At 39.3% G+C, this 72,089-nt stretch overlaps 1 protein-coding gene across 4 annotated transcripts; it reads right to left on the minus strand.

The window, feature by feature from the left end:
* Positions 1-12,427: 12,427 nt before the first annotated feature.
* pax2b (paired box 2b) lies at positions 12,428-50,218 on the minus strand. 4 transcript variants are annotated; one of them, XM_074663876.1, is made up of 10 exons: positions 49,664-50,218; positions 48,074-48,239; positions 47,340-47,537; positions 43,323-43,402; positions 41,052-41,171; positions 30,775-30,950; positions 27,163-27,277; positions 17,670-17,771; positions 15,403-15,489; positions 12,428-14,146 (listed from the first exon to the last, which is right to left on the minus strand). In XM_074663876.1, the coding sequence occupies exons 1-10, from the start codon at positions 49,704-49,706 to the stop codon at positions 14,025-14,027; spliced, it is 1,209 nt and encodes a 402-aa protein (XP_074519977.1). In that variant the 5' UTR covers positions 49,707-50,218; the 3' UTR covers positions 12,428-14,024. The 4 variants fall into 4 exon arrangements, with proteins under 4 accessions (XP_074519977.1, XP_074519979.1, XP_074519976.1 ...); XM_074663878.1 differs by having other exon boundaries at positions 12,428-14,165; XM_074663875.1 differs by having other exon boundaries at positions 48,074-48,251.
* Positions 50,219-72,089: the final 21,871 nt, after the last annotated feature.

Genomic DNA, 72,089 nt, shown 5'->3' on the forward strand with positions numbered 1-72,089 from the left:
ATTATTATTATTATTATTATTATCATTATTATTGATAATAATAATAATAATAATAATAATAATAATAATAATAATAATAATAATAATAATAATAATAATTTATATATTTTACAGGAAAGCTTTTATTTTGTGGTTTTATCTCGTTTTAACTTTGTTTTTATATAAAGTTATGGACACTTTTTTTTTTCAGGATGCTTCTTTTTATTGGTTTTATGACTGATTGCTGTTCATTTCAATTCTACCTGTTTTTACTACTTTACTACTACTTTTTTCAATACTTCTTACTTTTTAAAAAATCTACTTTATAAATAAAGTTTTATTTTGATGAATAAAGTATTAATTAATAAATGAAGTATTATTTTGATAAATAAATAATTAACAATTTTTTTAAGTAATCTCCAAGAGGGTCTGCTTTATTGGAACAGCCCATTTAATGAGGGGGAACACGGTCATGCCCTTGTACAGCATGCTGTCTGATGTAGGGCAGGTGTGGTTGGACCTCCCTCCTCACCTTTCAGTTGGACTGGTCCATTTAACGTCAGAGTTCGAGCGGGAAGTAAACAAATCAAATCAAATCCAGACGGACACGTGAAAATGATTGACAATATAGATTTAGAACAGAAGTAATTGGTGAAAGGTGAAAAGAGTCGGACTCAGAAACAGGTGAGTTTAATTCTTCCTGTGTTGTTGCTTAGTAAACCTGCTGATATGAATGAGACAGCTCGACTTGGGCTGCACTTACTGAAAGTCCCCACATGTTGACAGCTTTTCTGTGATAATGAGTCATTTCTGTTTCATCCAGAACTCCACTTAACGTCAAAATGATCATAACTCGTTTCCAAAACTTTGCAAAAGCACAGGACAAACGCACAATAGGCTTAATTTCCCCCGTTAATGAGGGCAGTGGCAGCATGGCATGTCCTGGTCCGGCCTGTCAGAGTGACCAGCCTATTGTTTTGTTTTCTAGATTGCCAGAAAATTATCCCGTTAAGAAAACAAGCTTTGTTATCTCGAGATAATGAGATGAATTAATCGGTTATAATGAGAGAAAACACTTTTGTTATCCTCAAATAATAGGAAAAAATAAGTAACAGCAGGAATTAAATTGTTTTCACAACAAAACTTGTGCTGTTATCTTAAACTAATGACATAATTAATCCTCAGATGATCCTCATCTTCCTCTCTGAGATTATAATGTATGGATTTATGCTTATTTGGCTTCCAAAGGTAAAATATATTTCTGCAAAGCATTTTGCCACAGATACTGAGGTCTCCAGTTTTCTTATTTAAGATGACATGTTTTTTTTTTTTTTTTTTTTTTTTTTTTTTTTAAATTCAAATCAAAGAAGTTTCCCTTATATCAGTGGTTCTCAAACAGGGATGTGCAAGATTCCAAATTGTATATTAAAAAATAGCAACCAAGCCAAATTCCTTAACATTATTTATTCAGTCAATGTTTGATTCAAATATAAATTTAAGTTTCCAAACTGAATATTATATCTAGCAGGTAATTCAATTCTGTTATACCCTAAAAATAAGCGTGTCCCTTAAATATAGCACAATACAACACAAATAACATCATGGTGGTTGAAGTGTAGCAGTAATGCTACTGAAAACAGAGGGACACAGGCTAAAGAAGGAAAAAACAGCAAAACTCTGGAGGCATTGGGATTGTTCTGCAGGGAGATATCAGCTAACAATAGCATGAAGCTAGCACATCTTCAGCTGCATTTTTATTTTTTCAAGCAAATTTTTTGTTTGAAATTTAGTTTGTCTTTTTTGTTAACAGTGTTTATCTATTGCTCAGTTTATAATTTTGGTTTGAGAACAGCTCTTTATTTTGATAATGAAAGAGGGCACTTTAAGTTGACAATTATTTCTATACGGACAAATCTTTCCTTTTTAACACATCTTTAGTAATTATTATTTTATAGTTAATTCTGGTATAATTTTTGTGCCCATCTGGTCACAATTTTTTAGGGTTTACCACAATGTTATGATTCATGAAGAACATTTCATAAATCAGACACTAGAGGCCCATTTATGTACAATGTTACATACGGATCGGATAAGAACAAAGCCTTTTGTCCGTGCTACCTGTTCATTTCGTCCGTATTTCCACATGTTTCCTCAAAGACCAAACAGAGCAGTATCACCAGAATCCATAGGGGCAGTGTTGCTGTAACTCCCCCATATGTCGCTTAAGTGAAACACAAAGAAGAAATAAGAACGGCGGAGCTTTCATGATGTATTTAACAGCCTCACTGACCACTGCCTCTGACAATTACCTGACAAACACCACCTCCACAGTCGCCATGTTTGTTTTTGAGTTTGTTGTTGTTGTTGTAAACTTTTGACTCTGGGCTGTCCCCCCTGGTGGATGTATTGGTGAACAGCAATACCAACGTAAAGTACGCCCAGAAATGTGTGAGCAGTGACATTAACTAGAGGTGTCCCAGTCCGATATTGATACTGGATATCGGTCGGATATCAGCGAAAAAACAAATATCGGTTTCGTATCGGAACGCATCTAAAATCTCCGATATAAGCAGTCCATTCCAGACTCCGCTCCTGCTATTTTTATTTGATTTCTTTAGGTAATTTTCTGGGTCTTCTAATTTATTCTTTATTTTATTCAATTACTAGTTTATTCTTATGTTTAATGTTAAAATTTCTGTTACCTATTGGTTAATGATAAATGGGTCAGTTTTTCCTCATACCTACTGTTGCTGATTACTGTTCTTTGTTTGAATAATATCACTTAATCAAGCCTTTTCTAACATGACAGACATACTACAGAATAAGTAATAAAAGTATGCATGTTTAATGCTGATATCGTATCGGATTAATATCGGTATCGGCCAATACTCAGTGCTGCAGTATCGGTATCGTATCGGAAGTGAAAATGTGATATCGGGACATCCCTAACATTAACATCGTCTGAAAAGGACGTAGACGTTTTTGTACGTAAAGGGAGGAGAAATTGGCCTTAATACTAAAGCGCTGTTTTATGTCTTTTTTCTAACCAACACTGCTTTGCAGTTGTTAAGGGGCATTTGGGTGAAAACACATTACAGGGGGGAACATCACTAAAAAAAAGCGTGAGAATCTTTATTATGCAGTATTAATAGCGTGACTTGGGCTGGAATTTATTCAAAGCCAGACTCTGAGCAGGACTTCAGGAGATGATTCCAGTGTTGTGAGCCGATAACCCAGGTGGAAAATAAGTTAGTGACTAAATCTAGTGACATTATTTCTTACACATGCTGTGTAGTTTTGCCTTTTTAAGCCTCTAAAAATAAATCCTTCTACTGATTTCCTTACCCCTGACGCACCAGCAGGTACTGAGTGAGCGCTGAAATCGTGTTTACTTCAAGCGGTTGATGTTTGTGTTGTTTTTGAGGTCGTGAGAGTGACCTGACTCTCCAGAGCCCCTTTTCACTGCTCTCAGCTGATCAGCTGACGTAACACAAAGCCAGATATTGTCTCTGTAAATAACTAACATTTCTAAAGCAGAATCCTGATCAACTCTGAGCATGACAACTGATTAATTTTTTCTTCTGTCTCCTAAATGCAACAGCTGTCGCAGCAAAAATATTTTGTGAATAATTACATTTCCTGACGCTCTGATTCGTTTTGTTTCTAAAGGACCTGTTTATGAGGAGGAAAGTGACAAGAAGTGGAGTTGACAGGCCTGGAGTGAGACAGTTAAATGCCCCTTGCTGCTCTGGATAATTAATAAATAAAGTACCAGGGGAGTCCTGTCATGGCTTCCTCTATGACAGGGGCTGTCTCCAGTGCGCTAAAGCATTAAATGACCAATTCCTGTCAGGCTAACTTCCACTGCACTCCCCTGGCACCCTCTCCCTCATTCTCCCTCTCTGTCTCTGTCTCACACACACACTGTCTGTCTTCCTTCCAAAGAGAGCTACTTTGCTCCTTTTGCTCGGAGTTTTTCAGCGACTGATGGCTCTAGTTCATTTCTGCTGAATTAATTGGTCCCTGAATGAATTCTGTTGACAGGGCAATTCATCATGTGTTTGGCCTGACAGTGACTGGGGTGTTGGGAGTGTGGTGGTGGTGGTGGGGGAGGCGAGGGTGAGGGGAGGCGCAGTAGAAGCTGGGGTTATGGGGTGGAGGGGGGGAAAGGATGGGGGTTGATGATTCTGCCCTCTCTTTTACCCGCTTCTATTATTCCCTCTCCTGCTAACAGGAATAGCCTGCATCAAATTCAGCTTCACTTCTCGCTGAATATTTCCCAGCTCCCCCCACCACCACCAGCACCACCAGCACCACTCCCGGTTGCAAACAAACACGCCTGGGCTGACAGATCCAGCTGATTAGGGAGCTCCTCTGTCTGCTTTGGAGGATATCCTCATTACCGGCCAGTCAGGTAGCAAGCCCGGTTAGCCCGGGACCACCGGCGCCTGTTATTTGGGACCTGACACGTCCACTAAGAGGGGTGCATTGGCTTTAATTGCATCATGTATCACACAATAGCCATTAGGGTAATTATTTACTGGTGAAGGGTAAATGAGGTTTGGCGCTGGGCTGAGCCAGCCAGCCATGCCGCTAGCTTCATGCTGGCAGAGGTGTGGCGCTCACCTATGCGCTAACAGAGCTAATAGCTGGTCACTTGCTTCATTTGGAAAATATCCTGTCATCCAAACCCCGCTGTCCCCCCCTCCCGTCCCTTCCCCTGCTTCTCTTTTTCCCCCTTTTTTCTCACACTCACTTTCAGTCATGCAGGGCACTTATTATGTCCAATCAATCAATGCTCACTCATTAGGAACCTCCCCTCAAGTATCCTCTGGATGGCCTCACACAGCAAGAGTCAAAAATTACCTCATAATTGCTGCTCAGGCATCATAACAAGCTAGGCTGCCCCGGTGACACGGCCATACAAACAGGTCTAACACAGGAATTGATGGATACTGGAGAATCGTATTATATATTGCCATATCCAATTAGATACAGCACATAAAGCAGGAGATCCATTCCCCTCTTTTCGCCACGTCCAAACCAGCGCTCGGGTATAAAGACGTGAAATGCATTTTCATATCTCCCCCCTCCTCCTCTTCTTCGTCGTAGTCGTCGTCGTCGTCTTTGGTGTGTCAGAGCAAATGATAACATCCTGAGGATTTATTGTACATTTGACACACCAGTAACCAAATTATAATTCAGCCGCTGCAGCATATTCATAGAGGGGCTGAACAGATCGCACAGAGAGAGTGTTCAGTCAGCACGTGTTAGCGCAGAGCGCTCGGAAAGGTCAACAGTTAGATCTGACATCATGGTTTGAAGTTCTGCATGACGGGGTCCACTGTAGGTAGGCACAGAAACGGGCTCTTAAAGCTGTAAAAGCTGCGTTTTGATTCACACCCCACCACACGTAGAGCTCCAACCTGTTTCCTTCTCCACAAATAATGAGCAACGGGTCGAGTATTTTCAAGATCAGCTGCTCCATATGCACGTTTTTGCCTTGTGCTACTTTAAAAGCACATTAGTCAACTTCTGTGGGAGCAGAATACACATTAAGATGATTACAATATCCAATAAGGAGTAATAATATTAATGTCACAGTTAGGTATAAAACAAGAGTTAAGATGAATAGCTGTAAAAATCCTGTTTTATATAAAAATAAAGGGCATTTCATCAAAACATCAGCACTTTGAGTTAATGTGATTACTGGATTACAGTTTCTAATCCATCATCTGCTGAGTTTAACTTTTATTTTACTATTGTTTTTAAAGAATGATGGAGGATTAGAGCCATTTTTTAAATGAAACAAACAAAAACACATGTAACTTGTGAGAATAAAGTTGAGAATAAACTCGTGTTTTCATTCTATTGCTAGACTATCAGGAGAGCAGCCGCTGCCTGTACAAAAATGAGAAACAAATAAGAATATACAGAGTTGGCTTTTATAGTGGAAAAATTACAGTTTCTTCTATTTTTCATTATGTGTGCAAAAGAATACATCATTTCAATAACTTTGAAGAGAAGAGTCCTGATAAATCCTTTAAAAAAGGAGCGTCATGACTTTTATTGCCTGAAATTGAGCAATAACATTGATTTTTATAGTTTTATGCTTGAATCCTGCTCCAACAGGTGCAAACAAGCTGCTTTATGATTGAAGATTTACATGAGAGAAAACAAAAACAGTCTGCAAATTCAAAATTTAGTAGATTAACCTCATGAAAGTATGAGAAAAAAAAGTTGAAAATTTACAAGAATTAACCTTGTTGTATTACTCTAGTAATTTCAGTATAGTCATTTTATAAATAAGGAATCATGTCATCTTTTGGCACATCAGCATAACATTGTCATAAGTATGAGGACCCTAAAGAGATAGCTGAGAAACTGGGGCTGTGTTAAGAACTTCGGTAAATTTAGAAAGATTTTCATAGGTTCGGCTTTCCCTGATCAATAACTGATCAGTGAAACTTTGCTTTTACAAAACCCACAGTGGGTAGTCAGCGAGCTACAAACGTATTTTCCTCAAAAACGAGCCGTCCTTGTTGCTGGGAACTTGCGTCAGTGTCTTTGCAGAGCTGGATCAGTTGTTTAAATGGGACATCTGTAAACTGTGACACCGAAAAAAATATGATACAGAAATATCAAATAACTTCTCTTCAGAGCTGTAGCAACATCAGGATCATTTTACACTTATGTGAGCTCATGTTTTTATTTAGCGGCGTCAAAAAAAACTGATACAGCAATATATCGTGATACTTTGATCACCAATACAATAAAGATATTTCAACACTTAATATCGATATTTTTGAAAAAATAAAAGTAAACATTTTAGCCAAGTTGGAAAGTAAATCACGACTTCCACACTTCCACTGGAGTAGATGGCACTGAAAAGCTACTGCCCAGTATGTTGTCAATAGATTGTGTAATAAATATCATCTCAAAGTATATTTAAAATTTTTGATTTCTAAACTTGATAAAGTGTGTTTTTTCTCAGCATGCCATAGACATCAATGTTTTCCTTGGTACTTTTAATTTTGAGTAATTATTTGATTTACTTATACATCATCTCTTTTTTTTTCTTTAACTGTGCAAAATATCACTGATATATTGTGACGTGTATCATAGGAATGGGTATCTTTCACATTTGAAATGATACGGTACTGATTCCTGGTACCGGGCAACCGGTATCGATACTCAATGGCACCAATTTTCGGTACTTTTTGTGTTTATGTGGTAAAAAATATCAGTTTGTTTAACAATGTAATGTAAATTATTTTTTAATTTAACATATTTATTCTTCAACATATAACCCCGTAATGCTGTGTTGATGTCAAGCATGGAAAATCACCTACTCTTCCACTTCATCACAGTCACGAGGATGTATTTAGGTACCTAAACATAGTGCCTTTTGATTTTACGTGAATTGGTACCAGGTACTTTCGACAGAATTCAATTGGTGCCTATAAAAGTACCTAATTCAGTACCCATCCATAGTGTAACGTATCAAGAGGTTCCTGCCGATACTCACTTTTAGTTTTTATACATTTCTTAGATGTTCTGATAGACTATTAGCTATGGACTAAGATAATGAGTTTATTATCATGAGTTTATGACATTAATTTTCGTAAATTTAAGAAGTCAAGGACTCAACGTTTTTTATTCGCCATTTGTAGATGGACTGACAGTCCAGACACATTAGAAATGTTGTGTGGGGCTCTCTCAGAGTCAAAGACAAAATATATAGAGGATATAAAGATACGTATAAAAGATTTAAATAGGAAATACAAAATGTTTAAAAAAGAGAATATAAAAACTTTAAATAAAGAATATAAAACGGTTTAAATAAAGAATATACAAAAAAAAAAACAATAGAGTACCACAAAACAAAAAAAACTAAACAAAAAAACCAATAGAGTACCAAAAAACAACAAAAAACAAACAAACAAAAAAACCACTGTTAGAGTAGAAAGAGGATATAGAGAGTATTGCACTTACTGGAGGGATAATGTACTTCACAGTCAGATTATAGCAGACAGAAACAAGTTTTCACCAACAGGGTGTTGAATATTTTTTGCAAATTTATGATATTAATCTTGTAAATTTGCCTTTTTTTTCTTACACATGACCCTGATTCTTCGTCGTATCAAAAATAAAGTCTAAAAGATGCTTATGTTTTGTCAGTCTGGGTTGTTTTCTTTAATTAAATGAATGTTTCATTAGCACAGACAATGACAGGTGCTGATTAGAGCCAATCACATGATCCCACTCCTCTTATTTATACACTGTATACACATTAAATGATATATATATTTATATTCCAGAGGATGCTGGTTGTCATCTGGCGTGCTGCCGTCAGTCTGAGCGTGATTGACAGAAACATCCAGGTTCACAGTTTATTGCTTCCTGAGGAGAGAGCCAGATATGCCAATTTAGACAGGGAAGTGACAAAAAGTTTCCATCTAAATAGAATAATTCTGCTTCTGGGAATTCTCAGCCGGGGGAGAGGGTCGAGTCCAGCCCCCCCTCCCAGCCTTCCTTTAACAAGGGCTGTGAATGACAAACATATACGGCGGTTAGAGGCTGACAGAACATCAGCTTTTGATGCTTCACAGGGGAGCTATGAAATAAACAACAGACAGAGAAATTGAATTACAAAGCAAAAAGGGGGTCTCTCCTCATGGGAGCAGCAGAAAACTACCCTGCTAGGTTTTAGTGGAGCTCATTTTCTTCTGAATTTGAAGAGAAGTGTGTTATGAAGGATAAAAAAGGAGCATCATACCCTCTAAATCTCACATTTTGATTTCATATCATATCACTGCTTGCATCAGCCCATAAAGAGCACTTTTTACTATTAAAATTATTTTAAAAATCACCTTTTCAGTAAGATATGAACGTCTGAGCTGACACCCAAAAGCGCAACAACTTTATTGTCCAGTCCTTTTCCTGTCTGACATCATTTCAAATGTACACACCGCTTTATCAGCCGCCACCACAGCCCCAAATCCTCCACAAATCGCGCGGCACAGCTAATCAGAACAGTGTCCACTTGTTGTAAATCAATAATGATATAACTAAGTCACACGAGGCGGCGGTGGCGGAGGGATTACGCAGCCAAGAAAAGAGTGAAAATAAGCTCTGAGAGGGATTTCATGCATAAATCTCTCCCTGCAACTTAGCACAAATTGAATTCAGGCACAGTGGTAGAAAAATTAATTCAGCTTTACAAAGCGGGGAGAGGTTAAACACTTTATGTGCTGCTCAGTGATCCAAATCATGGAGAAAACATTTAGAGGCATTCTCAGTGTAGCAGCTGCGCAGGAAGTGATCTTTATACCTGGAAATACGTTTGACTCCAGAGGAGTCTCATTACAGACACCTGAACTGATGTGTGCCAATAATTTAACATCAATAACCACAAATAAGTTTCTTCTCTGGTTAAATCTGTTTTCTTTATTATATTCTCTACAAAGTGTTGCAGTAGTTTTTCCACTAATATTTATACATTTATGCCTTATTTAAAGCTCCAATGTGTGTGTTTATGGTGGTATTTTTATCGTATGTGTCAAAAACAATGCTTTCTGCATTTCTGTGTCAGATGTTTGGTTTTTCCTTTAAAGGTTCATATAAATTTAGCAAAAGATGATGATTTAGAATATTAGCATTGGATTTATCCACTGATGTTGATTAATTTTGCATCATTAATGTTAGCTGCGCTGTAATTGTGTGCTACTTGATGTGGTGTTTCCTAAAGTCTTGCTTAATTTCAGCTGTTTGGATTTCACTAAATCAAACTCACTTCTGAAGTTAAAAAACTAGTTAAGTAATCATTGAATAAACAGTATTTCTTTTTATCTACAACAACTTTTGAGAGTGTTTACATGTTGAAGAATTCTTTTGAGTCTCTGACTTTAAGTTAAGTAGCAAAACGGGCCAGTTCATGTATTCCAATAATAAAGTTAGCTTTAAATTTTTCTTATAAAATGTCCTTTCGGAACAACTAAATTATGTTCTTTCTAAACTTTATTTCATTTTTTTCTGAAGGTGGACTCTTAAGTTTCTAAGTTAGTGAGTAACTAAGTAAGTCTTTAATTATATAGCTCTACTGCTCACCACAGTTACAAAGTGCTTCACAAGAGAAAAAAAAAATACCATCAAGAAATACAGTGGCCAGTAGGTGTCAGACAATTTGCAAAAGCAAAGACACAAATGCAAACCCCACAACCCCACAAGGTAAGTTAATGATTGTTTTCTTTTTTAACTTTACCTAAGATAAATATAACTTTGTAGAGGTGTCACCTTGTGATATTGTTCATAATAGCTCTTTATTTACTGAAATTGTGTCATCTTATAATTGGTTTTATGAATCAGTCATGTCTTAATGTTAGCCTCATAGCGATATTCATCATAGCTGAAGTTATAAAAGAAAACTGTTTTCTTACTTTCACAACTTTTCTGTGTCCGTTAGGATAACTGACCTCTTCTAACTTCCATTGTGTCCGTACTTCCATTGTTTTGTGGCTTTTGCGTATTGTCTGACACCTACGGGCCACCGTACATTAGAGGTGTGACAGACAACAGTCAGTTTACATCAGTCCAAACTATAGACTGTAAAAAAAAAATAGACGTCATCTTTCTCGGCTCGAAGTGAGGTCGCCACAAAAACTGCTCCCCCTGGTGGTTGGCTGCAGTATAGGTAAAAAAAAATCTGTCTCTCCAGTCATTCCAGATGAGCTGTGGTCAAACTTTAAAAAATTAATACTCCTCGTAGAAATGTTTCTCACGTCCGATGGTTGTGGTGATTTGAAGATATCATTTGGCTGCCTCGTATCCAAGTCCTCTTTTTTTTCTGAAAAGTTTCGTTTTCATTAGTTATATTAGGTTGAAAATGAGGTTTTACGTCATGTTTAGCGAGTTGACGACCTTGGTGACCGGCTGGAGGCATAGGGGGTGAGAAGCTCACGGACATACACAGTTGCCTCACCATGGAGGGCTTTGTCCAGATTATGTTATGGAATTAAAATTAGATTTTTTTTTCAATCCTAATCAAATTTAAGATGCCTTTTCTACTCTGGATGCAGAATTGATGTATCTCATTTGATTAGCTGAACATAGTTATCGAAGTAAAATGTTGTCCTACTAAGCTGCGTGAAGAAAGTTGCTCACAACCCAAGTGAAAGGTTAAACTTAAGTGATTACATTTAGTATCTCAACTTGTAACTGTTGCTATTTGCCTCCCTTGATGAAACCGTGACTGAACTTTGATTTGATGAAAAGTTTAGAAAATCATCTTCTTAAGTCTATTTGATACAAAGTTTTTGAGTAATGGTGGCTCAGCAGGCAAAAAAGGTAATTTTGACTGTTTTTGGACTGTACAACATTCAGTAAGTTCTTTGCTGAACAAAATGTATGTTGTATATTCTTTGAAGTGTTTAAGTTTAGAATTATAGTGCAATACCTTAAATTCCTAAGGAACCACACCTAAAATACTGACCACACCCAAATAAGTGATTCAAAACTAGTGTGTGTCCTTAAATCATGTACCATAAGTACACTTGCATGAAATGTAGGGTGTGCACTTACTGGAACAGTGCACAAAATCTTACAGGGTCATGTCGTCCAAAATCAAACACTGAAGCTTTGCACTTACCTGAAACTATGATCATATTTCACAACCGATCATAACTGTTCTTCTGTGTTTTCATTGATTACGTCCATTAACTATTGTTTGATCTGTTTATCTGTTTGATCTGCTGCCCCTTCCTCTCCGTAGCCAATATGGCGACCATTGAGTGTGACATGAAGTGTCCACCGTTCCACACTTAACTTTGTGACTGTTCTGAGTTCGCAAGCTGAGAAATCAAAGTGCACTGTGTTTTTCCACACTGTCAGTGTGAACACACTCAAAATAGTGTCATAGTGTGGTTTGGGACACAGCATTGGTCTATGCTGAAGAAGGAATCTCAAGATAGAAAAATGCTTCATCCTTCAATTTTTGTGAAATACCCAGAGCTGTGCAACCTGCCACTTTGAGCTTATTACCGCAGATTTTTATTTTTTTAATTTTATTTATTTATTTTTTAATAAAATGAATTTAAATAGCTTCAAAACTCCCTTGTAACTCTTCAGTACTTAAACTAAATCTCACCAAAGTGGCAGGTTGCACAGCTCTGCTAATGTCTAAAACAACCTTAAAGTTTCATCCTGTTCACATTTATTGTTTCAAAGGAAATAAAAGCGTTAGCATATCAAACTGTCAAATGCAGAATTTGAGAGAAAATGAAAAAAAGTTCAGTCCCAGATTCTCAGAAACATCCTCCAGCCTCTTTCTGCGTAAAAGATTTCAGACACTTTTATTATTGTACAAGTGAGACCAGCATAATGAAAGTGATAATACCCATGAACATGAAAGACATTTTTTCTTACTGTATTTACAGAGAAGTGTCTTCACATCACACACAAAAAATCCTTCTACAAAATGAACCATTTGTAAATAACATAACAATTAAATAAACTCCACCTACCTTTAGGTTTACAGCTGAATATGCATATGATGACCATCTCTGCACTGCATAGAATTTATACATATACTTTTCCTCATGAACAACGTGGGTTTGTCCTAATAATAACAACAATAATAATAATAATACTGCTCTCATGATGCATAAAGGCGGCCTGTAAATTAACAATAACAAGAACTAAGTCTTTGGCAAATGCGAATACATTCACTTGACAGATGGAGAAAGAATAATTCCAGCTGGAGTCAAAGAAACACCTTGGCGTGGAAAGTGTGGGAGGAAACATGTTTAAGGCATTTAGCTGAAATCGTCGCCCTGCTTTTTTTTTTTTTTTTTTTTTGTTTTTGACTTTGCATCAGAATCATCCAATCAGAGTGATCCTGGACGCTTCTGGCTTTGAACAGACAAATGTTGTACAGGTTTGAATTAAAATGGCTTTAATTTCTTTTTTTTTTTCTCTGCTGAGTTGAATGCCAAAGACTTAATCGACTTAAATAAAAACCTAAGCTGTGAGGACATGGTAGTGCACGTCAAGGCGGTGACATGATGGGCCTTGGTTTTACAGGGAAAACTGTGGAGCTGTAAGTGCCTTTTCAGACGCAGACTACAGTCAGGTTGGTGAAATAAAGCAAGATATGCATCATCGTTTTCCTGCATAATAACGCTCCAGTGTTGCAAACCTCCAAAATAGTGCAAAAATAACAAAAATACAAACACAGCCTGATGACTTTCTTGAATCCTGACAAATAAGAAAGAGTGGAACACTAGCCAAGCAGTCTGCAGGTTAGGAATTATAAAAATGAAATAAAAAATTACTTTAAGAATATATTTACTAGTTCTTGAAATCTTGCAAACAGAGAGCCGTGGTGATATATTTGCATGGCTCTGTCGATGTTTCTTTATTCATTTCATTTTCATTTTTACATCTTGATTGTGTATCACAGAGAACATGTCCTAATCTTCTCATGGCATCAAAAGCGATCGATTGAGAGTCATGCTGGATGTTTGGTCGGTGACTGTTTCAGATGGATCAAAAAAACTGTGTTTGCCTGCCACAGCCCTGCGTGTGCCGCCGCTAATCTCCTCAGATCTCGCTGCGCTGCCGTCTGAACTGAGAAGGAGATGAATGGTGAAAGGAAAAACAAAAGGCTGCTGCTACATTTGAAAGTTCTGGACAGCGTCCCTGCTGAGAGTCGTCAGGAAAAGGAATGTACAGTATTGATCCATGAGGGTGGAACTGTGACTCTGCTACAGGGGGGAAAAATCTCTGATACTGTTTTCAGTCTTTTTTTTTTTCTGTTGTTGTTTAACCAGCTGCGTGTTGCCACGGTTGATATCATCATGTGTGCAGCGACTTTCTGTGTCTCTGGTGCCGTCTTGTGGATTTTTTTTGGCTTTAAATGTCCAAAAAAGCTTCGTGAAGAAGGAGAGGAGAGGAGAGAAGTCGTCTGGAGTCCCAAAAATCTGTCTCACTGTGTGAGTCAGGAACATGTTACGCGCAGTTTCTCAGTGTCCAGTGGACCATGCCGCTCACACCGGGGCAATATGGAGGCTAAGGCCATGGTCCTGCAGGTTGATTTGGTTTCCATGGTAACTAGTGACGGTCATAGGCAGTGGCAGCAGTGGGAGGGGCGGAGCCTCTCGATGCGGCACTATAATAATAAGGGGAACCTGAAAGTTAACAGAAGAACGAACCATTTGAAACAACAACAAATACAGTTTTTACTACCATTTACCCAATTCACTAAACACTCTATACGTTTATAAAAGACAAAAATGGTGTTTAAGATGGCTTAACGTATATGCTGATGATTCCAACAATTGATAAACTGTTTTTGATCTAACTCTGTGTTCCTGTTGAGATGTTAATGGACCAAAGTGTGTTTTTTTTTTTTGGCTCAAAAAGAGCGGAACAGGGCCAAACAGGGTTGTGTTTCCGATCCACAAAGACTGCAGTCATGAAAATTAATTGTTTTCAGTACTTGTGTATTAATTTAATTCTATTTAACAGTAATTTACTGGTCCTATTTATGTTTTTCTAATATGTAAAAAAAGTTTCCTCATTTTTTCCCCCTGCAATGATTTTCTTTTTTTACAAAAAAAAAAAGCCCCAAAACTGTTGACAATTTTAAGCTAAAATCTCTTGAGCGCTAATCACATACACATAAATTAGAGCTTTTAACAGAATTTCTTACACTACATTTCAATTTTTTCCTCTCAAAAATAAATCAAAGCAGGTCTCTCACTTATCTAACCAGCCTTGCTGCATTTCAGAGTCTGAAATTGCCGTTTTTCCACACATTTTGCTATAAATGACTTGCTAGCTTGCCAAGAATGTTATGCTAGCTCATGACTCAGAAGAAAATGGATTTTCTGGCTGACTTCTTCTGAGACAAATACTTTGAAAAAGACCTCAAATGTGTGCTTATACACTTCATAGATGATAATGGGGTATTTCAAAGCTAAAAATAGCTGTCAAACAGACAAATAGTTAGCATCCTCAGCTAATCTAACACTTGGATCAACATAGCTCTTGTTTACAGAATGGAAATGGAGCTGTAATAGTGTGTCAGGGCAGTTTTCAAAAAGTGGTGAGGTTATCATATCTTTTATTTCTCTGACCTGTGTACTTCATATGCTACAGCTAAGCACAGTCATTACTAGTTTGAGCAGTTAGCTGGCTAACTCCAGCAGCTAATGCCATGTTTGTGTTTTCAGTTTTGAGATTCAGATAAAAAGCATCCCAAACTTTTGAACAAGCAGATTATCATTCTTGTATCAGCCTCAGATCTAAAGCATCCAGTGCTAACCATACTTAGCATAGCTAAAGCAGCTAAAGCTACAGTGTTAATGTTAATGACAAACAGTCAACTGATCGCTTTACTCCAGTTTCGTCTCATCTACTCACTTAGTAATGCTGGGTTGCTGAATCGCCAGGCTTCGTTGTAGGTCGTGTACTGTGGATGACTGTAGGGGTTCCCCGAAAACTCACTCCCTGCAAAACAAAACAACCAATCAATTAGCATTTCAATGCGTCAAACCATTACCCTTTCACATGCAGTCATTTCTCGTCATTCAAAACAGGATGCAATTTGAGGGGGAAAATGATAGTCATCGTCGTGCGCCCAGTCAAGCAAGTAATTTATTTCTTTTTCATTTCACTTAAGTTATGCAACACTGAACAATACAGGATGTGACACTGAAGGCGGCTTTCCTGTCCCATTTATGGATATCTACCCATTCTTCTTCCGCCAGTATATTCCAAAGCGCTCTAATAAATACAGAGAAGTAATAAACAGCTTCATGCATACGTTTTTGATACGCTGCAATAAATCCTGCATCCCTTCTTAAAGGAATTTTTTAACATCCCCGATCTGAAGCCCCTCCGGTGTGAGCTTTGGTGTTTGCTACAAACAGGCTTTCATTGCTGGGGAAGTAACTTGGAGCATGTCAGTGAGCACTGCTGTTGGTTTCTGTCCTTTATGAGACAATAAAGGCGAGATTTTATATGAAGCTGCTGAGAAATGGCTTTGCTTTAACAGTGTTTGGTGCCTGTCACTAAATCTCAGCGGTTCTGTTGGCTGTAGGATGAATGGGGTGTAACACAAAACCACAAGCCATGGGATTAAGGCTCATCTTTGGTGTGTGCTACGTAAGAACAAACGGCAAGTGACAGCGTGTTTGACTTGATGCTTTTCCACCAAAAGGATTTAACATTTTTATGAGCCAAAATCCCAAACTGTGAAGGTGGAATGCTCTGCTACTGGGTGCTAGCTTTGTTTTTAGCATTAGCAGTATGCTAAGAGATGTCAAACATGCTTTTATTTTGAAGTTTCTCATTGCAGTAGAAGGGAAAAAGCAATAACAATGCTTAGAATAACCAAAACTAATGTAAACAAAATATTCAAATATATTTAGAATTTAATGTGCTGCAAAATGAATTTAAAAAATATGATTATTGAGAATACAGAGTTATTTATTACATTATGGGTCAGCTTATTGTGCAAAAACATATTGAATTTAATGAAAAAACAGATGCATGCTTTTTGTTTGTGGAATTTCTCAATTTTTTATTCACTGAAATAGGGATGGGTATTAGAATTAGGTACTTTTATAGGTACTGACCGAACTCTGTCAAAAGTACCGGGTACTGATTCATGTAAAATCAAACTGTACTATGTTTAGGTACCTAAATGCATCCTTTTGACTGTGAGGGAGAGGAAGAGTAGGCAATTTTCCATGCTGGACATGAACACAGCATTGCAAGTTTACATATTGAAGAAAAAATATGTTAAAGTGAAAGAAAAAAATATTTTAAACAAATTAATATTTTTTACCACATAAACCCAACTATTTTTGTCATCCTACTTGTGCAGTTGGATTTTTTCTTCAGCTTTACTCTTATCAAAAGCTTAATTTCAACTTTCAGTGACGAGGTCTGAAGTTTTTTGTCAAAATCGACGAACAAAAACAAACAACTCAGTTATACAACGCTTTTGGCTGAAGTGTTTATGAACCATGTCATGGTGGTCCTTCATAAAGGAGGGAGGAAAGAGGAACAGCCGGAGCCTGTGATGGCTTGTGTGATTGGTAAACGATATGCTAACACAGGACACACTCCACTGGTTTCCCCGAGCTATGCTGTTTAATCACATTCAAGCAAAACGCCGCCTGTGTTTAGGTGAAAATGTGCCTGCCTGTGTGTTAGGAGCAGCATCAAACACTGCATCCCCTCTCTGACCTCTCCAGAAAGACGCTCATTTGAATATTTGCGGGGCTCCCATGCCGCTGCCTTTTGACCCTTGACTGTTTGCTGTTAACCTGAGCTGCAGGTTAAACAGAGGAGGGGAAATGCTCTGCAGCTCAGCGCCAAGAGGAGGCTGCTGCTGTTTATCCACCCCCGGTATGAACGGCCACGCAGAGCGATAATGAGTCAATAAGGCAGAGAGGGAGGGAAGCTGTGCCACTGTCTGATCACTTATTCAGCCTGTCTTATCCACTCATACACTCTGAGCTAATATAAGAGTGTGTGACTCTGCAGGTCAATGTTTACAGTCTCTGTGTAATTTGGTGTCTTCCCTCTGCTCCCACAGCTTCCACATCTGTTTGGATTGAGGACGATGACGCCTGCTTGACTCACTTAAACAAGAAGCACTGACGTCATCTCAAACTTACCAGGAACCATTCCAGCGAGCGTGGAGGTCGGGTAGCTGCCCTGGCCTGTAGGAGGGACGTGTGGGGGATACCCAGGTAGGGTGGTGTTTGCCATATCTCGACCTGGAGAGACAGAGGTAGAGGAAAATACACATCATGGATACTGTGAGGTTGTTAAACTGAGTACAAAATAAGTGTTAAGTATTCAGATCCATCAGTAACATTTGCATTACCGCAATGCAAAACTAAACTTTTTTAAACTTCCCCTTAAAAACTAATTTTTCAGCAAAGTCCCCTGAACAACTGAACAGTATTAAAAAAAAGACTCTAAACTGAGAGATAACGGTTAAAATGAGCAATAGTATGTGATTATATAAGCTTTGATTTTCATTTCTTACTCAAGTTTATTCTACAATTTCATAAATACTTAAGTTGTTTCAAAATTTCTAAACATTAAAGTTCCAGCTTTACTTGAATGTGGATATTTTTGTTTCAAATGTTGCTTTTTTGGTTATTTATGACTGCATTGAAAAAAGAAAATTCAAATTAAATGTTTTCTTTTAAAACTTAAAAAATATATATTTCTATCAAACAGTGTAAAAAAAAGTTAGTGATAATTTTTGAACACGTTACACCTGGTCCAACATAAATCTTAGATTTTACAGATTTGGTTCTGTGGGAAATTCCCTTGCGCCTAAGTTTTAAATTATACCAATTTGTAGAAAGGGTGAATAATGGGCTTGAAATGTCAGTTTGAGAGCCTCGCGCATTTTACAATCTCACAGTGGGACAGACCTAAGACCCCACAGACTTGATGTGGACTTGGGTGGGGACATTGAGATTGGGTCAGTGTCTCTCTGATGTCACCCATTGGTTTTTGAAGCAGAGTTTCGAAGCCCAGAATTTTTTTTTTTATAGAACTTCAGTCAATCTAGTATAAGGCACAGAGAAAGTCTCCTTGTGTCTTGTCTTTTTTTTTTTTTGTTTTTTTTTTGTTTGTTTGTTTTTTGCTTTAAAGATCACATTTTTTAGAATGGTTGCGTATGTGGCTCCTGGGGCTTTTGGTGCCAGCCTCAAGTGGACAATCAAGGAACTGCAGTTTTCAGCACTTTGGCATTGGCTTTATTTCCCATTATTTCCCATCATGCATACAAATAATAACTCTATTTTTGGAAATGTGTCAGTGTTTTATTTTTGTTTTTAAACTTATTTTTTCTTTTCCTTTAATCCTAATTGTAAAGCAAATAAACCTCTTTTTATTCTTTTTCATATTTGAACTTTAGAAGTTGCCTCGTGGTCTTAAAGAAAAATAATCATCCACAATGTTCACTTTTTAACGTTTAGGTTACTACAACATTTTAATTTGTATTTTTTATTGTTTAATTTAAATGAAAATTAATTTTTAATTAAAAAAATGTTTTGTTCTTTTAAAAATATATAAATATGGATCCAAAGTAAAGCTACTGGTCTTAAAAGTTTCTCTTTAGGTGTTTGATAACAAGTAGTCTGAGGTCATTTTATTATCAAACCTGTGTCACACTAACTGTCTCCTAACAGTGTTAAGATTAATAGTTTGATCAGATATAGAAGCACACCAGCCTCAGCAGGACTACACTGACCGTTTAGGTTGGTCAAACAAAACAAAAAGTTAGTTGTGACTGGTCGACAGCTCAGTTTACACGCTGACCGTTGGGTTTTAGAGGATCCTTTAAGTGAACACTGAAGCCTCAGTTCACCTCTCCAACAAGAGAAAAAAACAAGACAACAGATGAATGTGAACTCTGAACCCATGAACACCCGTCCTCATTACGCGGCTCAGACCTGCCTAAATATGGCAGCCTCTGCTGACTCCCACAAAGCACCTCTCGCTCCCTTTTTCCACTGTGGCTGTAAAGTCGGAGCACACAGGCCCCTCTGCACGGCGTCACTCTGCAGATATTCAGCCCTGTAATTAAGAGTGACGGCCGGGCTGTCCTCGCTGACCACAGGGACGTTTGGACAACGGCACGTAACCCCAATCTGCACAGGGGCCGGGGTAAGAGAGGCCCCTGTTATATTGTCAGCTGTGAGGGCCACTTGGACTCGGAGAGGGGAAATCCTCGCCGAATGGAGGTTTAATGAGGAATGAGGAGATGAAACGCGCTGTAACGCCACAGTTGTCCATGTTTTCGGCTTTACAAATGAAACGAGGAAACCGAAACTCTGTGAAGGTAGTTAGGATCAAGAAGATGATTCAACACGGCCTGGTGGACACACTTTGTAAAATCGGAGCTACTTTCTGCATCCTGTAACAGTAAACCTGGAAAATCTCAGATTTTACTCTAAATGTGCTCTATCATAAGCAGCTTATTAGTCTAAGTGAGGGTGAGCCAGGAGGCCTTATGGGTATTTCACACACATATACCGTCTTCTACAGGCTGGCAGGTATACAGGCTGCTGTGGAGGCCATGGGGGAGCAGGGAGTGAAAGTGGTGGAAATGAAGGGAGGAGGGCCTGGGGGTCCACAGGACTCAAGCCTGCCAGGGAGGAAGAAGAGGAAGCAGGGGTGAAGAAGCTCATTTTCGTACCTCAGTGTCTCAGTGTAGTATTAAAAACTGGAGGTAAAACCAGAGGTAAAACATACTACAAGAATAGTCCAGTGATACTCAGAGCAGTCTAAGATGTCACCGAAGACAGTTTAATCAAAATATTTCATTTCATTCCGGTAGATTTCTATAATGTCATACTTGATATAGGAGATTTAACAGTTCTGGGATGTAACAATGGAAAATGATGCATTGCATTGACATAGAAAGTCATGACAAATTGGTATCATTAAAAATGTGTCTGGAAAATTTCACCACCCTGACCTCTTACTGTGTTTTAACAGTGCTTTAAAACTCAAACATGAGGTTAGCTTCCTAGCGGTGCGACCTCTATCCCACTTCCTCCTGTTTCCTGCTCTATCTGCTGTCCTGTCCCCTCTGAATTAAAGCATAAAATAAGAAAATTATAATTTAAAAAACAAACAAAGAAAGGTTAAATGATGAACAATAAATAGTGTTTTTTATTTGATAACAACGTCCTCCAAAAAGCAACTCTAAAGTAAGAAAAGAAGAATTTGTGAACCAAGCAGTCAGAGTGAAATGTTGTACACAGGGATCTTCTTAAAATCAAGCATCAAATATGATGAGAATATATTAAGATTGAAAGAAGTGGGTGTAAACCTGAACATTTGTACTGGACCTGGTGAAATGTGTCTTTCTGTTTAATCTGTGAGCGCTGCAGCCGCAGAGTTAAAGAGCTTTACACAGAAGAGTGAGGTCATGCCGGACCTTTCATTTATAATAAGAATTAGTTAGCCACAAGCCAGTGCACATAAGTCAAAGGGAGCCGGGGGAGTGCTGCAGGTGGGGGGTCCAGCAGGGGTGAGGCCATTGTGTTAGTGAGTGTGCGTGTGTGTGTGCACATGTATGTGTGTGTGTGGGCATGGCTAACTATTGTCTAACTGTCTCAGCGAGCACTGAACCAGGCTTGTTTTTTATTTTTCTTACATGTTTCAAACACACTTTGTAAAAGTGAATCTATTTAAAGAGATTTAAATTCATAAAAAGAACAGGTTAGCAGATTTACAGTGTGCATGCCTAAAGGAAACATCTAATTTCCCTAAATTCATTTGAAAGAGATAAAAAAAAAGAAGTGCTGTGATCATTTTCATCCTGTCAACCCATCATGGTTATTTGATTTCTTTTTCTTCTTGAACTCTAAAACTAAACGTTTCAACACTTCAGCTGACAGCTTTGAGTTTGTGTTGAAGTTGAAAGTTTTTGTTTCTTTGTGTTGAGTTGATACTCTCAAGTCCATTAGCATTTGATTAAATTCTTAGTATTTTCTTTTTAAGTGTTGATAATAGAGCAGAAACGATTCCTCGAATGATTTGAGGTACTCGATTACAAAAAAATACTCGAGTAATTTTCTCCGCCTCGAGGAATCGTTTAATTTTAAAAAAGATCAAAGAGTGGTATTTCAAATAGAGCTGAGGCCATATTAAGAGAGTTTTCAGACCCCTCAAGCTACCTCTTATACAAAATAGCAACTAGCAACAAATCTAGCTTCTTTTCTGGAGTTTGGAGACTAATGGGTCATTCTACGAAACGGGTGCCATTTGGGTCCGCAGCATTTGATGAGATGTACAAGGCACAAAAAATGTGTCAAAGTGTGTTTACAAATGTTGGAGCTACCAAAGCAAGTGCTCTTATTGACATGCTGTATCAGAAAATTCTATTTCTTAAAGAGGAAAATTATCATTTGAAAAATAACTGCTCTTTAACTAAACAAAAATGTATTTTATCCGATTACTCGATTAATCCATGGGATTTTCAGTAGAATACTAGAATTCTAAAATATTCTATAGTTGCAGCCCTAGTTAATGACACAATATTTTGTATTATTTTTAAAGTCAGTTCCAGATTTTGGAGGAGTTAACCTTGTGTTGGTTCGATAAATCTACAGATACCTGATCAATAACAGGCCTGATACTGATCCAGTGCACTGAAGCACAACATCGATACTCAGCTCCAACTGTAACAACATAAACTGAACTCACTTTTTGGTTTTGAAGTTAATAAGTGAAAATTGTTATGTTATTCTGTAAAATCCCAAGTTTACATTTTATCCTCTGTACAAAAGAAAAAAACAAAAAACGAAACCCAACAAGTGAAAGACTAAAAATGTGAAAAACCTGTTTTGTTCGTTTGTTTAACATTTGTGCTCTGAGTGTTTGCCATCACATTCAGTCTGATCCACTGACCGTCAGTAATAACTGCAGCCTGTGTCTCAACCTGTTTTTGTATAATCCAGGATACAGTTGGCAGGCGCTGCCAGAAGCTCTGTGACTGTTGCTTTATGTCCACTTTAAAGCGCCTCTTTCAGAGAGGCGCCGGTTTGGAGAACTCTCTGTACAGCAATGATAGCCTCATTAGCTGCTTGCTAGCCTTTGTTGTGTTTTCAACAGAGATGTGTGTCCAGATTCTCATTAAAAGATGACCTTCTTTAGATTGTCTCTTCTCTTCTGACAGTCCCCTTAGATTCAACGCCAGCAAATCAAGTGGTTTATTTTCCCCTGTCCTCTTTCTTTTTTTTTCCTCTCCTGTGAAAAAATTAAATTAAATACTTTTGGTCACAAAGGCCTGTTGATTTCTGTCTTCAGTCGAGAAGTGGTTTGTAACAGTCACTGATGAGCCTGGGATTCAGTCTTTGACAATCGAGTGTGACGTGAGTGCTGTGACATCATTTAGACTGCTGGAGTCGCTTTTCAAACCTTTTTACTGCATTTTTCCCCAAAACTGAGAAGATTCATGAGTTTATCTCAACAACGAAACAACATTTTCACCCAAACGTCGTCTGATTCTTCTTAACAGAAACACAGGGTGACCTTCTCTTCTCTTGGCACGGATACAAAGTCATTTGTGAACGACTCTTTTGCTCGCAAGAGTATTAAATTTAGCATGACAGGGACACCTTCATGTTTGCTACAACAACAACCACAAAATCTTTGACCTCCATTTTCTAGGCTATATGCAGAATGGGGCAATTTATCACCAGCCAAAAAATCTCAGCACCTAATTAATTACAACTAAGTAAAGAATGTTTGGAGAGCCAAATTGCTTTAATTCCCCAAACGCAGCTGAAAGTCATTCATTATCAAATGTGTGCTCAAAGGTTAGTTTGCTTTTGTGAAGAAGGAATAAGCATTAATTTCAGAGCGTGGGCGTGCGTGTCCCCCTGTGGGGAGACGGGCGAGCCGTTTGTCACCGGGCCACACGTCACTGACGGCAGGTTCGCCCGTCTGAGCTGTGCTCGCTGCTCACTGGACAACGGCGGGTCTGGGTACCCTCCGTGTAGAGCACTCACTCACTTTGCCTAATTGAAGGGAGATAGTTTGTGTTTGCTGAGTGAGGTTTTGTTCATAGAGGGTTCACAGGAAAGGGATAAAAGGCACGCACAGGAGCACGCACAGGAGCAGCTGCTGGAGGAGGAGAAGTGTCATTGACACTCTGGCTTTGAGCCTTTGGAGGCCTCCATTAACAGGCCCAGCAGGGAATATGTTTAAAGAGTCTTGAGTATGCAGTCACCGAGTGGAGATATGTAAAACTCCCACTGAGTGCTCGAGGGGATCCACTCAGCGCTCAGAGATGCCTCTTAAGTCTGAAGCAGCTCTGAGAAAACAGGTGGGCTCTGACTAATTTCAGGAAATACAGACTCTCTATAGAAATAGTGGACAATCGGCCGTATCAAGGCCATCTCTCCATTTATTTCTCAAAAATACACAAAAAAAAGTTCAGGGCTCCACCCTCTGCTATTCATAAATTCAGCCTGCGCTCACACTCTTTGAATCTCAAGCAGTTTGAATGAACAAGAATAAGAAGCAGTCGAGATGAAATCCATCTCTCGAAGGGAATTCATCAAAGAAATTACTTCCCATATCAACAATAGACATTAGCTCACAATATGCAATTGTCCTTTCCACATATTCATGGAACCCTTTGGTGTTTTTATGGGGTAAGAGGGACTATTTAGCAGGTAATACAGCGTTAATGTGGAGGAGAGGGGGAGAGAAAAGGAGCGGCTTTTAATGGAAGTGACTTCTTGCCTCTGAATTTCGATGATGTGCACAATGGCCTTAAATCCCTTTCTTATTTGAGCCTGCTTTGCAGGTACTTTTCAGCCCTAATAGGATAAGCAGAGGACACAAAAGATTTCTATCTCTCAAGTCTTTCACTTCGCCCAGAATCCCGATCTCCAGCAACGAGCGCCTCATGAATCATTCATTTTTAATAGATTATGCAAATTCCAGCAATAAAATCAACAAGATCAATAACTGCAGGCGTTTTAATTGGTGCTGGAAAACATTTTAAGGATGAACATAATCTCCAGTTCTTTACTCCGTAAAGACACAATTAATTTGAAATTGGATCTCAGCCTAAACACTGCAGATAATTTACTACTTTTTGCGAGGCTTAAAATTCCTCTGGTCGGCTTATCGCTGCAAGTAAACTGTAACACTCAGCCATTAGAGACCACACACCTGAGTATCAGCCAATCCAGGGAGGAAGAGCGGAGGAAAGACAGAGCTGAGGAAGCGCTAACTAAATACTAATTAGAGGAAGTCAGAGACGTGTTTGTCCCGTTAGTTTGACCTCTGTGGGATTTGCTTCCTGAGATTTATCTCCAGAAAAGAGATTAAACAAACTTTTTACAGGTAACAAAGTGTTTCACTCGCTAAAATTTGGATTAAAATGATGAATCAGCAAAGAGGATATCGAAATCAACAGATCAACCATGATAAGAGCATCAATGCTTTATTTTTTTCCCATGTAAGGGATGGACTCTGATTTATTCAACATTTCATCAACAAAAGTTTCAAGAACTGTTTTTGTTGTTCTTTTTTCGTCCAGTGAAAATATCGCTGGAGAGAAAATATCGTTCCAGATCTTCTCGCTCTAGAAGAGAAACAAAGTTAAAGATTTTCTCTTAATCCTAAAGTCAATATTTTTACTTTTTAAATATTCTTACTCAAATTCCAATCCGTAAAAGTTTTACTTAAATTTTTTTTCGTTTTTTTTTTTTATCATTCCATATCATTCCAAGTCTTAATCTGTAGAAAAACCTCAACCCAATGAAAAATTTTCTCTTTAATTTCAAAGTAAATATTGACGCTTATTTAAAGGATCTCACGCACAAAGTTTTGCATAATATTTTTGTTGCTTTTCGTCACATAATCCAAACGGATCGTTAAAAAATGGGGCTAATAAAAATATCCACTTTGGCAGAATAAAATTCCAAATTTTTGTTGTATATTTTTCTGAAAGAGGTTGAGATTTCCATCATAATTTAGATAAAATAAATGCTTTCCATTTGATTGTGGCAGCAGTGAAAGGAAAACATCAAAACTTTGTTGCTGTTTTGTGAGTTTATACAAATGTAAAATTGAAAATTTAAATATCGGTCTCATGGAAATATCGCTCTGAATTTGTATCTTTAAACTCAAAGAAATGAAATGAGTATGTTTTTCTTTTACTTCATGTGTTTTATTGTTGTTTTTATGCAAGTTGATATAACTTGAAATTTAAAAGTGAAAATATCAGCCTTTTAGAAATATCGTTCCAAATTTGTCTTAATTTTTTTCTTTGTGCTGAAAAAAAAAAAGTTATACTTCATTTTTGCAAGGGATGTAAAGGATTAAATATTTGTTTTTTCTCGAGTTGATGCCAACAAAGTGAGTCATGTTGTTGATGTTGACTTGTATGATTAACGGGCTTCAGAACTGAACTTACAGAAACTCATACACAGCAAAAATGATCCAGAATGATACCAAAGAATCCTAAAATCTCATGTTTAAACTTTTGAAACACTAAAGTTAAAAACATCAACATGCTCACAATCCCATCTCCTCCGTACTTCTCTGCACCTGTGAGCTCAGTAAGGTTAGACCCTCTGCAGAAAAATATCCCAGGTGCAAACAAAGCAACCTGCAGAGCCAGCCCTGCTTCCTGCAGAGTCCATCAGTGCACAAAGGACAAACACACACCTTTCTTCTCAGGAGGCCTGCCTTACAGGGGAAATCTACCTCCCACATATTAATGAGAAAAGGGCCCTTTCTTTTCTCATAACACTGCTTGGCTATCATCTGAGAGGGGGGGCTGCTGCTGCTGCTGCTGCTGCTGCAATTTTCAATCACCCTGTCCTCCCCCACGCAGAACTCGTTGCCTTTGATGGCTGCTGCATAATTATATGAATTTTAATAAAAGCTCCGTATATTAATCTCCAGGCCCCTCCGACAGTCATCGTAAACTTTCAGTAAACTTAACCTTCTTCTCGGTAATAACACGGCAACAACGAAACAATATTTCAATTAACCAGGCAGTCATTAACTGTGACAGGGAGAGGAGAGGAGAGAGATAGGAGGGTGAAATAAATGATCACGGTGTTAGAGTCAGGCGGCAGAAATGCCAGAGCGTATTTACCGAGGCACATTACTCGTGCTTTGAGACACACAAACTGTCTGCCTGCGAACAAATCACAGGGGCAACACAGCAGCCGACAAGCAGTCCGTCCTGCATGGTGGCCCTTTTTTTTTTTTCCACTGAGACCTTGCTCTGATACACAGTCATAGTTCTGATGTGCTGACACCCAAAGGTCCTTGTCCAGCGGTGACTGAACAGCCCCTCCGCCCCCATCACACCCCACAATCTCTCTTACCGGCCTGCTGGCTCAGCAAAACGCAGACTGAGGACAGCTGCTCAGCTCTCATCGCATCATCCTACCACCTTTTCAGCTCAGAGTGAAATGGTATTAAAAAAGTCTGCACACTTAACTTTTTGCTTTTGCTTTTTATTTTCACACAGTTCATATTTTGCTTTCTTGGTCAATTGCACAATGGTTGTTTCTCTTTTACAGTGATAGGAATCAAACCCCCTCAGCTGAAGCTGTGGCTCGGCAGCATAAAGGCGGACTGAGCAGCACTTGATCTTACCTACAGGGTAGCTTTGCGACACGCTGGGGCCCAGGTCTGGGTTGGCGCTAGAGGATAAACTGGGCTTGACTTCGTCCAGGCTGGAATTCAGGCCAGGGAGCGCGTACTCATTAGCCTGGGAAAAGGACAGTTGAATCATTACACAACCAAACAATACCTAGATGGAAATCCTCCCTTCTCCTCCTCCATGAAGCGCTCCACACAGGCCTGCGCGAGTATAAATTTGTATGAGAGCATTGTGTGTGTGTCCTGTGTGTCCTGTGTGTCTGTGTGTGTGTGTTCAAGCTGCAGGGTGGCAGTTCAAGCATATCATGAATGTATTTTGGTATTGTCTGAGAGGAAGTGGGATTTTGAGATGAGTGAAAAGCCAAGGCGTCAGCTGGCCCTTTGTGCCTGACTCCAGTGTTACCCCTGATCAGCCAAGGGAGAAAGCAGTTCTGCTTTGTTAGCGGCACACCATGTGGCCTGTTGGAGGGACACCATCCACCTTCTTTTTGCCTTTTTGCTTTAATTTGACGCCTAAAACACCATCTTTAAATTTCATTACATCTTTTCTCTCAATGGAAACATTTGTACGAGTCAAGTCTGTTGGTCTGGATGCTCGACCGTGTTCATTAAAGATCTCACAGCAGCTTCAAGAGATTCAGAGAACTTTGGTTTCACGAGCTGATGTCTGAGATTTCTACCTCTGAACTTTCATCCTAACAAACTACGAGCAAAATTTACCTGAAGTAGTGCAGTGAAAACAAACATTAATCCCTTACAGAATCATTCTGAAAAATAACCGGAAGGTTTTTTACTTTAAGGATGTTTCTATCAACAACAGTTTGATACCAGTTACTTGGGTACCAATACCTGGAGCTCTAGGGTTCTCTATAGACATTTTGGTAAAGTCCTGATTGAGATAAAAAAAAATATCAAACTATACTATAACAGATGTTTGTGTGAAGTGTTTGAATGTTCAAGAGGCCAGATCTTCATTTAATCAAGACAAAAATAAAAAAAATAAAACAGAAGAGGAAAAGGTGAGGAAAAAGGTTAAAATGAAAGAAAGAAGGAATACAACAAGGGAAGTAAAAAAGAAAGAAGGAAAGAATTAAAGTGAGAAAAAAGAAAAAATGAACAAAGGACAAAGAGAAAGATAGAAAGAAAGTAAACAAGGAAAAAATAAATATTGAAAGAAAGCAAATAAGGAAAAGGAGAGATATAAGGAAAGCAAATAAAGAAAAAAGGAAAGATAGAAGGAAACCAAATAAGGAAAAAAGGAAAGCAAATAAGGGAAAGGGAAAGTAAAAAGCAAGGGGTAAAGAAAAAAAGGATTGAGGAATAAAAAGTAAAGGTAAGAAGGAAAGGAATGAAAGTGACAAAAATGGAAAAAGGAACAAAAAAGAGAGAACACAAAGAAAAACAAGGGAAGAAGGAGAAAGAGAAGGAAGAACAGGAAAAGAAAGGGGAAAAGGGGGAAAGCAGAAGTGGAGGGAAAAAAAGAAAAAAATAAAAGGAAGGAAAAAGGAAAGATATAGGAAGGTAAGAAAAAGAAGAAAGGGATTTAAGAAGGAAACAAGGAAGAGAGAAGGAATGAAAGAAAGATGGAAGAAGGAACAGTTAGGAAAGAAATTAAGGATGGAAGGAAGAAAGAAAGTATTTAAGGAAGGCATGAAGAAAGGAGGATCTATAGAAAGAAAGAAAGAAAGAAAGAAAGAAAGAAAGAAAGAAAGAAAGAAAGAAAGAAAGAAAGAAAGAAAGAAAAACAAAGGAAAGAAAGAAATGTGCCATAGATGATCAGCTCTTTTTGGTTTGGCTCTAGAAAGATGATTTTTTACAGAGACCATATTTATTGAATTTCAATCACCAAACTCCTCAGACATCAGCTGATTTTGATTGGTCAACCTCTTTTTAAAGAGAAATTACTGATTACAAAAAATGACAAATAATAATCTGACTTCCTAACATTGTTGATATTTTTCATCAGTTCCTGAACGTCTGTCCATAAACAACAACCTGCTTACTCAGGATAATCAACAATAATCAGGATTGTTTCCTCAAATCTTCCAGTAAAAAGTTTTCTCAGCCAAGTCGATGGATTAGCTGAGGTGACTGGGACAAAGCTTAAAAAAAAAAGCTCAACACTTGTTTGTTTTTCAGTGAACATAAAAGTAATCTTTCCTAGCTCCTATTTCCTCATCTTGTTTCCTTTTGTAAACCCTCTCAAAGACTCTCCTGGCAGATGTCGGGAGGTTTTCCCTTTTAATGAGATGAGACTTCCGGAGTCTGAGTGTTGACAATGTTTGTCCAGAGCCCAGTGTGAGCCTGAGTGGCTCAGTGGGCCGCGCTCCCACAGGGGGGGACGCCCGTGACCCCACTCTTGTCTGCCACTATCACCGATAAACTCTAATTGTCTGCTACAACTGTTCACTGGCACAATGTCGGATGTTTTCCTCTATTCTCTGAGGCTTCAGACGCCAAACAGACGTTTTATCATGCAGATAAAGGGCAGAAGGGGGAAAACTGAAAAGATAGGTCTGAAAGGGATGACCAAATGGCTAGCAGAAGTGTGGGAGGGGTGAATCCATTGAGTTTTGCATCTCCAGAATGGGTTTTTAATGCCTCGCTACAGAGCCCAGACACTGGCTAATAGGGCCACATTTTCCAGAGGAGAGGGAAAAAAACGTGAGGCGCCGTGAAAAGGGAAAGTGCTCTGATTAATATTGCATTAAATTAAAGCTGATTTTTCTGGACTGTTCCTGGCCTCTTTTTCTCCTTACTCGCCCCCTTTTTTAAGTCCAACCCCCTTTTCCCCTCTGCCTTTTAATACTCTCCCTGACGCTCTTTGTGATTGCAAGTCATTTCCAATTCGTTTTGGTATTGATCTTCCAGTAGAAATCAGTTTTGTAATTAGCTGCAAATTAGGCCCTCTTCTGGAGGTGAGGCCTGTCCCACTGATTTATCACCTGCGTAATTCGCCCCGATTGGAGAGAAATTAAAATGAACTCAATTAAGGCGACTGCTTTTGCTTTATGGGTCCGACTTGTAGTTTGGTGGGAGAAATTAATAGTCTCTTGTTGTTTAATAGTATAATGAAAGTAAATAAAGGTTATCCATTGTAATAAGCCCAGAGCTTTTAATAAGCCCTGCTTTCTAGCTGTCGTTTTCTGCATGGGGGTGGCTGTTCTCCAAACGCCTCTTAATTTTTAAAATGAGGATGGATGGTGAGAAGGAATACACAGTTTCAGCATCAGGAATGCATAAACGCAGCCTGAAAGATGGCGTCAGGCGTCAGCACACCTCACAGGAGCAGGAAGTAAACAACAAAAGCAAGAAGCAGCAGAGGAAAAACACGGCAAAATGAAGAAAAATGCACGTATCGATTAATTTCATGTTGCCTTACTGTTATTCTCAATTATAGGGGATACAAGGAATGTGTTTTTCATCACAAAATCAATAACGTGTGGGAGTTCTCCTGGTGATCCCTGCAGCATTATACATGTAATCCACACCTCGGTCGCCTCACGTGTCTTTAATTAGCTTTAGTTTCTGCATGGTTTGGGAGTATTTGTGACAAAAAAGTGTGTGTGCAATGTGTGTTCAGTGTGTGTGAGCGGCAGGACTCACCTGTTCCGGTTTGATGTGCTCCGATGTAGGGAAGACGTCAGGGTACGAGGGGCGTTCAAAGACCCGGTCCAGCGCTTCCAGCTGCTGCTGGGTGAAGGCGTCGGCCCTAAGGTGTTTCCGTAAACTCTCCACACTACCCTGAGAATCACTGTTTGGGCCAGAACCATCTGAACCATCTACAAGAAGAGAGAGCAACAATCGAGACACTGACCCCTGGAAGCTGGCCTTGACTTCAAGCCACACACTTTAAATTCTCCTCATGTGTTTTTTTTTTCTCTAACACCTCAGTGGGAGCACAGAGAAAGATGGAGTGCAGGTTTTTCCTATTCTTAATAGCTGTAGGGAGCCACTAGCTACATCACACAGGCTTTTCCCTCCACCCCCCCTCTTTGACAGTAGCAACATCATGATCTGAAAGCCCTCTGGTAATTGATGGATTACCATCACTTGCAAATATATACATGTTGTGGCAAGCATGTGTGCTAATGAAAGCAGCCGCTAGCCCATTACAGCAGCGTTTTTTTCACCCCAGCCAGAGGATTTTTTTCTCCTCCCCTTGCTGGAATCAAAGGCAGTTTTTCTTAAAAAGCACAATTTCCCCTTCAACAATTCAATTCTGCTTTTATTCTCTGCGAGCGTGCGGTTCCATTTGGAAACAGCGGGCGGAGGACAAGAGGCTGAATAAAAGCGTACAGTCTAGTTCAATCATCCCGCTCTCCAAACACAGGAATCTTCTCCCGACTCCTGACCTGATTACCCCACTGTTGGGAGAGGGATGCCTTCGCTTCTCCTGTTGTCACTGCGTGTGCCGCTTTACACGCCATCCTCCAGCCCCCTCCTCAAACCCACCTCCACCTCCACCTCCACCTTCTGGCTGCAGTGTCTGTAGGTCTCCTCCTTCAGCCCCCTTACAAATCTGTCATTCTAAATTTGCGGCAGATTATGTTCTCCCCTCAGTGGGAGAGCGGTGATATATGATATGCAAGGCCCCTATTGATTGCCTGATCTGGTGGCGAGAGGGAGCTGAAATGAACTTGAAATGAACATCATGCCTCAACTCATTGTGCGTATAATACTCTACTTAATCCCACATTTTTCTCTGCCATGGAATTCAATTGATCAATCATGTCTGTGTGATAGTACCATTTGGGAGGGTTATTGCCATTCTATTCTGCTGCTTGACCTTTTTTCACAGGCTGAGGCCAGAGGATGAACCCCACTCTCCTGTGAAGGAGCCATAAAAGTGTGTGTGTGTGTGTGTGTGTGTGTGTGTGTGTGTGTGTGTGTGTGTGTGTGTCTGAGTGTGTGTGTGTGTGGGGGCACATTTTGAATTGGGCTGATAGCTGCAAAAATGTGAAGCAACAAATCAGTCATGAGTTACTAACAATATCATGTTACCTTTTTTCTGTTTCTAGTGTGCCTGGACTGCAGGACATTTTCAGGTGATAACTGTTCTGATAGACATCATCACTACTGGTGCTGATCACAAATTACATAATCCGTTTTGAAGGGTGCTGAAAGTCCCTGCCCTTATGTTACCTCACATTAAAAGACCCTGACACAGTGAGGTAAACAGACTCATGTTTGGTGGAAACAAATTCTTGATTTTCAAATTGAGGAACTGGGTTGGCGCATCACATTAATTTACTTCTCAAATGTTTTTTTTTAATTCATAAAACTTTTAGATATAGCCTAGCATCACCAAATCAGTTGACTCTTGTGAACTTTGAACTGCCTTGTGTATAAATCGTGCTCTACATATAAACTTGCCTTGCCTTGCCTTGAATGAGTCTGGATTCATTCATTCAATTCATTTCCTGTTTCTAGAAGGCATGTTAGACAACCCAAACGTAATAAAAAAATGTGATAAAACCCAAAATGGTTAATAATGTAACAAAAAAAAAAATTAAAACGATGTGATAACTGACCTAAAATATAACAAGTTGTTACATGTTTCACTTTGGGCTCAGTGTCATTACATTTTGGGTTTTATAACATTATTCTTATTAAATTTCAAGTTCAGCACTTTTGTTACATTTTGGGTCGTTATTACATCCGGGGTTTAATCACAGAGTTTAACCTGGTAAAAGTCAGTTAGTAGATTGTTTCTCGTTTTGTCACGTTAACTTAAACCAGCACAAAGGGTGTAAAAGTATTAAATTTAAAAAGCTTACAGCAAACGGAGGGAACAAAAATACCAAAATTTGTTCTGTTAAAAACAAAAATAATAAATAAAAAACAAACCCACACATACAAAATAATTTTCAAAATTAGTTTAAAAAAATGTATAAATGAAACACAAAATTTTCCTCCATCAAAGAAAAAACAACAACCCCCCCCCCCCCCCCCCCCCCCCCCCCCCAACATTTTCAGGTTCTTCACTAAGTTATGTCAATAATCTTCCAACAGTTCAGTTCAGACTCTGATACAAAACGCAAAGCCTGCAAGGGTCTAACCCTCCCAGAGTTATCGCAACTACTGCAAGATTTCATACTGGCACCACTGGAAGACGTTAGTGACGCCATAATAATAAGTCTCTTCTTGAGCTGGGACAATATGTTCTTCCGATTTTTTGGGCGCCAATTTTGATTGAAAGTGCATTTTTTTTACATTTCCCATTTTTTCTATTTTTAGATTTTTTAACACCAGGCTATGAGAACAAGTTAACTGATGATGGTGATGTCTACAGACTATATCAGGGCCCATATTTTCCCCCAAAATGCACTTCACATGAGTCAGTTTTTAGGATTTTTTTCAGGAGATCTGACATCATGTTAGAGAAAAGCAGTCACTTTTTTTTCCCAGCTAATAACAAAGACTGAAATGAAAGATTTATATTTAAGAAAAAAAATTCTCCCACTCCTAGTCCCTTCCTCAATAACACAGAAGCCAACCAGCTAAAACATAAGGAGGAGGGGAAAACTACGGAGCGTGAAACCGCTTGTTACGAGCTGCAAGGGGAAGGGCTTCTAGACCATGTGACCAGTTTTCTCCATGACTGTTTTAGTAAAAATCTCCAGGCTTGTTTGGAGCGGTTAAGACAGTTGGAAGCTGAAGAAGAGCTTCTTTTGCTGTACTGATCCCGCCCATTTCCAAATGAAGGAATTTGATTAGTCCGATGTAAATGAATCAAGTATAACCAATCACTCTTCACTCTGTATGAGTTTATTCTTTCAGGATAGAAAATTAGAGCTACAAATTTCAGACAAATGAACTGGATGATCTAATACTTCATTCCTTCTTATGCCTCCAGACAGCAATGATTCTTGGTAATAAATGTTAAATAATTGGGAAGCTGGTTTATTCCTCTTTTGAACGAAGCCACATTTGTTAGGATCATGAGTGGGTGTGATGAGCAGCAGAGCTGAGTGTGTGGGACGTGGCCATGAAACATTTGCCAAATCTTCACTGTCAATGCCAAACAGCTCATTGAGAAATAATCTACAAAACACAAATGTACTCATTTTTATGCTACCTTTGAATCTTTACTTTTACATAACAACCACAGTGTTTGGAGAGGTTTGAAATTGTTGGTACTCTTGGGAAAGCTGCTTCCACGTCTCATGGTAAACGTACCTAAAAGGACAGCAGCTGAACGTTTCCTCCAGTCCTGGTAAATATTCTTCATGTTTCTCTCCCAGCCCTAACCTAGCATCGCTGCCTCTTGTCACTTTATCAAACTCAATTGTTCTCTTTGCTACTGGTGCAAATAGAGTCATTAATTACTATCCATCAGCAGGCCTGAGCCTCAGCACCTGATCAATACCCCCCACACCCCAACACCACCACCACCAACATATTTGTCATTCACCACTGAGGAATACACTTCCCACGCACAAGACAAACCATCCTGGGTCAACCTACACACTCTGCCTCCCACTCAGGGTGAGGACAGTCCCAGCTGTGCTCCCAGATACAGACTCCCACCTGGCAAATCAGGAAGGATGGAGGTGATTCTGGTGACGTATCGGATGTTTGAGATGATGATTAGTCCGCTTTATGTATATATGACTTAAACAAGGCTGGGAAACTTCTATTAAAGTAACTTTGAGCACCAATCTCTAACATTGATGATGCAATAATTAATTTATCCAAACCGTGTGGTTGTTTCTAATAGCTGGTTTAGGCTCATACTTTTGAATGACGCTTTCGCCGGTCAGCCTCTGCTTATTTTTCTGAAATTATAATTTTTGCCCAAATTAAAAAAATAAAATAAAATCTGACATTTTTTAATCTCTTTTTGAACATTAGTTTGAATTCTTGGAAGATTTTCATTTTTTAAATTAAATTTTTCTGACAATTTCAAAATGCTTTTGAAATTAAAGTCATTTAACGAAACTGAAACTTAAGTAGATGAAGCAGCTGATTTCTATTTTTTTCACCCTGTCATTTTAAGGCTAAATTGGATTAGATTTTCCTTCCCAACTTAAAGGAATTGTGATTATTTCACAGGAAACAGTTTTGGCCTTGTTTAAACTCAGCAGGAGACATGACACAGTGGTATTTACTCACACAAATTAGAGTTTAATCAGCATAATAGAAAGATCAGATGAGTCAATATTTGGCTGTTGTAGTCAGATAACCTTGGCGTTACTTTTTAAACTTTTTGTTTCCCTCTTGAACTGTTTTCCCCCTCTTTAAATCACAACTGATTTACACCAAACCAAAGTATTTCCCCCTTTGAAAAAGTTTTCAGCTCCAGTTAACCGTCCAAAAGCCGTCCTTGTGTCTCCAAGAAGTCACTTCCAATATTTGGACATCTCCAAATGCGCCCATTATGCTAATGTTTGACCACAGTGGCTTTGTTGGTGCGTTACACGCTTGTCCCGCTCTGTGGTGGTTTATTGATCATGGGATTGGAGTTGAGTGTATTCATCTTGACATCCCTCTGTATTAACACTCCGGTAACGAGGGAGCAGCCTCCATCAGATCAGATAACCAGCTCTATAAAGCAGAGTCCTCTCTGTGGGTTTGGCACCCAGAGGTCACGACCCCCGGCGGGAGGCTTCAGCCAACGTAACTCAGGGGAGTGGGAGTGAGTCTGAGTGACTGCGCGCCAAACAAAAACAGAACAATTATCATGACTGACGAGCAGATTGAGAGGTAAAAAGACGTTTCTCTGAAGGAGGACTGAAAATAAATCTACAAACTCAACTTCAAACTTTTTTACCTCAAGAAATAGTTTGTGTTCAAGCTAACGGAAAGTAAGCTAGCACCTTGAGGTCATGAACCCCCCCTTTAAAGAATGAGCTTAACCCCCTCCTCTTGGTTGGCTCCATGTTTAAATAACATGTCAACATACATATGCGCTTGCTCCCTCAACACGCTGTTGTTGTGTATTCCACAATAACACACCTCTATAATTTCCCGCCTGATTCAATTCTCCGTTAATGAAATGAAATTAAAACAAATTGGATGAACTCAGACTCATTTTGGTTTCTCTAATTGAGTGTTTGGATTATGTAAACATAAATGAAATACTGTTTTTTTCCTGTGTGCGCCTGAACAGATCTGCGATCGCTGCTGGAGGAGATTAGAAAATAGGTTAATGGAAAGTTGTTGATGATCAGAAAAACAAAAAGGTGCAAATTTTCTCTTTTGGCAGCCTCTTGAAAGCACAGTACAGCTTTTTCTCACCTTTCTGTGACGTCTTTTTAGCATAAAAAGGAGAAAACCTCTAAATGTTGAGCTTGTTTTCTGCCTTTTTGTGAGTTTAAACCGTTAGGATGTCAGTTAGCATCAGCCCCGTGTCTGATCACCCTCCAGACGTTTTGGAAACATGCTAACTGTGCTATTCCTGAGCTTTCAAAGGCTTTATTAGTCTAATTGGGAGTTTGCACTGGAGGTGCTGACACTCCGCTGCGCTCAGAGTTCCTGTGTTGATTCCTCCTCTCCCCCAAAACAGATGCTGATACACAGAGCAGGGTGTGACGGCGGCCCGCTCCATCACTCATCTCCATCCACACACATCGAGCTCAGTCCTCACGATGCTCAGCGAGGAGAAATAATTAATTCAACAACCACTGAAGCACAGAATCACATCCATTCTCACTGCCACTGGCTATTGTTGTTGGCTTTTTTTTTTCTTTTTTGAAATATACGATGATCATCTTATCATGAAATTTCTCTCTCTGCGTTTCTCTCATAAATCACGAAGAAAGCCTCGACCACAAAGGGAGAAAAGCGATCAGAGTGACTGAAATTAAGAGTCGTCTACAGGTCTGATTGTCAATTTGAGAGCTGCTCTGAAAAGGCGTGTGGTAGGACTCTGAAAGCGCGGCCACACTTCATGGACATGCTCTCAAAAAGACCCCGTGAAGCCGTCTGCTCGGGTCAATTCAGCCCCCTTCAGACGCTCACTTATAACAAGACGGTGAACAAAAACATCCAGAAGAGTTGATTTGTACTTAAACATCATATCCTGTGTGAACACTTCTTGTTTCAGCCTGAGAGGAGCAGCTCCTCCTTTGTGTTTTTTTTTTTTTTTTTTTTTTTCTGGAGCCTACAGTGTCAGAAGCAGCGGGGGGGATGGAGGGGTGGTGGATGTTAATCTGTGAGGTAATAGCTTTTCTCTGCAGAATTGCAAATTCTAATATATGTCACTTTGCGGACAGCCGTGGTCACCATCTCCAGAGGTCTCTACACCTCCCCCTCCACTCTGTGTGTCCGCAACAATGGCTGCCAAGTGTAACATGCTACTTTTAATTTGCAATAACACGTGACAATAGCAGATTAATGGCTCTTATGACACCTGTGTCCCTGAAGCTCCTCTTGCCGAGACCCAGTGTACATAACGTGTGTCACACTACATTATCTCTACATCCCTGCTGTAATGGGGGACATTTTTTTTTTTTTTTTTTTTTTTAAGGGCACTGCTGACTTGGAAACTTAGGAGCTGTCTGGCAGCTTGGCACCGAGCCACAGCTACTGCCTAAAACAAATACTCTTCGCAACACAGCCAATCCGTTTCAGCAGGGTTTGTGTCCCTCCTCTCACCCTTCGCCTCCTTCCCTTTCCCTCATTTTTGTTCATGTTTTCACCCCTTGATAATGACTGCTTGTGCCATAATCATCATGAGGCTTACCAAGTTAAATAGGGCTCAGGGAAGCCACGGTGCTGTGAGGAAATTTAATCCAAGCATTAAGTGGATATAGACTGTTGCCTACTGAGGGAAGCAAAACACGTCTGAGGAGCAAACAAGGCGTTGCTGGAGCACAGAAAAACAGTCTTTGGACCACGAAATACACCTTAGACAAGTTTCATACTTCTATCTTTGATTTCAGAGCCAGGATGATTCAATGTTTGCTTTCTGGTCACAGAAATGCACGAGTGATCGTGTAAAATAGGAAATTTAACATGGATGATGAAATATGTTCAAAATATGGCGTCTGTGATGACTTTCTTTGCTGAAAACTCCCGAAAACCATCTTTGATAGTCACATGAAGCTGGTCACAACCAAAGACTGTATGAAATATGGACATAGCTGCGTAAATCGTCTGTTCCTGATACAGTGAAATGAAGCCAATCAGCGGACGCAGCCATATTGGATATGACACAGGCTTTGAGCTTCCTGTCTAACAGCTATAGGGCAACCGTCAGTCATGTGACCTGAGCTGTGTGTCTGATTGGCCAGATGATCCTGATATGCTGTAAACTGCGGAGTTAGAAAAAAATTCACCCTAGCTAGGGATGGGTGCCTTCCACATCTTAAACGATACGGTACCGATGCCCGGTACCTGGCAATCGGTACCGGTACTCAACGGTACCAATTTTTGGTACTTTTGTGTGTTCATGTGTTAAAAATATGAATTAGTTTAATAATAAAATGTGATTTTTCTTTCTCAATTTAACATATTAATTCTTCAAGGTATAACCTTGCAATGCTGTGTTCATGTCCAGCACGGAAAATCTCCTACTCTTCCACTACCTCACAGTCACAATGATGCATTTAGGTATCTAAACATGGTACCATTTGATTTTACATGAATCGGTACCCAGACAGAATCCGGTTTGTACCCACAAAAGTACCTATTTCGGTTTCCATCCCTAACCCTCACAGAGTGTGTGCAAAATTAGTGTTTTTTGCTGTTTTTTTTGAACCAGGCTGAAAACACGTTTTTAATACTGGAAAAAACTTTTTTTTTTGGCTTGGTGTGTACATGGTTTCTGGTCTTTCTGCAGCCAGCCTCATACGGATCTCCATGAACAGCAACTTTAAGCACTTCCATATAGGCTTTATTTTTCTAAACTGGATGTTGCCTCTTTGTCACAACACCTCGGTCAAGACATGCATGAGCTGTGGTCTAAATTTCAAAATAAAAGTCTCACTTTTTCATTTTTTTTTTCCCAGTGACAGTTGATTAAAGGTTTTTTGTCTTCTTAATTGAAATAGCTGTAAAATTCCTCCATAAGATCAGACAAATATCCCATCATACCCCAGGTGATCATGTTTGAAAATGTGCCAAATAAAGCCAAATACAGTGGAATGGAATTCACGTCGATGCCGATAAACACATGGTGAAAATGTTTTGAAATAGTGTTGTTTTTGCAAAAATTTAAAGATAAACATCATTTTTTCAAGACATAATCTGAACACTTGAGCCAAACCTGTTTCAAAACCTTGAAATCAGGTGTTTTTTGTTTTCTTTTTGGGGCTGAGGTGCACTTTGATAGAAGACACCAAACAGGACAGTAGTGTCTACAGGGTAACATCGTATGTAATATACTATTCTTACAAACTGTGGCTTGAGGCGAGACATTGCTTTTGCAAGCGTTGTGTGTGTGTGTGTGTGTGAGTGTGTGAGTGTGTGTGTGTGCGTGCATGCAGGCGGCCAAGGCCCGGGGTTTATGTTTTGGAAAGATAAAGTATCCCTGACCCTGTGCTTCCAGGTAGGCACCAGCTGGCCGCAGAGAGAGTATATAAGAACCACAGCTCCCTCCGTCACCCTCAGTGTGAGTCCTACCCTCACACACTCACTGGCTCACACACACACACGTGTACATTTCCTTTCTTTCATCGTAATGCTGGCCGAGCACCTAAATCACAGAAATGGCAGCACATCAGGGGAATCATTTGAGACTGAATAGCCGTAGAAACATGGTGCTGTCACCTGGAAGACCTCCACCAAACAGGCCAGCTCTCCCCCTCACACACACATACCTTATTCCTCTCCATGCCCTTTAATACCTCTTTGCCCTTCAGTAGCAATCTGCATAGAAATGTGTGCATTCTATCATTCAGTGACTAGACATTACACCCCAGCTAATATGAGAGGTCCTCGAACGACTGAAAATGAACCCCTCGAAAACACCAGACGTTTGCATTATGCCTCCACGATTGCATCTCTTACAGGGAAAGACTTGATTATGTCATTTGCCATGTCCACGTCATGCTGGTTTTTATATCTCTGCCAGGAAATCTACCTCTGACAGGTCATTAGTCATCCCTCCCTCCCCTGCACGCACATAAAAACATCAATTCCACTCAATATCCCCGCAAACCCCCGCGCTTCTCCACGAGAAAAAAACCCCACCAGAACAAAGAAGACGCTATGTAAACCACCAGCGCGCTCTGATTAGCTCTCATTCCAGAGCACTGCAGAAATAAGGCACTCATTCCCCCACCCTGTTAGAGATAACTGCCCCCTTTTCAGCAGCCACATCATCCCTCCATACCCGCACATGCTTTTGGAACATGAGTGCATCTGTTTAGCTATTCCCATCAGCTACTTATGTGATGACATTAAGGAAGCCTATTGCTTACAGAACCAATAATCTATATCGCCTCAGGCCCTCTTATATCCACTTCTTCAGCAGCAGGAGTGAAGCCACTTTTGTTAAAGAAGAAAAAAAAAGAGAAACAGCCCTCCACAGAGCTATAGCGGCTTTCTTGACTGACCCGGGTGGTTGGCTACATCATCTTGACATGTAATTATCTAAAGCCCTTTAATCACTTCCATAAAGATTAATTGCAGGAGACAACAGCGGAGGTCGTGTCTTCAAATCAAAAGCCTCCTTGGCAGATTGACACAGCGGTGTAACAGAGTTCAGACTTAGGTGTTTTATAAGGGTCATCTACTGGAACTGAGGCGGCTTCTAATGCTGTAATTGCAAGTTCAGCAAAGTGGGTTTTATGGCAGAAAGCTGCAAAGAATTCTATTTGGTTTTTAGCTTTTGGAGGATTTTAGACATTTGCTTTGTGCTAATCCTGAGCTGAGATTATACGACTCTCCTTTCCTTTTTTTTTAAACCCTCATCAACACAGAGAAACTCTTACCTTCATCTCTTTTCCTCTTTTCTCCATTGGATCGGGGAATTCCCAGAATCCCATTGATGGAGTAGGATCCTGCCGGGTCGTTGGAGGCGCTGGTTACAGGCGGAGAGGCTGTGCTTGGTACTGGAATAGAGATGGAGAGAAATTAGCAACATTTGAGTCACAGAAACAATCGAGGTGTTGATCTTATAGACAATGATCGACTATACCACCAACCCATTTATCGCAATTAGTCACTTTAATTTTAACTTACCCAAACTGATTCTATTCTTCACCCAGACATTGGAATAAAAAGCATTTTTATCTCATATTATCAAAAATATACACTAATGCTGCTACCTTTTTATCAGGGTACTGATATATTGGTAGATTGACACATTGGTTGGTTTATTTGTTGATCGACTGATACATGGGTCGACTCATAGACTTGTGATTTGCATTGGTAGATTGAGACGTTTTTGACTGATCTATTGGATTGAACCATTAATAAATGGGAAGACTGATGTTTTTTGTTGGTCAACTCTTATTGGTAGATAAGAATATCAGTTCACTTCTTCATGGCATTGATTGGTAAAATGGTAACAGACATTGATTGATACATTTCGCGACGTATTCACTGACCCATTTATAAATAGATTTAAACATTTGCTGATTGACTTATTGGTTGACTGATATCGGTAGATCAATATAAAGACTTTTAAACTGATACAGTGGTGGACTGATATATGAGTAGACATACTGCACACTGTAATGTATTACTAGGGCGGTGCAGAATTAAACAGTTAATCACTATTATCACTTAATAGTTTTTAACCGAAATGTTTATAGTCTAATTATGAAAATTTAGTAGTAGTACTAGTGTTTAGTAATTTGCCTGAAATTTTGTTAATACTGGGATTTCATGACACATTACTGTACTATTAGGTATATAGGGGATTTATGCGTTGATTGATGTATTGGTCAACTGATACTGGTAGATCAATATATTGGTTGACTAGTACTGTTGGATACACATATGGGTTAACTGGTTTTGGTACATATCCGAGTTGATTGATGTTTTGGTCAGCTGGTATTGGTAGATGAATATATCAGTCCACTTCTTCATATGTATGATTGGTAAATTGGTAACAGGCATTGATAGATTGATACATTAGATTAATGTATTGGTAAACTGATATATTGGTCGACAAGTACTGTTACATATGGGTTACATGATCTGGATGGATTGAAACATTGCTTTACTTATCTTATTGGTTAGCAAACTGGTCACATGATATTCTGTTGGGTTGATATGTTAGACTGATATTCTGTTTGACGATATAAATAGGTCGACCGATAGAGCAGTCGACTAATATATGAGTAGACATACTGTACGCTGTAAACCATTATCACATAGTATTTAGCTGTAACATTTTACATTAAATCACTGTATGATTACCACAGACTGTGTAATAAATGGACGTAGTCTCTATGACATCACCCAACTGTTTCTGAAACAGACTTTTGAAGCAAACCATTGACAGAGACCATATTGGGGCAGGTGTTGAGCCTCCACACTAACAGCTATAGGGCGCCCACCTGTCAATCATTTGAGCTCTGCCTCTGATTGGGCAAACTCATGTTCTTAGTACCTTCCAAACTGCTGAGTTAAAAAAAAAACAGTACAGTGAGTGCTGTTAGAGAAATTAGCTTTTCAGACTGGTGTTTGTACCAGGCTGTAAACATGTTGCTGTGAATTTTTTTTTTTTACTTGGTGTGTGTGGTTTATGGTACTTCTGGAGCCAGACTCAATTGGAAACTTGATAAACTGCAGATTTTAGAACTTCCGCATTGCCTCATATTTTTAGACTAGATTTTGTCGCCTGATGATCACTTAACAGGCTTTTACTGTTTAATATTATGATTTCTAATCATACTTTGAAATCAATACAGGCACCGTAAATTGTTGTGAAATTTAATTACTACCAGGGTTTCACAACATTTTACCTTAAAATTTCACAGTTAAATACCGTAGGTGGATAGTCTGTTGATATAACCGCGATTTGAAGTACACATGACTTTTTAATATAGGCTACCATACTGTGATTTTCTATAAATTCAAAGCCAAAAATTTACTGTGTATTTATTACAGAGAAATAGTGTTAGACTTCAATACTGGTCCACTAACACGTATTTGTTGGCTGACACATGAGTCAAGTTTTATATCTATGACAACAGTCCCAGTAAGACGCTCAAGCAGCTCTGATTCCATTAAGCTGTGATCAGCTGTGTTACCTATGGTATGGCCTGGTGTCGACAGTGACGACCCATCAGGAGATGGATGGAAAGGCTGCTGGACTTTTGTCCGGATGATCCTGAGGAACAAAAGAAATCTTGTTAGTGCCGCCTCTCCTCTCCTCTCCTCTCCTCTCCTCTCCTCTCCTCTCCTCTCCTCTCCTCTCCTCTCCTCTCCTCTCCTCTCCTCTCCTCTCCTCTCCTCTCCTCTCCAAACTTCCTCCAGTACGATCTTGTAAGTCTTTAATGGTAGCTACTGTGGCGATATTGTGCGATTAAGATATCAAAGCAGCGCTCATACACGTGCAGGGAACTTGGTCAGTGGTTCTACCTTAAAGGTGAGGTATGGAGAAAAGTCTTCATTGCACTTTTGGTCTGAGTGATCTTGCAAACAAAGCATGAAATCACATCAATTCACCTCAATGATCAGCTTCACTGACTCTACCTGGCCCACACTAATCAGCTCCCTCTCCCTCTCCTACACACACACACACACACACACACACAGAGTACAGGGAGGGGGGTTTCACAGGGAGCAGCCCTATAGTAGCCCTTTGCTTCCTGGATCAAACATCTCTGTAGGACCGAGCAGCCCCCCCTGCATGTGCCAGTGCGGATGAGGTTGTATTGATCGGGGCTTGGGGAGAAAAAGTTGGGGATTAGTCACACGGGCAAACAGATGCAAATAGAAAGCTATAAATTATATGTGACAGGAAAGCAATAGTTCCTTATTGCCTTGCACAAGCTTACGCCAGCATTAGATTCCTTTAATCTGAATGGCACTTGGGGAGAAAGGGAGCTGTCACAATAATTTGTTAACTTTAAAACTATTCATCATGTGTGGCACGAGGGCTATTTATAAGAGGGTCAGCCGGGGTCTTTGAGCCTTTTTAGGAAAAAAATCAGATAATGTTCCTTTAAATTTTAAGACATTTGAAAAACTAAAATACACTGACTGCGTAAATAGAAACAAAACATAAAACCAGAGTTCTATTTTTTTCTACATATATCCAGATATAATCTGCATATTTTTTTCATTAACACCAAGGATTAAAAAAAGGCGTTCCTTATTTTTTTACCCACATCATACTGAACCCAAATTGTGTTCCTTCTATTTGTTGCATGCTTCATTTCAGCAGAAACAAATTTTACGATAAATCGAAGCTCAAATACTTTATTTGTTGCATGTTTCTCATCCTAAGATTTAAAAATCCACCTAATCTGATAACAATGACGTTACTTGCAACCAGTTAAAGTCTTATATTTTTGCACATTTTACCTAAAACCTGATTTTATTCCATCACTCTTTCCACATCACACTTTTGTCAACACAATTATTTCATTTTTTCCCCACATCACGCATAAAAGAAAGGAATGATTTGGATATTGATGTCCCTGCAGGTGCCAGAAGGCTTCAGAGGAGTTAATCCAGCACTGTCACAAATAAAAATAAAAAAACAAAAATACTCCCCTTGCAGGCAAAGCCACCTAACAACAAACCTCTCCACAGAGCGCATATTGATGTTTTAATTTTTTTCACTTCGCCTCATAACAGTTATTCGACCCCTTACTTGAGCGGGCTACATAAATTCAAAGACTTTATTTGGTATCCATGTTCTTGATATTGAATAAGCAATTTGGGAGAATGAATTAATGACCTGGCTGTTGCAGAAAATCCCCCTGAAGAAATATTAAAATTGCTTTCCTTCTGAATCAATAATATCCAGAGCCATTGAGGAGCTTTTTTTTCCTCCTCCTTTTTTTGTTTGTTTTATGTCTCCCAGCAGGGGAGCGGGACTTGTTGTTGGTTGTGGTGGCCCCGGCTCGTAGTACAACACTATCTCTGTAGCGTTTAATAATGCATGCAGGGGGAAAGGTGTTTAAATGGAGCGTCCTCTTTTGTCAACAGTCCTGAGGTCAGACTGTCTGCCACAGAAACCCACCACTGGCCCCAGTCAGGATCAGCCAAGTGGAAAGACTCTGGCTCCAGCCTTTCTGCCTTTTTTTCTGAATTGTCTTAACTGGTTAAGCTGTGATTTTGGACCAAAACTCCTCTTGTTACTTCTTTTTAAAACTCCTTTTTACAGAAATCTTGAACTCAACCTAAAGTATCTGAAGTGTTATAAAAAAAAAAAAAAAAAAAAAATTGAAACACTTTGGATGTTATTGATTTTTTTTTTTTTGCGGTTGAAATTCAAACATGCATTGAAATATTAACCCCCCTCCTCAGCTAAATCAAAACAAACGTGGTCGCATTTGTGTTTCTGCAGCATTGTGTGCCTGCAGCACTCAGCCACACAGTCAAAAAGAGGAGAAAAAATCAGCGTTGAGCCTTAATAGAAATTCTAAGTAGCTCTCATACTGTATTTGACTGATAGAATTACACTTCTTTGTATTCACAATTTAATTTCGCACATAAACAAAGACACATAAGGCTCCCTCCCCCCTGCTTCAAAATAGAAAGCTTTAATTGGAATTGAAAAAAAGAACTTTATAGGCCTCTTTTAATGATATTAATGTACATTTTGAATTTATCACATACATGTGTCTGAGCCTCCTTAAATGGGGCTTTTTAAGCAGCCACGAAGCATGAAATGAATTTTCTTCAGCCCTTTTTTTTCTCCCCCTCCTCTATTTAAAAGATGTCTTGTGTGGAGCTGTCCATGCTCTCCCATCAGCTCATTAAAATGTAATGCTGATGCTGGCTCTATGGAACAGTGCCTCTTAACCAAAGTTCATCACCAGGGATCTCTGCTGGGGAGGGGGTTGGGGGGGTGTCCTGGGTCCTCCTGAAGCTGGCTTTGGATAACAATTCTCCTATTTCTATAAAATTTACTCCACATGTGAAGATGTGGAGCACGAATAGCAGTCCTCACCCTGTTATGAGGGGATGTACAACTGATCCCTTGTAGCGTAAATGGAGCACTCAAGTGGGTGAGAATTGATATTTCACAGGATGAATTTTCATGTTATTTAGTTCATGGGAGAAAACTGACACTGAATCCTGAATATTGGCATAGAGGCATAGATTTGTGGCACAAATAGCGGTTTCCAACTTAAGCTAACATGGATATTTAAAAAAAACAGTTGTGTTTGGTTGAATCCTTTAAGAGAAATTCACATTTGAACTGTATTCAGTGCACAAGCATTATTAATAAGGACATTTTTATGTAATTAATTGTTTAAAGGTAAAAAAGAAAGAAAAAATCCACATAGCAACAGCTAGCCTATATAGGGCTATTTTTTATTTTTTTATTTTTATTTAATAATTTTATTAATACTAACTGCACATTTGAGACAGATGTATTTTAAGTTAACTTGTTAAATTTGAATATCAAATATAATAATTAATCATATTTTTAGAGTTTTTATGCCATGATTAAGGCTGCACTTTTACGCATCATCATAACGCGACGTCAATATTTCAATATTAATTACAGCAGGATACCAAGTGGAATTTTAATGCCAAGATTCAAATCAGGGGTTATATTTAATAGTAAGTGTACTTTTCATTACTAGCTTTATTTGAGTAATTAATGCCATTTATTTCAAGGCATTTTTTTAAAACTAAAATCCAGCAGAAAGCCAGAGTAGCCCCCTGTCTCTGTGCAGCAGCTCCAGCAGCAGCAGCAGCTCCAGCAGCACATTAGATGTGCTAAAGAAAATTGGCCTGCTTTATAGCGCCACGGGATCTGGTCACCGAATATTGATCGGTTTTCATCTCGACAGATTCACTCAGTCCTGGATGTACTGCTGATTGTTGAGGGAGTTTGGTCTGAAAGATTGAATTGCACCTCAGAGACCGCGTGCAGGCAGAAAGGCAGGCAGGCAGGCTCGGCGCGCGGGGCAGCAGGAACTTGGTCAAACAATATTCCGCTCATGGCACAGACACATGATTGTTCATTAGCGCTTCTGGACTTCTTCATCAGCGTGTTCACACCTGAATTCTGTCGTTTCCCCACAAATTAAACAAATTTAATTCCAGATTTAACTCATATTTAAATGTTTGTGTCCTACCTGTTAATGGATGAGACGCTGGGAACTGTGTCGTTGTCGCAGATGCCCTCTGCCAGCAGTCTGTCTCTGATCTCCCACGCGAACATGGTGGGGTTCTGTCTCTTGTAGTCTGCGATTTTCTCCACCACCTTTGGCGTGGCCACTTTAGGTTTAGAGCCACCGATCACACCTGGTTTGATGCTGCCAGTCTCGTAATATCTGCAGAATAAAAATAAAGAAATAAAATCCCCCAATGGAAAAAAAAAAATATTGAAGTATATGTGAGCCAGTTCAGTTGGTGGACACCAGTTTAATCTGGTTTCAGCGCAAAGATACACCCATGCGTAACAGCTTTGGAGAGGTTTTCAGGGGACTATTTTTTTTTTCTAAAAGTGAGTGACCAAGAGTCAAACTTTTCTTAAGGAAAACATGAAGCTTAAGTTGTTTTCTTCTCACTTTTACTGCGGCTTCAACGAGCGTCTGTGTCTAAAATACAACTTCCCTTAAAATAACAGAAAAATGCTGGAGGGCATGCAAGACAGCAAAGAAATCATGTCAAAATTAAACAAAATATAAAAAACAACCATCCACCACAAATGAGCGCTGTTTTCATGTTAAAAAAAACTTGAAATGTGTTTTTATGGTAACTGAAACAGATTTATGAAAACTGTATTACAGGGACCCAGCTCCGCCTCCCCCTCGCACTCAGCACAGCCCACCTGGCTGCAGCTGCAGGGCTTTGGCCGTAGACCCACCTGCCCAGGATCTTGCTGACGCACCCGTGGCTCACGCGCAGCTGCCTGGAGATGTCGCAGGGCCGGACGCCCTGGTGGGCCAGCTCCACGATCCGCTGCCTGACCACGTCCGGGAGGGGTCTGCCGTTCACAAACACCCCGCCGAGCTGGTTCACACCTCCGTGCCCTACGTGGGATACAACAGCAGCACACACACAACCGTAACATTACATAACGTCGTTAAGGAGAGGACGCAGGTGAGTGTTTCCCCCCTTTATTAATACAGAGGAGATGGAGATAAAGATGCCTCAGTTAAAGAAAAAACAAAGGAGACTAGTTTCTCTAGAGCATTTTTGTTTCAAAATATTAATTTAAAGATGAATGACAAATAATCAGTCTATTTTTTTTAAGAAACGACCTTATTTTATCAAACAATATTTATGGAAAAGTTATTTCCTCTTCTTTCTTTTTTTAAGAAAACAATAAATAGGATAAATTAAAATATTTTATGAGCATTAATGCGAGTAAATATTGTGGAAATTAGGGAACATATTTTACGAGTTTGCAAGGAGGGAGGATTTCAAATCAATTGTCCCCTTAATGATCAAGCAGCAAGAGGGCACCTCATTTTATTGTGAAAGAGCTGACAAATTATTTTGATTAATTCTGCATTTGTGTTTGTACATCTATCCCCTTATTGTGTAAACAACTAGAAATTTCTGCTTTTGGTAAATAGCTTTATTATTTCTATTTAATAAACACATTTTTCAGTCACACTGTTTAATGTGGAGCTAATCCAGCCTCTGCATTAAATCCAGCCTGCTTTGTTTTTATGTCATACTGTGTCACAGCTACAGTTTGATTAAATAAAACACGTTTTTTATTTATTTATTTAATTAATTAATTTTTTTTCTACTCTCATGGACTTTAAAGTTTCTCTTAGTAGAAGCACAGACGTCATATTTTCTCCTCGGCTCGTCTTGGATATTAAGTTTCAGCTCGCTCATTTTCTCTGCACGGTGTAAACCTGTTCTAAATAATTAAAGGAGCTTTGATCACTCATATTACAAATTATTTACCAAATGAAGAGCTCATCAATTATTTACACTCAAATTACAAGCTGAGCACACTGTGTGGGCTTAAGGTGGATTGGGAGACTTAATGTTATTTTAATAAATATGATAATACACGTGTAACTAATGTGTTCGGACTTATTAGGCCTTGATACACGGAAAATAGCGCGTGGAAAATAGGAGGATGATGCACGTGTAAATTAGAGAGCACCTGCACGCGCTTGTTCTTTGTTTACTACAAGTTTTAATTTGTGTATCTCACTGTTTTGGTTACAGAAGCACTGCTAGAACTTTGACCGAATTTTTTTTTAATATTGGAGACAAAGTGCAATCAAAATACGAGATATTCAGCCCCTTTTATTTTATACCCGCCTTAATATTCCTTCATTAGCTTCTTTATGCGCCAAGACACATTAAACACGCGATTCCCTCCGCTACAGGCCTCTCATATATGTACAGATTGAAATATTTCTGTGTTACTTTCCCCGTATGCATGCTCAGCCTGCAGTGGCAGGGGAACTCGCGTTGTGCTACTTACGGTGCATCGCTGTGAAGGGGTCTGCTTTGCAGTGAATATCCATTGGATAGCAAAGGAAAGACAGATAATCAACTGAAGTCGCCGTTTCGCCTTCCTATCAAGGATGAAAATGTGAAGAAAAAAAGGTGATTCTACTCGATGGAGGGACTCAGGAGTTTGTCCCCCTCCAACCTCTGCTTCAATGGCAACTTCTTCCCCAAAAAGTTGCCCTTTCTGTTTCTCTTCAACAGTCCGGTCCGCGCGAGGAGCTGTGGCAGGTGCGCAGCATGACCGAAGGATTGTTTCAGGAACGCGACCCGCGCTGAGTTTGTCGGTATTTTTACAGAGCCTGGAGGGTATGGAGGGGTAAAATCTCACAGCATCTCGTGTCTGTTTCGAAAGAAGCGATGTCCAGCGTGTGTGGGCCCCGGTATCTCCTCAGTCCGAGTGGCCTGGATTCACGCGTCAAAACGGCGCAGAAAAAGCTGCACACACGAGCACACACATCGGGTTTCTCTCGCGCTGGATGCGTTAGGCTGGATCTGGGGCTGGGAATGAAGCCTCTCTCTGTGTCTGTGGTTCTAAAAGCTGCAACCCTCCCTCCCCTCCTCCTCCTCCTTCCCCCTTTCTCTCCCCTCTCCTCCCCTCTGCAGACCCCCCTTTTGCTTATATGGATGACTTGTCAGACAAAGGCAATAGATGCCAACACTTTGTGATTCGCTAACGCAAAAACAGGAAAAAAAAACTTGGGGTCCAAATGAGGAGGTCTGTGGCTGTGACACGGCGGCAGGAAGGGGAGGGAGATAAATAAGGAATGGATTCGGACTTTATTAGACATTATAACAGCTGTGAATTATTCGCGCTCTCACTGGAAGTTTTGAATCAATGAAATACAGATTATTTTTTAAATTTGTGTCCTTTTCAGATCTTTTTCCCTTTGTAACGCGGAATAACAGCCTCTTACAGAATATCTGTGCGCACAGTTCTCATCCTTACACGGCTGAAACTCCATCTTCTGAGTTTTATTATTTTTTTCTTTCATTTTATTTTTATAAACTCATGACTTATGTCAGCTCTGAGGCCTTTCAGCCTTTATTCACATCCTTACACGCTTCTTACTGATTTCAAAGTATAAAAACGTTTTTTTCTCTACCTTACCGATTCTGACTGTATCGACCTTCTCTCATGACGCTGATGGTGTGATGATTGCTCTGGTCCAAACTGGGAGCTGTGGTGCTGGATTGGATGGAGGTTGGAGGTGAGGCTGATCTTCACAGCAGCAGTGCCGCGCAGCTTCTGTAGATGGCGCTGTATAGTTTCTCAAACGTGGGGGTGGCTGGAGGAGAGAGTGTGTCTAAACAGAAAAAAAGTAAAAGTTGAGGTGCACTTGAGCGCGTCTGGTCAATGTGGAGAGTAAAAAACATGGAGGGAAAAACACGTGAGGAATGATAAAAGAAACTAAAGAGGTGGATTTTTTTCTTCTTTTTTTTTCTTTATTTGTTTAGCAGAATCACCTGAATAGGAAATTAGATTAAAAAAATGCGTTTTAAATAAAATTTAGGTTCACCGTTTTGTTTCCTGTTAATGTAAAGAAAAATATTTTTTTTTCATCAAAATGTATTTTTTTAAATCAGATAAAATTTTAATTTATTAATGTATATTTTTCTTGGAAAATGACTTAATTAAATGAAAAAAAAGCTCAACAAAATACATTTGTGTATCAATTTAAAAAAAGGTCTGTGAAAAAATAAAAAAACAGCAACAAAACTCCTCCTCACCCCCCAAAAATTTCATAAATAACAAAATAACCATGTCGTTTAAGTTACATTTCAATATTCTAAAAATCAAATTGAAGGCCGAATTAAATAAAAAATTAAAAAAAATGATAATTTGGCCAAATTGTTTGAAATTTCTTTACCTCCATTTTATTGGCTACAAACCAAATCACCATTACTGTTTCTCGACTTCCACTTCCGGCCACTTCTATCCCTCCTACCACTCCACATAATTGATACTTAATAATAATTATAACTAGAGGGTAACTCTCTATTTTTTATTTTTATGCATGCGCTCTCGCTACCTATTTGGCACTATTTTCTTGGCGGGAGGGGGTCACCTCTCCGGGGCAGACGGCCTCCTCTCGTGCTCTGCCTCCTGGTCAGGTTAGGGGATGATTTCTCTTTTTGTTACTGTTTTTGGAGTGAGCTTCTGGTACAATATGTAGCACTATAGGCTGTAATTTCACAGCCGGCTGCACATTTCCCTTAAAGCTACATTCTTTTTTTTCTCCCTCTCTCCTTCTCTTTCTCTCTCTGAGACCCCCACCTTCTTCACCACCACCACCATCATCATCACATCCTCCCTCTCCTGTGCCCTCCTGCTCCCTACGTTTTGATCCCCCTTCTCTGCAGAAATTAAGCAAAATGCTGAAGTTGTTGTTCGGAGAATAAAGAATACATCGTTTGCGCGTGTTGGCTTTGTGTTTGGGGAGCACGTGCGCTCAGACGGGGCTGTGTGTAACCTATAACCTTTCTCTTTTTGGAGATGGAGGCTGCTCCATTCTTGTGCCACAACCCAGAGGTCAAAGTGCTGCTAAAAGGCTTCAAACGGGGCAAAGACTGAATCAATTATCACCTCGTTTTCTGCGTATTTACGCTTAATATTATAATTGCAAACGTCGGGAAAAAAATGAATGCACTTCGAAAATTTCTGCTTCATTTGCAGTCTGATTCACGTCCACAGTACTTAAGACGGCGTCACTCCATGCCAAGAGTTTGCAAAAATGTTTTTGGAGCCTGCGTGCACCCATTAGGAGAAGGTGTAATGTATTGACAGAGAGCCATTTATCTTTTGCCCCGCTTCCTAATGGCCTGTGCACACAGGAGGGGAGAGGGAAGAGGGGGGAGGAAGCAGCACCGCCGAGGGTCCGGCAGCTCCTCCTGCAGAGCATCAGCTCACGCAGCCCGGGCAGGATGATGGAGGCGTCAGGGTAGAGGTAGAGGTGGTGGTGGTGAACTTTCATTTGAGGTAGGAGAGGTGTCACTGGCGTTTTTTTTTTCTCTTCCACCTCTCGTGACTGCTGTTGTCTCGCGGTATTCCGACGTCACCAATCGATCAGAGTTTCCCTGCTGAGGGGAGCTGACAGCACTGGGTGTAAGTTGACTATTAATCCTTTTGGATTTTTAGGAGGGGAGGTTCAAGACATTCGGATTATTTTATAAAGAATTCATGGCGTTTTTGGAAATATTTTTTGGAAACTAAATTAGTATAAAAAATATTAACATATTATATTCACGAGGCAATCAAACAAATTGGACAGCATTTGCAGGTGCATTAATTGTATGACATTTTCAACTATTTTTTTCTTGAAACGGGCAATATTATAAATGTGTTGTGATTTAACAATTTAAAAAGCTATTCACACGACAGATCCCCAAACTTACCACCTTTTAACGTTTCCTCAGCTTGTGTAAGTGCAACTTAGTTTGTCTTGTGCTCCAGCACAGAGGTAACACACACTCTGGCTCACACAGTGTGAACAGATGGAGCATCAATCTGATTCCATCCTCCTCACCGTGAAGGATTGATTTTGCACTTGCTTTTAATTTTGCCCATAATTAATTGGATCATTAAACTGTTTCCATTGATCCCCCTCCTCGTTAGATGTAAAATTAGAATGTGATCCGTGATTTTTTTTTTTTTCTGTGATGTTTTTTATTTATTTATTTATTTGTAGAGTAGAGTCAACCCCAGCACCCCCTCCCTCCTTACCTTTTTTGCCCTCTATATTATGGGTGATTATTTGGGCCTCAGTGTCGTTGCTGACTCTGTTTTTCCGTATGACGCAGTTACAAACTTCCTCTTTCACGTGACGTATGGATGTAAGCACGCGCGGATTTTCATAAACTCGACGAAAAGTGCTCATATTTTTTGAATGACTTACAGTATTTTCAGCCAGATTTATTTTTCTTTATTAATAAATCTTATCTCCTCAGAAATTAAGCCAGTTTGATGTAATTAATTGACCTTTTTCTACTTATTTCATACAGCCTACCTGAACCAAAGTAGAAATAGGCTACATAAATAAAATTAATTTCCGCAAAAAATAAAGTAAAGAAAATATGTTATGTCTGGGGAAAAATGACGCCCCCTCATCTGAAACTCATAAAATATAACGTCTGCACATTCGCTTTCTTTCGTTTTGATTCAAAATAAAAGTTAGCTAAAAGTTGAGTAGCATTTTTAGAGCTGGAAAATATAAACTCCAACGTTAAAACAAAGTAGTCTTGTTTTGTGGTTTCCATTTTTACCTTAATTCGACGTCTCTCCATATCTCATTTTCCACGAGCAGCCTACTTATTTGCACTCAAATGCGTCACCTTAATGCCGCCATCTTCACCGTTTACCTTCTTTGAAGGAAGAGCATCAAAAATTAAGAACAGACGTAAAAGTCAACGCCGAGCTTTACAGCTGTCAGGATCGTATATCAGATGATAAAACACACACAGGAAGCTCTTTCACCTCCACACTGTAAAAAACGTCTACCTAGAATCTGCTTTTGTCTTCTTTCTTCAGTGTTTCAGTGCTGCCTGTGCAGCTCATGATCCGTCCCGTCATCAAGCAGTCAGCCAGTGGTTCCTGTGATTTTTGTATTGGATTAAAGATCCAAATGAAAGTGAAATCAGGTTACATTACTTTGATTGGAAAACACTTTGTTAAATTACTTTTCATACCCTGAGCACAAGAGCAGTCAGACAGTTGAGTTTCTGAGCTCTTCCATGCCTCAGGTACAGCAAATCATTAAGAAAAATTAACATCTCATTTGCATTTAAACATGGAAGAAGCCCCAAATATAAAAACACATCCAATTATGATTATTTTAATAGTTATTAGTATAACAATAAGCTCAGAATACTATTTCTTTTTTCCCTGTCAACAAAGTATTATTCATAACATTTCATACACGTCTCCTCACCTTTCATGCATTCACATCAAGTTGGGGAATAAAGACTTAAAAATACACTCCTGCTCCTCATTCATTATGCAGATTTGAGAGTAATTGTTAAATATGCCCCGCAGTACTGCCGGATTAAAAATAGGTCTGTATCTTGTCATTTTCAAAAAAAGAAGTATTCTCTCTGTGTTGCATTTATTGTACTGGGAACTCGGGCTAAATCCCTTCTCCTCCCATCAAAGTTTCCACATGAATAGTTAAATGTGTGCCCCTCTGGTTGGAGGCTTTACAGTAAGAATTTTAAGGGCATTGGAACTAAAGTGGAGAATATTAATTGTAGGAGAAGAGGAGCCACTTTTTCTCAGTTGAGAAGTCAACTTTTTTAAAATTTATCTTTAAGTATTTTAAATTCAACGCTCAGTTTTAACTCTTTTGGCACCAAATCACAATATTTCTTTTCAAGCCAGTCTAGACTTTTCTCTTTGTTGCATTATTTACAGAAAACCAGCATTACTTCACCGTCATCCAGCCCTTGGAAGCAGTGGAACTTAATGATGCAAGTTAGAGACCTCAGGTAGAACAGGATATATTGGTGGACGGCTGTCTGTCTGAAGCAAAGTGAAGCCAGAAAGAGGTTGGAAGAGGCAAACCAAGACTATTAGTGGCCTGTCCTTCGTCTGTAGGGGCTTATAGGGACCTCTCACGTGATGCAAAGTAGAAATATGAAATTTAATAAATGATTCGTGCTGCACAAAACACACCTTAAAGCCTCCTTGAGAAGGTAGAAACCTTGGGCACAACCACACTTACAGGTGGACAGCTACCTGCTCCAGCACGACGGCCTACAAGGTGTAATTGAGCAAAGGAAAGTTGCCAATCTTGCAAGCACTAGGCAACTGTAGCATTCAAGGTCTTTCGTGAATAGGCAGAAACCTCAGGTAAGACCAGAATGATTTTCCAACAACAGTATGTGTGAAGAAACTGGAATAAAAAAAAAGAACAGTGAATGGGCAAAGAAGAAAAAATAGACCTAGAAGCTGCCTCTGAAGCCAGCTGCTTGAAACATTGACAAGCAAAAACTCCCTTTAAACAGGCAGAAACCTTGAACAGAACCAGACTAAGTCACGAAAGTCATTAAAGCTCCTGTGAGGAGTTTTCACCCTTTGTGAAACAAAATGGAAATAACCCTGGAGTTTCTTTGTGACTCCAAAAACAAAGTTGACACATATAAAAAGGATTGTCAGTTTTTGTTTTGTAATTTTTAATAACTCCTGAGTAAGGGGTAGAAAGCAGGGTGAAGATGGTATGTCAGAAAACAAAGCTTTCTTTTTTTCTCCACAGGGGGCGCCAAAATCAACACAAGTTCCTCACAGGAGCTTTAAACACATTTACATAGAAAACTGAAAATACTTTACTCCAAAAACAACTAGCCTCCCATAAGGCCCTTTGTGCACCGTGGGAGAAGCTGACGTCTGGTTCCTTCTGTGTGTGGGTGTGTGTGTGTGTGTGTAGCAGAGATCACCCCGAGGCAGCTCCTAGGTGTCCCGCCAGCTGCCTGTGTCCCAACCAGACAGCCAACAGCTTCAAATCACATGTCAGCAATACGGGAAGCAGAGCTTGTGTCCACTGAGCCGCTGACATGTGTTGGCCTATGGCAGCCTCTGAATGCATAATGCAGCAGTTTCCTCCTTTCAGCCACAAATGTTGATTTCTTTAATTCTCCCCTTGTTCCTTCACTTTTCCTCCTTTGTCTCCAGTTGTCTCCTTTATAACGAGGATGTGATATCAGCCGCGCAGTGTGATTTGCTGATTAGTTTGTGTCTGCGAGTGTGTGTGTGTGTGTGTGTGTACACATATATTCCCTCTCCCCCAGAAATCTACGGATGAGCAGCTCCCACATAAGCTCCTGATCACTTCTGTAAATGCTTCCTGTCACCTTCAGTGGTGTAATGATCATGAAAATTGTGACCTTGATCTATGGAGAGCCATAATGTGAGGGAACGGCCTCCTCCCACACACTTTTCTCACCGAGGAACGCTAAAGGACGGCTCCGAGGGAAGATTGTTTAGTGGTAATAAAAAGACAGTAGTTTGGCTTGTAATGGTTCGGGCATTCCTCCCTCTCTGCTGCTGTTTGGTTAAATCTACAGTGATGGAGGCCTGTGTGGATGTAGATGAGGATCTGGAGGACGGTGCTGTTGTCCTCGGGCAGAGAGGAGGTTTTATTGTCTGCTGGTGCAACATGATGGAGCTCAGAAGTGTGTTAAGAGGATAGAGGAGGGGAGCAGGGATGCTGTATTTTGATTCTAGAGCCTAAAGATGGTCATGGTGTCCACATTCAGGTCCTAAGGGTAGTAATCTGTAGGGATAAATGAGGATAAGACATAACTACAATAAAAAAAATTAGATATGGAATTAAGCACCAGTTGATTTAGACATTTTCAAAAATTTGAATACGACAGAAAGCATTTTATTAAATAAATAAATAAAATAACTGCTTTTTTTTTCTCTCAATGAAGTCATGGACCGTAAGCAAAAAAAGTGAATTATTCTATCTTTTCCATACTTAAGCTGCTGTAAATTGTGTAAAACATCTGGCTTACTTGTAAACATAAAAAAGCGATACCACCAAAGAGCTAATTTTCTTCAATTTTTCTGAAAAATCAAAAAGCTATCAATTTTCAGAGCATGATTTGATTAGCCAGGCAAAATAATTTTGTTTTGAGGCTGTTACAGTCGTGTTTTCAAGCAAAAGAATAATTATAATAATTAGTGTCTTTCGAGTTGAACTAATTTTGTAGAAGATTTTAAATGCAAGATTTTCTTTTTTTTTTCGAAAACAAAAAACAAAACAAAATACCCCCCCCCCCCCAAAAAAAAAAAAAAGAGATAAAATAAAATAAAATAAAAAAATAATAAATGAATAAAAAAATAAATAAATAAATAAAAAGATAAATAAATAAAAATAAAAACAGCCTGTTTTGGATTTGAAAAAAAAAATGGTTTCATTTTGAGGTGAAGGTGTTAAAATGTCATTTCAAAGTAAAAGCCCTTTCCATTGGAACGCCACTTTTTCCCACATCCACCCCCTGAATGTGCCTCCTTTGTAACGTTCACAGCATTCAACACTTCCCCTCAGTTTGTTTTCCTAAAGTGCTCTAAACAAAGTGTCTCTATGAATTTAAATGTGAGACAGTCTGATATGTTTGGCACCACTTTGTTTTTCATTTTCCTGCAACTGAAGACAGACAAAAAAAAAAAATCAATCTCTGGCACGATGTCGCTCGACTTCTCATTTAGCCCCGGAAAATCTGGTTTGCGCAACATTGTTTATGATCCCACCCTTGCCAGCTTTTCATATTTAAACGAGCAAAGGTTTAATTACCAAATGATGACAGTGTCATATGGTGCCATGATGGCACGGGGCGTCTAATGAATGCAGGGGAGCGAGGGATGCGTGCGCGACACTGAGTGACAGTGGGATGCACAGATCAAAACAGGGAAAAAAAGAAGAGGCAGAGACAGTAAAACATCTGTAATTTGCAATTCACTAATGTTCAATGGTTGCTCATGGATTAAGAATTTTAAACTATTGTGTGCCAGATGGAGGAGGAGAGAGAGGGAGGGGATGAAGAGGAGGAGGAGGAGGAGGAGGAGGGGGCTTTTTAGCAGCATATTTACATCTGTATATCAAGCCTGGATTTAGTAATCAGACAGAAAACAAACTGCCTCCAAAAACACTCTCGGGGCGTCTATTACCTATTTTCCAGCAGCACAAACATCGCAGAATAATTCCCCCATTTGTTTTTGAGCGCCTTTTTTTTCTGAGGCGTATTTAAATTTGCCAGGACAGCTTGTAGATTGTGGGAGAGTTTTTGTGCACCACTTCCTCTATCTATCTCGATATAATCACACGACAGTTTGGAGAGCCGGTCCAATCCGGGTCTGCTCACACATCAGAGCTAATTCCTGCTCTGAAATATTGCACTAAAGTAATATCAGTTAGCGTGCCGCCAAAAAGATGTACATGCTTAACCAGGCATGAAACCTTGCTGAATTACAGCGTATTTATACTTATCTCAGATCAGAGCATTTGTCAGGAAAGTTTTGGTCTGGTTGCCTGTCTGTTTTATGGATCTGTGTAATGATGCACTGTAGAGTCGTGTTACAATGTACAGCAGAGATATTGGCACATTTCACACTGAGGTGTCAATAAATAACCACAACAACCTGCAACTTTCATCCTGACTCAGAGGCCTCTCCTATCCCACAAGGCTCAGAGTGGGCAGCATGAGACATGTATCAGTGCAGGCACCAGGGATGAAAGAGATACTTAGATAAGTCAAAGAAGAATTAAGGAAATTCTGGCTGTCTGTATAAATAAAGCATTAAGGTGTCAAAAATGAAGGTAACTTATTCTGAAATTTTCAGAACATTTTTTAACATTCAAGCTGTTTTTATGTGATATAACTGGTGACAACTACGGTGGCTGGTACGTGTCAGCCGATTTGCAAAAGCTACAACATGAATGCAGAAGCCACAACACAACAGAAGTGCAGCCACAACGGAAGTTAAGAGGACAGTTTTCCAAATGGACACAGAAAAGTTGTGAAAGTAAGTAAATGATTGTTCTCTTTTTTACCCTCAGCTATAATAAATATAGCTTTAATGCTGACGTTATTGATTTATAAAGCTAAATATAAGATGACGTATTTTTCCAGTAAATACAGAAATATAAGTACTTTACAGGGTATTACAAGGCAAGACCCCTATGAAGCTTTATCTATCATAGATGAAGTTAAAAAGACAATCATTTACTTACTTTTGCAACTTTTCTGTGACCGTCGGGATTACTTACCTCATTTAACTTCCATTGTGGCTTCTGCATCCGTGTTGTAGCTTTTTGCATCTGTGTTGTAGCTTTTGTGTTCGTGTTGTAGCTTTTTGCATCCGTGTTGTAGCTTTTTGCATCTGTGTTGTAGCTTTTGCAAATCGTCTGACACCCACCGGCCACCATACACAGCAGACTAAATTCTAACCTATATGTATACGAAGATAAACAAGAGAAATGTCCTACCAAATATTGTGTTTTTTTTCATTAAAAAATAGCTAGTTCCCAGAGATATGCAGTTGGAAAAAAGACTGTTTTCAAGTAAAGATTTCTGCCCAATCAGCAACCTCCTGTGATGAACAATAAAGCCAATGACGAAAACAACAAGAAAAAGACAAAAAAAAACAAACAAGAAAACAAAACAAAAAAACCCTGCAGTTCCTCAAGTGACCACTTGAGGCTGGCCCCAAAAGTGGGCCAATCCCCATAGAGCCACATGTATAAATGCACAACTTCATAGCAGAAATACACATATTGGGTTGCAAAATTCTAAGAATTTATGGAGGTAAGTTGGGTTTTTAATGAAGAACTTGAAGTTGGAGTAAGTATTTTGTTGTATACTTTAATACAAGTTGACTTGAATATCTATGAGGTACCTTGATCACATAGCAGCACTTTGCTGACTGCAGGACTACTGTGGCTACACTCCTTACATGCTCAGTGCATGATGTCCACAGCACAAGATCATTAAAGGCAACGCCCGAAAACAACTTCAAGTCAAGGAAGTTTTGATCAAACAATTTAAAACACATTTCCCTAGCTAGGAAAGTTTCTTGAAATTTACTGGGAATTTTCTGCCACTTTGCAACCCTGGTTCCAATTTTTAGATTTTCCATGTTTTTCAACCCATCTGTTCATTTAGATAAAAGCTACGGGTAAGGCATAAGTTTGCATTGTATTGAGTTGATTTGAAGGTGGGTACCTTGTGGCCCACCATGTTTGGTACTGTTAATGCTTCCACCAGAACATTTTCCAAGTCAGCATCAAGTTATGTGTTATTTTCTACGGTTCATGCAGTGATTGATTTCCATTGATTTCGTAATGGTATAAAATTAATCCAGCATAGTTTCTGAATCCTTCACTGCATTATATTTGATTTTATTCGTCAGTGTTTACAGTGATGGATTACACAGCTCAAGCAAGTTTTAATTGATCTTGACTGATTTTGAGAACAGCAAGGGGTCACATGACAGGGTTAGGGGCATTCATATATCCTGACACATTTTCCATCTTGTGACTTTAGCCAGTTAAAGGGGTTGGCTGATTTGGCTGTTGTTTGTCGTTCTGAGGTTGCCATACCATGTGATCTGCTTTCTGGTTTGGTTCCACCAAATCCTAAAAGGAACAGAAGTTTCTACAGTGGCGGACAGTTTTGTGGCAACCCCAACAGTGAATCCTGATTTTGATCAACAGACGTGAACCATGGAGATCTCACCCCTTCATTGGTGATTAAGTGGTGTTGCCATGCTGTGATGTGATGAGTCCACCCCAACCATCCATCCTCTGAGAGCTCCACCCTCCAGATCACACATCAAGAAGGGGTTTAATAACAGCTCAAGTAACCGTTTTAATCGGTTGAACCTTAAATCAGATTTTTATGCTGACTTCAGTCACATTTAGGACTGAGAACTGATTCCTTGTAGCAGTTGTTGTCCAGGATCTGTCCCGGCCCTCTGACTGTAAAGCTCTCCCGTGGCTCTCTCCCCAGAACCGTGCAAACATCTGTCACAGCTGCAGCCATTTTTTCCCCCTGCGTGGTCAGAGCGTCAGGTGAAGGTGCTGCCTGCTCGCCTCCTGACATGGCACACATGGGTACCTCCAACAACAGTGCTCATTAACAGGCAAATGGAGCAGCAGCCCCAGCAAATTGAGCAGCATTTCGCCAGGAATCGGCCCTGCCAGATTGTTCGAATCGCCAATGTGACATCACCAAGAGCCGGCCCCCTTTAACCCCCCAGCCCCCCTCCCTCTCCTCCAAAAGAAAAAAAAAAATTAACATCCCTAATCATCTGCCAGGCTAAACATTATTCTTCATGATTCAGATCAGCCATGCTTGCCCTCCACTCAAACAGCATCTCTCCTCTCTCCGGGGCCAAAAGCAGCCAGCCTTGGACTGATCGCTCAGCCTTTTGTGCCCTTCGTTTGTGAGAGAGGCAAATCGATTTGAAAATCATCACCCATGAGCTGCTATCATGCAGAGCTGAGCGCGTGAGTGTTGCAGATATGAAATGGAAATCAGGAAAACAGAAAGTGCACAGGGCCGTGTTTTTGGAAGAAGTGTCACTGAGAAATAACTCATGAATAAGTTTTTTTGTTTGTTTGTTTTGCATTAAAAACAGAATTTGTGAATTTGTGTGACCTCAATCAAAGGGTCAACTTATCACGTACACTTAAAACGCTCTAAGACCCCAACAGTTCTTCTTCTACCACTGAACTCAGACGTTATTTCAGTTGGATTATTGAAACTAATGTAAATGTTTTTTGTTTTTTTTTGCATGGTTTGAGAAATTAAACTAAAAAGAAACTAAATTTTAAAGTTTCGTGTAGAGAGCCACATAAATACAAGCGCTGCCAAAAGACTGATATATTTAAAGCTCCTGTGGGAAGTTTTCAGCTGGTTGTGAAACAGGTTCAAATTAACACGGATACCTCTTTATGGGCTTAAAAAACAAATGAAACCCACGAAAAAGCAAAACGAAAGTCTTTCTTTTCAGTTTTCTTTAATTTCTGTTAAGTCTGGCAGGGGGTAGGTGCAAGTCCAAGGGATGCTGCTGTCAAAGCTTTGATTCATAAATTGACAAAAATTCCTAACAAGGGTTTATTTTGATTATTAAAGAGAGCAGGATGAATCCTTTTGTCAAGAAAAAAAAAAAACTAAGACCATTTTGCCCATAGAGGGCACCAAAAATTGACAGAAGCAAATGTTTCACACAGTAGCTTTAATAATCTTGCAACAGTTGAATTCTAACTGAATCTTTTTTTTATTTTTATATATTCTTTTGCAATTTAAAACATATGCTTGAAAACATCGGCTCTGTAAGTTTAGCTCCAAGTTAAAAAAAGGTAATTAATCATGTGCTGCATTTTTTTAAAGACTGACCCAAGATCGATTCACAAACTGACCCCCCCAAAAGTGAAACTAGAAGAACAAAGCTCAGCAGCAGCAACCGAAAGAATGCTTAGCATATCTAATTAATTAGCCTGTATTAAACTGTTTGTTTACAGAAATGCAGAGCTACAAGAGGTCTGATGTTAATTAATTTAAAGTCTACCCCTCCCCCCTCACCCCCCCACACAGAGTGTTGATGATGGCTGCTGCTCAGGTACTTTCATGGCAGGTAAACCTATGTCTCATTGGATTTCCATCAATGGCTCTGAGGTGTGTATGGAGCAGGAGCTTGCCACACAGATTAGTGAGAGTGTTAACATGATTGCTGATTAATAACGCCAATTAGAATTCACAGCCAGGCGACGGGAGGAGCAGATCACATGATTATGACAGGAGGAGGGAAGGATTGTCTGAGTGAACAGACTCGGGATGTGACACAAACACGAAGACGCAAGGACTGTTTTTTTATCCCCTTTAAAAGTTGAAAACAGGCGAATTGAAGATCCACTCTCATTCAGCGTCCGTCCTGCGGCTGTATTTTTAGATTTTGCAGAGCTCTGAGAAGCAGTGAGAAGTGCTTATCCACGTGTCCTGCTGACTTTTTTGTTGCCACTCTATCAGTGTGTCTGTTAGGTGCACACACACAGTCTCAGGAGGTCTCTCTCTGGACAATGATGTATTTAAGCCCCTCCAGAGGTCAGATGGACTCTGTCCAGAACATCACCTGCAATCAATAGTGTTGGTAAAGCAGGCACAACTGAGCAGACATGGAGGCTCCTCTTCTAAACACACTGTGAGGGAAGCGCATGGACCATTGCACCGCTAAAACTGTGAGAAGAATGGCCTGACGCGCTGCTACTTAAGAGCCGCAGACTGAGGGAGGACTTATTTATGTCGGGCTGCACCGGCACACTCACATTGTTGGAGCTTCTACCAAAAAGTCAAACCCACTAAATACTGAGATATTTACAGTTCAACAGGAATATTACATGTAGAGGATACAACAGCTCCTTGTATGAATGTCTTATAAAGGTAAAGGTCTGTCTTTATTTTATTCAGAACTCTCAGACTGAAAAAAAACACCTGTTCCCATCCTAAAGACAGTGTTTAAAAGAGAGGAGGCCTTAAAGTAATTTAATGCCAATGGCTACATTATTCAATTATCCAAGGAAACACAGGTGGAGCTAAGAGTCACCTGAAAGATTTTCTTTCTGGAGGAAAGAGGCAGATTCCTAAAAAATCACAGTTTGAAAAAATGGTGCCAGTTTTCGTCAAAAGAACAAAATGCTCATTTTATTTACATCTTGTTTATCTACCAAAACTACTGACTGGATATTTTTCAGGAGTTTTTTTCAACAGTGGTAGAAATGAAAAAACCCAGGACATCCAGACAAGTACAGAAAAAAATGAAGAAAAAAAAATCCCTTTGACTTACGTGTAATGCAAACCCTCCCCCTTTCCCAGCTCGTGGCCTAACCCTGACTGAATACTTGACTAAAACAGTTACAACAAAACAGAAAGACTAATAAATAAGATACATTTGACTTTAAAAAGAAAGGGAGGGGAGGATTTCTTATTTATTTAATTTTTTGTTGTCATTGGGTATTAGACAAAACTAGCAGTTTGGCCACAGGGGGCGCCAATGTTGACAGAAACCAGAAATCCCTTACAGAAGCTTTAATGATGCCAATAAAAGTAGTTTTGGGGAGCTTTTAATGCTTCAACTCTGAGAGATCGACAGTGGACAGAGAAGGACACAGAGTCAGAGTGGGTAATTCAAATATCGGAAAGTGATTGCAGGCTGGATTCATACTCAGGTCGACCACTAGAGGGCTAACCTCATCGGGCACAAGACATTACCTTTAGGTAATACCAGCGCCCTGATGTCTGACTTTTTGATTTGCAGCTTTTGTTTACTCTTTTGTTCCTTTTTTTGTTTTGTTTTGTATTTCAAAATATTTATTTTTTTTATATTGATATTCTGTAGTTTATCTGGGATTAAAACATTGTCTGCGATTATCAGCATTTAAAACATTGAGAAATAAAAATTAGTAAGTATAAGAATGTGTAATGTCAAGTGCTGATCCTAACTGGTTATTTTCCACAAGACTTACAAAAATTCCCCTAAACCAGGTTATACATACATATTTCTGATTTTTGACATAAATATAAATAAAAATAAATACTTAAAAAAAAACAGAATAAAATGTCCAAAAATTACATTTTCCCAAATGACTCTAAAAAAACATGAGAAAAAGAAAGTATACAAATAAAATAAGTCCAAAAGAATCCCGACAGCAAGTCTAACCAGAAGAAACTGGAGACCAAAAGTAAATAAGTTGGATGTTCATCTATAGAGGTAATGTTTGGAAGAAGACTGGGTTTGAAATGTGAGTCATCATTTCAATTAAGGAAAAAAAAAGAAAAGGAAAGTAAAACTGTAGCAGTTATTGGACATAGATAACATGATTCTCCTTTATCTCTAAGTCTAACAGTATGTTATGTTATATAATCCCTATGTTCAAATTAAGGAATAAAAATCCCTCTAAGCTCACGTCTGTCCTCTGAAGATTCAAATTGCACGACGGTATGACAGAATGACTTTTCCACACAACCAGATCTCATTTCCCTCTTTGTTCAGATTTTTGATCCACACAAAATTGGCAATGGTTGAGTAACGAATCTGACTTCCAAGCGCTCAGATCTTTATCCTGAGCAATCCCCTCCAAAGTGGGGCCAGATTCAATCCAGTGTCTGTGAACTTGAACCCCCTCCCAAAAAACAATGAATTCAGAGGCACCGAGTGTCAACTGCGAGTGGGTTTTGAAGAATTGGCGTCGTCATTTAGGCAGCACCTCACATCCTTCACAAACAAATGAAGCCCCCCGTGCTTCAAAGTGAGATTGATCTCCTTTTGAGACCCGGCACACAACGCTGGGATTCTGAATATGGAGAAAGGTGGCTCTCGCCATGGAAACCCACGACAGGCCCCACCCCTCCTCCTATCCCATCCTCCACTGGAGTGATGTGGAAAAAAAAAAAAGACCCGGTGGAGTTTTCAACTTCATCAATATTCACTCATTCATCGTGAATCCTGGCAGCAAATTCTCCACTGTATTACTGGATGGATGTTCTCCTTTGTCACTGCGAGGAGGGCCTGAAATGGAATTTTAAATTAGAATAGAACAATTCCCAATTTTTATGGACTCCGGTCACAGCCATATATATCACTTAATGATGGCAAACTTTTCAATTTTCCTGAGCGTGGGTCTTCGGCACAATCCAGCCATTAAATAGGTCAGGGATGAATGTGCATAGTTTACTCTCAATTCTATAAAACAGATGGGAAATCCTGTGTTATGTTGATAAAACAGCTTATTTGGAAAAGCATAATCAATAAGAAAAAAGGATTACCTCAGTGGATTTCATCTGTTTCCCTGTTTGTTGTCTAACGCTTCAAATGCTCAGCTTTATTGATTAAAGATCAGCTGTTGATAAAGATGTTTCCCGCAGGTTTAAAAGTCAGTGAACCCAGTAAGTGAAGGGATCATAGCTGGTCAGCGCTGCCTTCAATGACCCATGGCAGCATGGGTCACAACATCTGCAAAAGCCTGTGACAGAGCAGCAGAGAAACTCTTTTCATGGAGCGCCGTCAATATGTGCTGAAATTTGGTTGTTGCATGATTAGCATGACAAACTGCCAGCAGGGTCATTAGATTAGAGTTTAAAGACATCAGTGAAGGAGGGGAGGGCTTGTCTCTGGTTTTTGTAAAAGTTAAAGGGGTGAAAAGTAAACTTTTAACACATAAAGATGAAAAATTAGTGCATTTCTTATTACATAGAGACAAATCTTAACATTGGATAGCTATCTCATTAAACTTTGAGCAGGGCTGGATTTTACTCTTTGTTATACTCCGTATCAGGGATGTGCAAAATGAAATCTCTGTCTTTCTGTCATTTTAACTTAAATCTGAACTGGTTTACATGTACAAAAAAAAAAAAAAAAAAAAAAAAAACCTCAAACAATGGTAGAAATAAAGCGTAATTAATTTCAAAAATTCAAAAATCCATTTTAAATTGGTTTGCCGAATATGCCAACCATGAGCAGAGCTAGCACCCCCCTGCCTTGGGTTTATATCTGAAGACTGACTGGACACAACTTACTACTTAACCTCCGTATTCCAGGTCCATACTGCCAAACTGTGCTGAATTGCAACGTGTCATCTGTGCTTGTTTACATCCAGGTAGTAGAGCAGCATAACAGCACACGTACTTCCGGGCTGCTCAACAGCTTAAGAAGCGATATGCTGCTTGCATTTTGGGCCTTCATTTAAATAAATAAATTATTAAATAAACAAATATCATTTCATTACCTACTGAGAGGTTAAAAGTAGCTGTTTCACACATATTTTGTTATTGTGGCTGTAAAATGGTCCAAAAATGCCCCATGTCTAAATGCTTTGGCCTCGTCTTCCAGTAGTATATAAACTTGGATTGTTATCATCTGATAAATGATTACTGCTCATGGGGTGGAACAATTAGCAGTTTAAACAAATAAAATAAAATAAAAAATAAAATAATTTTTTTGTAGGAGTTTAGTGACACAGAACACTGCAATTGAACATAAGGTTTTGATTGACAAACGAAACGAGAAACTGTACAGGTTCTCGACAGCCTGTTGAGAATCAATCTAAATAATTTTTCTAGACTAGAAAAAAAAAAGTTGGAAGAAATGAACTACATTTATAGGTGAGAAAGTGTAAAACAAATTCAAATCATAGACACAAAGTGGGAAAAGTGCATTACCAAACCATGTGGTAAAATGGGGCAAAAGCAGACTACATTTATAAAACAGAAAAGTGAAAATGCAAACCATTTAAATAACAATAAAAAAGTGAAAAAGCAAACTATACACATATGTCAAGTATGGAATCAAATTAAAAAAACAGGACTGTGTCACAAGTACTATTTACTCCTTTATTTCCCTCTCAACATGGAGCTGCCTGTAGCAGCTTCTGTCAGGTCATTTTATGGTCTGTGATGGTCTGCACGTCATCACACTAACTTAGCTCAAAAACACACACTTTGTCTTACTCTAATTTTGCTAAAACAAAACAATAATAATGATAAAAAAATAAAAAAAAAATAACCGTATTCTTTATGGTATTGACAGAAAGCACAGCTGTTGAGCACTATCAAATATGTCCAGTGTTTTGCGTCGCGGGACTACGTCACATGCTTGTGTTTTAAGCTGTTTTTGAAAATTCTTAGGTTTCCATCGCCATGTGAATTTTTATGACTGAAAAACGGTGGGAGAGTTATGGTAACAAAACTCCAGTGAAGAGCTGGCGCTATCACAGTAGGTAGAGGACAAGTTGTCATGGTACTGACTAGCATTGGGTGACAATAACTAATAATTTAAAATAAATAGACCAGGGAATAAAGATTCTGCAATAGCAACAAGGAAGAAGTTGAACAGGCAGAAACCTTGAGAAGAACCAGAGGCATTGGTGAACAGCCATCTGCCATATTATAAGTAAATGAAAAGAGAGGTGTTTTTAAGTATACTTTCATTTTGAAATTTATAAAAGAGAAATGCGCCTTTAATCTAGCATAAAAAGTCAAAAATAATTTGATTGAAAAGCTATTAAACTTACTTGTTTCTGTATTATTCCCTGATGTAAATAAAAACTTCACATCCTGATGAAATGTCCCTTTAATCAACCTGCTTGAAACCTGAATTAATTACAAGTCTGCAGGAAAAAGTGTATTTTGTCATAAAAATGTTAATTAGCAGGGGGCTCTGACCTCCCTTTTGGCGTTGTGTATCCCCAGCTGAGGATGGGGGGGTGGGGATTGTCCACTGTCGCCACTTAATGACAGTAATATTAAACACTCACAGAATGTTGTCGCGCTTTTGTCTTCATTCATATCAAAATGAAGTTCTTGGAGGCCCACATTTATCAATCACGGCAGGGCTCCAGCTGTTCGCCAGTCTTTGGCCTGGCTTCAACAGCCGGGCTTACAAATTGTCTCTGAATAGCGTCGAGCAAGGCCCCTTCAACCCCCTTTTGTCACCGTCTCCTGACAAATGCTCCTCGGCTGCCTCTCACAGACACACGCCTCCTTCCTACCTTCTGCTCGCTGCTATCAGATGGCCTGCTTTGCATTCTCACATGGCTCACTGTGAGCTGCTTTATCTGCTGGGCTGCTGGGAACACAGCATCAGGCGGGGTTATATCACACTCGCGCTGAGGCTTTACATCCAAAGGCTCCTGTTTCTAAAATCTCTGCGCTTCTTTCTCAGTCCTACAAATATACAATTCTAAAGTAGATAAAAACAAATTTTAAGGGGATTTAAAGGGATTTTAGAATTTCAATCCCTATAGTTTTTTACTTTACAGAATGCAGCTTTCTTTAATCTTAAAATTTGCCTCACATGACTCCCAGCAAGTTTTGTTAGTACTCCGTTTGATGTTTTATAACTGATTTAGATTCCTTCATGACTTCTTGGTGTAAGTCCACAGCCGGCTCTCCATCAGTGATTAACTTTTTAAATTGCCAGCCACTGAGGCTTGTGGTTTCCTAGAGTTACTAGCCATTCAGCATTTTCACTAGCCACAATTTTGTATTTGGATATTTATGTTTAATATGGCGAAAGTTGACTATAGCATGCTAAAGTTGTTTAACTAGATTTACAACCTCTTTAAATGTAATTTCTAAATTTTTCTCCAGAATTGTGAGATTAAAGTCAGAAATGAGAAAAAAAAGCCACAGTTTTACCTAAGTCTCAGAATCCTGATTTTGATATCAGAATACTGAGATAAAACAGAAACATCTTGGGAAACCTGGCTGCTCGATCCCTCATAGCATTAAAGTCAGTGGAGAGTGGACTTTGAAATAACTTCGGATTGCTCAATTTTGAACCGATTTTCAAATGACTTGGTTTGTTAGAAACTTCAGAGATGTAGTTATATTACTGCATACTTCAAATAATTAAAACTATTGAATTCAAATTTGAGTTTTATTGAGCCCGTGGGTAGCCATGTTAATAAGGCTCGTAATAAATCAATATGTTTGTTAAACCGTCAAGAATTTAGTGAGTTACGGGTGTTTAAGTGAGTAAAACATCCACCTTGCCTGCGACTAAAGTACAGCCTCCTGTCCCAATATGGCTGCTTGGGGATGATTCTGCCGACTCCGCCGTAAGACATCTAGCGGTCCTATAAATATATTTGCTTATTCTCTTCCATACATCTGTGACCATAGTTAAGTTTCAGTTTCTCTTCTCTTCTCTACATGCGCTCCTTTCCACCCTCCCTCCTCTCCCCTGCTCCACCGTGAGTGTTGCTGATTAGACCAGTGCATTGTAAGCTTAAATGAGCCCCATCAGATAATCGTCCTCACTTTTAAAAAGTTACGGGAGTTCTGACGCTACTTTGTGACTCAGATCCTGAAAAACTGTCTACAACAGAGAGCAAAAAAGGTCCGAGTGAACCTTTATTTCTCTAAATTATGTAATGTGGCCTTAAACAACGGGGGCCGTCAGGCTCTCAAAGCAGGAGACAAAGTCTGGCCCTGTCAGCAGTGTCGTCACCAAACACTGTGTGCAGCAGTGCTCATGGGAGTTGTAGTGTCGTCATCTCACATTGCAATTGGGTAAGTATTTCAGATGCTGTTTCAGAAAACTGGTATTAAATATATTTCACTGCTAAAATCAAGCCCTGCTGATGTGAAGTAAATCTGACAAAAAACCCCCCAAACATTTAAGACAACTTTTGTAAGTTAACAAGAATATTTTCATCTAATTGTTTCAAAATAAAGAAATTATTATTTTTTCATTGAGGCCAAATCGGAATTTTAAAGAAGTTATACATAAGTGATGAACGGTAGTTACACAGATGAAATGTTTACACTTCACTCTGTTTCTCTCTTCTTCCTCATCGTCAAACAGATCCTTCACACACCGACCAGCTGCCTCTTTTCCGCCCCCGCCTGCCGTTGACCAGCAGCCACACTGATCCTACATGCTGAATCACCTGTCAGACTCTCCGAAAGTCCCGATGATGGAGACCAACTCGGACTGACAGGATACAAGTGCTTCTAGCTGCCGCTCAACAGCACTTTATAGCTGACAGCAGACAGTTTAAGCCTTGAGTGATTCTGTGAAGGACAGGAAAAGCCACAGATTTTATTGACCTACTAAAGTTAAAAGCAGGACACGACGGTCCCTGAAGACAGAACATCACCTCAAAATGATAAATTAGGTAAAACTGGCTCCAGGGATAGAAATCCAAAACAGTGACATGGATATCTCTTTAACTGTAATGTTTGGAATTCTCTACATTAATTTCATAAAATATGTTTTTTTTATTTCATTTCCTGGTCTTGAAATGCTCCTGTCCTTCCATCTCTGTTGTCTAAAGACCAATCTCCAGATTTCACTCCAGATAAATGCTGCATCACGTCAAAACTGGAAGCTGTACCGTCAGATAAAAAATGGAATTGTCAGGTGAGATCAAATGAAATGTTCAGTTTTCTGTTTCGTACCCATTTCAAAGGAAATAATTAAGACAGATGGCGGCTGAATTAGCTGTCCTCCAAGGTCAAACGCTGATTGTCTTACCACTCTATTATTTCACTCTGCCGGACACGTCTTCATGATATTTTTCTACATCCACGGCCGCAGAGCGAGTGAAAGAGATACAAATTGATTGTTTGGTGGTCAGATCAGTCACAGTCATCTTCGGCGGATGGATTAATGGTTCTGATGGCCGTTGCAGGTTGGAGCAGAGAGACACTGGATGGTGACAGGAGAGATTGGTTTGAACCCTGGGGAGCTGGATGGATGTGAGCTGAATGTAAGGTCAGTCAGTTTGGTTCAGAGATGAAAAATACTTGATCAGGTGGAGTTTGGTGCTTTTTTGAGGTCTAATGGAGTTCTTCTGAAGTGATTGACTGGCGTGTGTGTCTACCAGACTGCATATACACTTTACATGTCAGCTTTAATATTTGACGTTTAACTAAAGGAAGCTGTGGCCCAGTCTTACTTCAAATAGGGAAACAAATTAAGTTTTGCAGGTGCAGATGTCATGGCAGTGGTCAAATGTTAGGGTAGAAACTTAATTCAAAAGAGTCAACAATTCAAATTATGCTCATTAATTAAAATAATACTTGACTCAAACTAAGAGATTTTGGATTAACTCAAGAGTCCTGTCCCAAACCTGAATAAGTAAAGATAGTATGAGGCAATTCGTTCAGAATTTTGACAGATGTTGAGTCGCTCTTGAGTTGATAAAGTCTGATCAGTACTTTAAGAGATCTGATGGTGTTCAGGTTTCTTTTTCATCCATAAAACTCTCATCAGGACTGAATGGCAGCACTTCAAAAGCAGAACGTTAGTTCCCAGTTTAGAAGTTTAGATCCTGTTTATTTGTCAAACTTGATATCTTAAATCCTGTCGTATAAAACAATAACTCTTTGGTTTAGGAAAT

This window comes from Halichoeres trimaculatus, unplaced genomic scaffold, assembly GCF_033239565.1.
Source record: "Halichoeres trimaculatus isolate MK-OKI-2021-1 unplaced genomic scaffold, fHalTri1.1 fHalTri1_scaffold_23, whole genome shotgun sequence".
Classification (NCBI taxonomy): domain Eukaryota; kingdom Metazoa; phylum Chordata; class Actinopteri; order Labriformes; family Labridae; genus Halichoeres; species Halichoeres trimaculatus.

Bases quoted from the DNA above. Each gene is read 5' to 3' on its own strand.
- pax2b (XM_074663875.1), bottom strand. From the start codon at position 49,706: ATGGATATTCACTGCAAAGCAGACCCCTTCACAGCGATGCACC. The intron at 48,252-49,663 runs GTAAGTAGCACA...GTGCTGCTGTTG, and splicing joins CCCCTTCACAGCGATGCACC to TATCCCACGTAGGGCACGGA. The intron at 41,172-43,322 runs GTAACACAGCTG...TCTCTATTCCAG, and splicing joins GACACCAGGCCATACCATAG to TACCAAGCACAGCCTCTCCG.